Source organism: Cyprinus carpio, chromosome A16 (assembly GCF_018340385.1).
Source record: "Cyprinus carpio isolate SPL01 chromosome A16, ASM1834038v1, whole genome shotgun sequence".
Lineage (NCBI taxonomy): Eukaryota > Metazoa > Chordata > Actinopteri > Cypriniformes > Cyprinidae > Cyprinus > Cyprinus carpio.
In genome coordinates, this window is record NC_056587.1 from 14,154,397 (window position 1) to 14,207,005 (window position 52,609).

The 52,609-nt window shown below is 36.0% G+C and overlaps 3 protein-coding genes across 20 annotated transcripts; 2 read left to right on the plus strand and 1 right to left on the minus strand.

Moving 5' to 3' along the window:
* The first annotated feature begins 19,141 nt into the window (after window positions 1-19,141).
* Window positions 19,142-27,710, plus strand: LOC109106131 (transcription elongation factor A protein 3-like). 15 transcript variants are annotated; one of them, XM_042772831.1, is made up of 23 exons: window positions 19,142-19,387; window positions 20,090-20,152; window positions 20,470-20,575; window positions 20,664-20,772; window positions 20,976-21,140; window positions 21,227-21,323; window positions 22,149-22,237; window positions 22,830-22,913; window positions 23,031-23,138; window positions 23,242-23,334; window positions 23,605-23,694; window positions 23,840-23,950; window positions 24,059-24,112; window positions 24,377-24,436; window positions 24,586-24,651; window positions 24,733-24,804; window positions 24,944-25,003; window positions 25,292-25,452; window positions 25,562-25,618; window positions 25,730-25,884; window positions 26,445-26,591; window positions 26,967-27,038; window positions 27,149-27,710. In XM_042772831.1, the coding sequence occupies exons 1-23, from the start codon at window positions 19,319-19,321 to the stop codon at window positions 27,155-27,157; spliced, it is 2,097 nt and encodes a 698-aa protein (XP_042628765.1). In that variant the 5' UTR covers window positions 19,142-19,318; the 3' UTR covers window positions 27,158-27,710. The 15 variants fall into 15 exon arrangements, with proteins under 15 accessions (XP_042628765.1, XP_018975018.2, XP_042628766.1 ...); XM_019119473.2 differs by lacking the exons at window positions 20,976-21,140; window positions 21,227-21,323 and having other exon boundaries at window positions 19,143-19,387; window positions 20,664-20,773; XM_042772832.1 differs by lacking the exons at window positions 23,242-23,334; window positions 23,605-23,694 and having other exon boundaries at window positions 19,143-19,387.
* A 7,239-nt stretch (window positions 27,711-34,949) lies between these two features.
* LOC109106139 (delta-type opioid receptor-like) lies at window positions 34,950-42,538 on the plus strand. Of its 3 annotated transcripts, none has more exons than XM_042772848.1 (4): window positions 35,426-35,564; window positions 37,561-39,185; window positions 39,269-39,624; window positions 40,342-42,538. In XM_042772848.1, exons 3-4 carry the CDS (start codon window positions 39,279-39,281, stop codon window positions 40,869-40,871), a joined length of 876 nt encoding a protein of 291 aa, XP_042628782.1. In that variant the 5' UTR covers window positions 35,426-35,564; window positions 37,561-39,185; window positions 39,269-39,278; the 3' UTR covers window positions 40,872-42,538. The 3 variants fall into 3 exon arrangements, with proteins under 3 accessions (XP_042628780.1, XP_042628782.1, XP_042628783.1); XM_042772849.1 differs by having other exon boundaries at window positions 35,448-35,564; window positions 39,089-39,185; XM_042772846.1 differs by lacking the exon at window positions 37,561-39,185 and having other exon boundaries at window positions 34,950-35,564.
* A 3,679-nt stretch (window positions 42,539-46,217) lies between these two features.
* On the minus strand, window positions 46,218-51,848 carry LOC109106135 (regulator of chromosome condensation-like). Of its 2 annotated transcripts, none has more exons than XM_019119485.2 (10): window positions 51,692-51,848; window positions 50,772-50,878; window positions 49,836-50,023; window positions 49,535-49,714; window positions 49,359-49,455; window positions 49,158-49,280; window positions 48,413-48,559; window positions 48,204-48,323; window positions 47,940-48,092; window positions 46,218-46,849 (listed from the first exon to the last, which is right to left on the minus strand). In XM_019119485.2, exons 2-10 carry the CDS (start codon window positions 50,845-50,847, stop codon window positions 46,674-46,676), a joined length of 1,260 nt encoding a protein of 419 aa, XP_018975030.1. In that variant the 5' UTR covers window positions 50,848-50,878; window positions 51,692-51,848; the 3' UTR covers window positions 46,218-46,673. The 2 variants fall into 2 exon arrangements, with proteins under 2 accessions (XP_018975030.1, XP_018975034.1); XM_019119489.2 differs by having other exon boundaries at window positions 50,772-50,872; window positions 51,692-51,840.
* Between the last annotated feature and the right edge of the window lie 761 nt (window positions 51,849-52,609).

Here is a 52,609-nt window from a genome sequence, read left to right on the forward strand (position 1 = left end):
GCTACCTTGTTTGTTTTGTGAGCGCCTACACTTCAGAACAGTTCCGAAGCTACAAGTCATTGGAGTCTCATGTGCAGTTCACAAATGGATGGGTTAAGGAGCTGCAGATCATAAAGCCGGCAAACAGTATACAGTAATCCGGACAAAGGTAAACCGCACTCCGCCTAGTTGCTAGTTTAGTAACCGTTAGTGCTAACAACTATTCACATGTACTTTTAACTAACTTATGTGTTTCAAAAGTTTAGTTAGTAGCTGTCAACCCTCCCGTTTTTTTCCGGGGTTCTCATGTATTTGAGCTCTTTTCCCGCTGTCTTCCCATTGTAGTATTTTCCTGTAAAATATCCCGTTAGCCCTTCCATCGGACCTGTCAGTCTTTGTGCTGTTGTCCTGTTGCTACACATTTGCCCTTCCAGCAAAACAGATATTTTTCAAACCTTCGTTTTGCTTAACGTTACTTGAAAGCAACCTTAGCGTGATATTGGCTTTTTTAAGATAACAGCGTGGTTGTTGTGAGAGCACGATTTCACACCAATGTAAGCAAAGTCATGTTAGACATAGCTTCACAATCTCGCTTAGTTAATGCAGCAGTTTTGTAGTACGAATTTTTGCTGTCAGCAGAGGGATAGCAACAGAAAGATGAATGTAGAAATTTTCCCCGTATTTTGGATGAGTAACCCAGGAAATTTCCCTTATTTTCAGTGTTTACTTAAGCTATATAAATTAATATTCAGATATTATACCTCACTTGGTCTCCGTGGTCGCGCCTCCAAGCAGGAAAGCAGTGGAAAGTTAATCCATTTTTTTTCAAAGGGCGATTATGTGTTGCGCTATTACACCCCCCACAATACAGCAATGGTTTACCATGGTTGAAATTGATTTTTAATTAATCAAACTAAGACACACGGCCTGAGAAGGAGTATGTCTAAACACAGCGCAGTAGTCCGAGTAGCAGTAAAGAAGGCCATCAACATGGCGGCCACGCCAAGTAATGACGTCACGACGCCCAAGCCCTATTTGATGTTGTTCTGGCTGCAACAAACCTCAGTACTAAAGGAGGCGATAATTTCAAATGTCTATTGCGTTCAATCCGGATGTGTTATTATTCTGGTTAGTTACTATAATTATGTTGTCTAAACAGTTCATGTTTAACTATGTTCTTGAACTGTTGCTCTGCCATGAAAATAGGTGAAGAAAAAACAATGTAGACATTAACGCTACGTCAGCCCATTTGAAGCAATGTGTACCTGCATTTGCTTCATGAATTTGCCGTGTTTTGAATCGCGCTCCTGAAACGATGGCTGCTCCAAAAGGTAAACTGTTGAGTATGGCAGCATCGCATTTATCAGTAACTTAACGAAAAGGTAAAATACATTAACATATAGCAATAGCTTACATGAAATAACCATAAACAATACTTTTATAACATTTTAAATCTTAATATTATTTTCTATGTACATTTTAATATTTTAAGTTGTAAGCTATAATACCTTAACAATAGTTAAAGTATTGAACAATAACATAGGCCTATTTATAATTTATCAGAATGAACCTAAAGTTAATGATACCTAAAGCATTGGCTAATGTTAACAGGTTTAGCCTTATAAGTGTCAAGGCCTGTTCACACCAAGAACTATAACAATAACTATAAAGTTTTAAAAATCGTTCTGTAAGAATAGAAAGTCGACATCACATTGATAACTGCACAGAGGAGCAATATCATTGTAATCACTTTAAGAATTTTTTTTCCCCAGCTTATAAATGATAAAACCATTGACAATTAATCAGAATCCACTTTATAGAGCTCAAGCTTTTTCTTTTTTTATTTTTTAAACAGAACGTTAGTGTGGATGCTAATATTTCTTATTGTTATAATTTTCTTTATATTGTTCGCAGTGTGAATGCGCATTTACCATGATTTACCTTGTCCCTGACAAGCTCAGAGAAAAAAAATGTCAAAGATGGTTTACAAAGTCAGAGAAATTTATAATTTTGTATACATTAGAAATGTAATTAATTAAATACTGAAAATTAATTAAAAATTATTAATTTTTTAATTAAATATTTTTTGTGTGTGTCTATTTACACAAAATTTGTGTGTGCTAAAGATGTTTATGTTTATTAGAGTATTCTGCTGTTCATTTTGCAGATTAACTCAATTCTTATAGAGCATTTTATGCAGGCCCGGCTCCAGAATCAAATCACTGAGGGTGATTTTTAAATTAGTGAGGGTGCTCTCTCTCTCTCTCTGACGCTGACACTCTTCGCGATCTAACAAAGTTACGTTATAATCAATGAAGTTCACTACTCTGCACAATGAATCTTTTATTTACATAGCGTCTACACTTTGTTATAATAAAATGATTCGTGCTGAACACAACGCCTTAACCAAAACATGGGGTATCAATTTGTGTGGTGAGTGGATTCTAACTTAAACCACTCTGATTGGCTGTTGGGTTCAAGAAATCAACAGATATGGGTTGTGATTGGCTACATTGCTCAACGCTGCAAAATATGTTGAAATAGAGACTGATCTCCAGAACCATAAAGCACTGGATAGTTTGCTAAATCTGCAATGAAACGCCATTATTACAGCATTAACTAAGGTGTTTTATTGATTTCGTTTGAGGGTGCTCAGCACCCCCATAGAACTGGGCCTGATTTTATGTATGGCACACAGATTGTTTCTGCATATAGGATTATAGGATCTGCCTTATATAGCATTTCAAATGAGTTACTTATGAGGTTCATTGACCTATAGGATTCTGCCTTTGCAGGAAGCTGCTACTAGATACTATAGGCAACTCACTAGGTTTTGGAACAGAACTTTTAAATGTCTTAGATAAGTGTGTTATGAAAGTTAACGTATCACTCACATGCAAAGCTGAGAAGAGGGAGCTGGATCCTCCAATTATCTTCAAATATGAAATGGCCATGACCTTACAAGCACCTGGTGTGATGTGTCCTCCAACCTTTAAGTCTTGGCGGAGCAAGCATGGTTTTCTTGAACCATGTGAGCACACAGCTAGCCAGAAGAGCAGATGTAGTTAGACTGCAGTAGGTGTTTTTAATTAAACTGTTTTGGTAGTCACATGATTGTCATAAAGTGACATCATTGTATGGAAGTTAAAGGTTAACATATGCTACTGCTGGGCTAAATCACTGGACTGGCTTGGTGGGCCTACAAATGTGAGCTAGCACTATCTTTCTTTATGGGCTGTGTGGTCTCTAAACAAGTTAGGAAGAAAGTTCTCCTCATAACAGCCTCTCATTGCAGATCTGTGGGCTCATTTGTGGGGAAAAACATCAAAGGGAGTTTTAAAAATCTCAGCAGAGGCCTTTCACTGAGCTTGTTTAGTTCAGGAACATATTCATTAAGGACGTCGCCCCTTGATGACAGTCCCATACATCAAGCTGCAAAGCTGGTGGCACTGGGAGTGGAGCAGGTTTATACAAGGAGGAAATTGCGTGAGTATGTGACAGGAATGTGATGTCACAGGGAATGATGGAGTGTGCAAGGAAATGCCAGTGGGAGTGGGGTGGACTGTGGATATGGAATCCTCATGTGAAGGGGCTTGTGGGCCTCTAAGTTCACTGTTGCTAGGACTCAGAATAGCTCACCAGGGAGAGATCCAATCTGTTATTCCACTTCAGTCACAACCGTTATGACTAAGGCTGCTGCTGGATGTGGTAAATGGATCATTCCTAAGGAAAAATGGTGATTTGGAGAGAGAGTTATTTAGATAGAGAGAGGGAGAGAGAGAGAGAGAGAGAGAGAGAGAGAGAGAGAGAGAGAGAGAGAGAGAGAGAGAGAAAAGGACGGAATGTCCATCCTTCAGTGTTCCTTTCCCAGAGGGGAATTGGAGCTCTGCATTCCTCACATTGCAGTCCGCTGACAAACAATCCCAACTTTATCCCCAACACACGGGGCAGCTGAATGGCAGCAGTGTCTAGGCCTCAGGCCTCTGGATTTTTTTTTGCAGGGGAGGAGGGGGGAGGGCAATGCCGGCCAGACCAAATCCTACCGCCCCACCACACTTCCTTGCTCCCAAACCAAACACAGGCCTAGCTTAGGTGCTACTGTAGGCCTGACTGGACACTGCACAGTGCTGGCAGAGGATGGGCCGCTAGGAGCCAAGGGCAAAAGCTAACTCATTCTGCTTGCCTAGGCAGTCCATTTGAATTGAAACAACAAAATTGCAGGGTGTTACACTCCTAAATATAGCCAGGGATGGGAATCTTTCAGAATTGAATCATTTCTATTCTGATGATTCATTACGATTCTTTTTATGTTGAGGGTGATATATTAGTTTTACATTCATTTTAACTACAAATGTACAGCAACAAAAATGTGGTAACATATTTCATTAATTATTTGTATTATTATTTGTTTTATAAGATCCTACTGACTCTTTAATTACAAATTGTCAAATGAAGAACCAGTCAGTAGCCTAACACATATAACTGTATCAGCTCTTGTTTCACTGTTGTTCACATAACATTAATTAATGACTTGTGGTTCAGTAAGTGACTCAGATAACGGAAAAACGAATGATTCATAAGTGTTCGTGGAAAAGAACCATGCAGTTCATAAGTCTTTCATTCAGAAATCATATTTTAGTGGTTGTGCTCAATACATCTGATTCAGAAAAATGAACAGGCTCATGAGCCTTTAGCTTGGGAATCAGATTATGTTGTTCTGTATGTTACTTATTCTAGAGAACTGAAGAAGAACTAAAGAACTGGCCCATAAAAGCCATAGAACCAGTTCATAACAGTCATTAGCTTGGGAATTGGACATTACTGGTTGTGCTGTGTGTTTCCCGCTGAACATTTTCACAGTATTAAGTGTTCCATTTGCATTGGTGGAAGAATGCAACTGCGAATTCTTAACGGAACCACAAAAATTATTTGTGGTCCCCCCCCCCCCTTTTTTTATAGAACTGGTAAATAACCCTAAATATAGCATTATAAATATGGCTGTTTTCAATTCAGGAATACAGGAAGCTCCTAGCATTTTTTCGGTATTTACTGATTTGCATGAATACACATTTTGTGTGAATGAGCCCCTGTTGTATCTTTAATGCCTTCATGGTTTCCAAGCAGGCTACATGGCCAATCTTGGGGCACTTGGCAGAACCCTTCTTAAAAGTTAGAAACAACAAAGTTATTTGCTGTCCAACCTAACATCCTGAGCTTAACAGACAGAGCTTAAAATAAACAGAACACATCCATCCCAACCGTCTAGGATAGACTCGGTCTGAATAAGCTCATTGTTGTGACAGGTGCTGGCAAGTATAAAAGCTGATCTGGGAACAGTGTTGGTGATTCTAGCTGAGACTATACTTTATATGAGGATGGATAGCAAACGATGGCAAAGCAAAGCAGTGCACAATCCCTACAGACATAGTATACACTAATGCAGATGACGCTTTGAGGAAACAGTGAGCTGTCCGAGACTCTCCATATTTACAATATGAGAAAGTCACTCTTTCCACCCCCTTGCTTCTTAAGGCCACATGAAGCTGTGGGTTGTTCTGCCCAGGGCCAGATGTTCTCAGGTGGGGCGATTGGCTGGAGAGATGCTCCGCTGGTTGTCGTCTCCCCCCACACAAGGTTCTCATGTGAAGTCTGCAGAAGGAATTAGCCTTGGATGTTATCGCAAGCTGGAGATTGAGCCAAGTGCGGCAGCCTGTGGTGTGTTGGGGGGATGCAAGGCTGTCTGTGGAGCTATGATCTCAGACATCCTCTGTTCCCAGCACGGGGAGCGGAGACCATGGGCAAGGTCACAGTGCATCCCACTGTCTGTCCAACAGTGTTCCATTGTCTCAAGTTTCATTTGCTGTCTTCAAGTGAAAGACTTTATAAAACTTCTGGAGGGTAATGTTCTTACCCTCCCTGAGAAACAAAATAAACACGACCTCGGGAACGCACTCAGAAGCTCGCCTTCTATAAATAACAGCGCTGTAAGTCCACATTAAATTGTTTCAAAGCACACAGAATTCAACAACATCCGCCCTTTTCACAATAAAACCATTTTACGGGAATGCTGGAACTCTGAGGCTTACATGCAAAGCTTTGAGTCTAAATAAATGTCATGTAGAAGGAATCACAAATAGAGAATCATTCATTGTTTCAGTTGTGCATGGGCACATTTTTTTTTTTTGTATTGTGCTTGTTTGGTTTTAATTTTATGCTTTGTTTTGAGAATATGAGGCTTTCTGTGGCTCATTTTTGTCTGTAGCTCCTTGGCTGACTGTTTGCATGCTCATATTTGTTCCCTCTTTCCTTTTACTTACAGTACACCTACAGTAAACTTTCTTTTATTCGCATAATCATACATATTTACTTTATATTTCTACTTTATAAATAAATTATAATTGATACATTTTTAATAAAAAATACTTTAACTCATTTTCTAAATTATTTGTAGTCTAGCCATTTTCTGAACCTTTTACAGCAGAAATAATGTAGAATATATATATAAGTATATTATAATTTTCACTGTAGGTCTTATTTTGGCCAGAGTTGTTTGGTTACAGTAGTGCAGTGAACTGTCTGCACATCTATGGTATGTTCACAGCTTATGTTAGAGTAGATTCTTCAAGGCATTTGTACAGGCGTGATCTTGAGGACATTCACAGGAAATAATTATAGAGAGACATCACTCATCACAGGCAAAGCCCCAGTAAGTGGGGTGTGATTTGGATTTGGCTTCAGAGGAACTCAGTGGAGATCCCATTTCCTTGATTCTTAGAAGCTGCTGCAAAGGGCTGCTGGGAAGTATAGTGTTCTTAGTCCTTGATCAAAAAAAAAAAAAAAAAAAAGATTTTTTTCAAAATATCGTCTTTTATGTTTAACAGAAGATTGAAAGTTATAGCTTACAGATTCAGAGGCAAAAAAAACCTAACAAACTAAGAAGCAAGAACCAAAACTAGCAAAAGCTAGCAAACTGTAATTTTGAATTTGTGGGGTCTTTGATGAGCTTCATTTGAACATAAAGCTTTGACTAGTGTGGTATGTCCATATTGATGTCCATATTGTAAGTTAGGTTTTGGCTGAAATAAAATGATATCTCCCTGTGACTGTTTGTAAGGAGCCCAACATTTCCTATTCAGTCACTGCTGTGTCAACCTGACATCATGTCCACCCACAATTCTCTGGTTAGCCTGAACTTCCTGTGTCTATGCTCAGATCCTGTGTAAAACACACAAAAGCTCTATGTGTGGAGGAAACTAAATAAAACCGCGGAGAATTGGTGACTGACATGTAAGTGGGTGGGGTAGATATTTTAGGATAACTTTGAGGTAAATAGTTCCTTCCTTTGAAACCGCACCTTGCACACTGATGTTTCCTGTCACATAAAAGATTGATGTATAGTTGAAAGTTTAAATGATTTAAAATGCAAAAGCTTAACATGGCAGTTATGATTCTTTATCAGAGCCAGAATTATTTTCTCCAAAAAATAATTTCCTGTGTAACCAAAAGTGAAGTAGCCTCTTCTCTAGCAAAAGGTCAATCACAAGGGTTGTCAGCTCAGGACCTTCCCTGCCTGTGATGAGAAAAACAGGTTTTCTTTATTAAAAAAAGGTCTCAGCTTTCAATGTGGGGCTACTGCTGGAACAAAAGCTCTGTTGTTTACTCTCTGGTGGTCTACTCCTTCACAAAAATAGGTGCCAGTTAGCAAAATAAGCCAATTATAAATAATTAAATAAATTAAGTAAAACATGATCGGTTGTGTGATAACAGCATTCCACCTACAGTGTTTCAATACCTGTGAGACTTGTAAGTGCAATGTTGACACTTTAGAGATGGCTTGCATTTCTTTCATTTGAAGTCTAACTTTAGGTTATTGCCATGATTTATGTGCCAATACTAAATCTCTCACTAGGCCAGACAGCTGAGAAATGGCAGCACAGCCCTATGGAGACTGAACTGTCAGAATTTATTACAGGGAAGTCCATCTGCATCTGTGCATTTTATTTTATTGTATTGTGTTTTGTGTGTGCCAAATAAAATTAATTAATTAATTAATTAAAAACATGCAAAATTAGTGCGAAAAAGTATCTGTAATAAACCAATATCTCATAATTAATTATAGAAGTTCTATAATTTACCTTGTTTATCCTGTTTAAATGAGATATCAGTTGGAGGAGGTGTGCTAAACTCTTCAGACCTGATGAAAAGGTTTTCACATACCATCTTTTAAATTATGTCTTTGACCCGGTCATATCTTAATTACAGCATTAAACTGCATTGCTTTTCCTTCTGGCCTGCTGAATTAAATGTATGCTTTGTTGAAGAGTTTAGTTTGTCCATTGGAATATTTTCTCTGGCTGATGCTGGGATTTTCCGTGCCTCGGGCTGGATGTTGCAGAACGAATGGGAGAAGCAGAAACAGCTAATGTAGATTCGTTGTCAGCATGAGCCAAATCTAAACTGCTTAGACAGCTCCTCTCTTCTGCTATCTGAAAAATACTTTACACTACACATATGTGACACATATATTCATACACTAATCATTTCTTTCCAGCAGTAGTTAGTGGTCAGACGCCAAAAATAGCCTTGAGTGAAAGCACTGCGTAGAAACACATTACCTATGCAGGTACAAAATGAAAGTGGAGCATTTAAATGTGATCTGCTAGTCGCATGCACACTCACGTTTTGGACTGTGGCATTACAAACAGATGCATGAAGAGACAGGCATCCAGATAGGCAGACAATGGATTTGTTTTAAATAGTGTACTACTATGCAGTATGTATATTAAATATTGTATTCAAAATTTCTGTATGAATAGTAATACTGTCCATTCAATTCAAGTTTATTTGTATAGCGCTTTTTACGATACAAATCATTGCAAAGCAACTTTACAAAAAATTAAGTTTCTACAATATTTAGTAGTAGCTTATCAGTGGTGACTATCAGTTTATGTGCATACGGCAGAAATGTTCAGAAAAATCAATAAAAGATGTAAACAAACAGACGATTAACACTATTAACAGCAATTATGCAATCAAACTTATATTTAATTCAAGTCCATCTATTTAAAAAAAAAAAAAAAATCTGGTTAATTGTATGATATGTTGATCAATTAATCACATCTATCAATATATGTAAATTAACATAAATGTGCAGACCAAAATGTGCAGTATACAACAGAACACACTGTGCAGAACATTATATCACACAATGGAATGTGCTTGTACTTCCATTATTATTGTAACAAATGAACTGGAAATAATATCCACTTCAATTTTTAATTTCCATCGTAACTCATTATTTGATTAGACTGCAAAGAGTTTACACAAAATATGATATTTATTATATTGTATATACACTACCAATTAGTGTTTTTAATCTTTTTTGTATGATATATTTATTAAATTTTCACGACACCAAAAAAAGAAAAGAAGTTATTGTATGTAACAATACAAACATAAGTTGAAACAAAGTTAACATTAATTAGGCCAGTGAATTGAGGGGGTAAACTGAATAACAAATTAGGAGGAAGTGGGGGTGGGGGGGGGTTACTTGCAGCAAATATTTTGCCTATAAAGTGCCTACCTGGTAAGTACAGACTAATCATGTGGTGCATAGTGGGCAATCAATCAATCAATCAATCAATCAATCAATCAATCAATCAATCGAGACTCCATCTAGCCGCAGAGACATGACATGCTCCAAAAAGGGTGACCAAATTCTTGAGAATTTAACCATGGAACCTCGAAGGCTGTGTTTAATTCTTTCAAATTTAACAAAGAATAAGGCATCTTTTATCCACTGAGTATGGGGGGGGGGCATGTAGGGTGAGGACTTTTCCAAAGCATCAAAATACACGCCTCGCTAGTAGAAAGAGAAAAGCTACTAACTCAACAAAATAAAATGGCACAATTAGGAGAGATTACTCCGAACACGCCAATTAACGGAGGAGGATGAATGTTAATAGATGTGATAGCTGAGAGTGAATCAAAGACAGACTCCTAGAAAAGAGACAGAGCAGGACAGGTCCAGAACATGTGAGTTAAATTAGCTGGTTCTACATGACATTTGTCACAACTTGGGTCAATGCCAGGGAACATACAAGCTAGTTTACATTTTGACCAGTGAACACTGTAGACTAATTTGCACGGTAAAACCCCGTGACAAGCACAGACAGATGATGTATGGACACGTTTCAAAGCCAACTGGCAGGTCTCAATGTAAGACGCAGGCTGTCAGCGGCCAAGGGATGATACATGAGCAAGCTGTTATAAATCTTAGAGATGGCTATGATAAGCATTGATACTGGAAATTCACAGAGTTTTCCCGTTCCATATAAATTGAGAAATAGAACTATCCAGAGAATTAAAAAAAATGGTTTGGAATAAAAACTGGTATACACTGAAAAAGATAAAGGAATTTGGGCAGTATGATCATTTTAATTTATCCTACCTGCAAGAGAAAGAGGCAACACAGACCAATGATGAAAATCTTCAGTCAAACGATCCAGCAGAGGAGAAAAATTACAATTAAACAAGTCTTGGTAACACAGATGCCTAAATAATTAAAACTGTCCAATAATATCTTGAATGGCCATTTTGAAAGAGGATATTTATAGGAGTTTATAGGCAAGAGTTCACTCTTATGAAGATTCAGTTTGTACCCCGAGACCTGTCCTAATTCCTTCAATAAGTCTAACACAAGAGGTATGGATCTGTCTAGATAAGAAACAAAAAGTAAAAGGTCGTCAGCATACAAAGACAGTCTTATGATGCCCATCATCTGACTCGACCTGAGAGCCACCGCCAGTGGTTCAATAGCAAACAGTAACGGGGAAAGAGGGCAGCCCTGCTGTGTACCACGTCCAAGAGAAAAATAATCTGAATAATCATTGTTGGTGCGGACACGGGCCAAGGGAGAGGCATAAAGAAGTTTAATCCATGAGATAAATTTCCTGCCAAATCCAAATATTTTTAACGAGTAAACAAATAAGGCCACTCCACCCGGTCAAATGCCTTCTCTGGATCCATTGAAATAACCAACTCAGGAGAGGCTGAAGTTGAGGGGGAGAGTATAAAATATCAAATAAACGTCTGACATTGTGGTAAGAGTGTCTACCCTTCACAAACCCTGTTTGGTCTGTAGAGACGATTGACGGCAAAACAGTTTCCAAACGCCTTGCCTTCTACTGTAAAAGGCTCATACAGCCTGGAAGATGTATCACAGTCAGTGGAAGGAACGTTTAAGGGCCTAAAAAAGTTGTCCAACTGAGCTTCATCAGATGAACGCTCAGACCTGTATAATGAGGCATAGAACTTCCTAAATTGGTCATTGATAGTTTGAGGATCAATAGTCATGTCATCAACTGTACTAATTTGTGTGATGTGTTGCACTGAAGCCGATTGTCGAATCTGGAGGGCCAAAATTTTGCCTAGTTTATCTCCAAACTCATAATACTTACGGGGAGACTTTAATAATGCTTCAGTTGCCCCATCAGCAGTCAAAATATCAAATTCAGCCTTTTTCATAAGCAATTCTTTTGTAAGTTCAGGGTCATTTGCATCAACACATCTGGACTGTATATCTGCTAGTTCCTTAGAAACGGAGATGCTTCTTTCAACAGTGGACTTCCTAAGAAAAGCAGAATAATAAATGATCTCTTAGCAATTCTTTTGAAAGTTCAGGGTTATTTGCGTTAACACATCTGGACTGTACATCTGCCAGTTCCTTAGAAATAGAGACTTCCTACGAAAAGCAGAATAATATATGATCTCTCCACGCAAATTCTTTGTATTATTAACGTTAAGAGGCATGTGTGCTGCTTAATATGTTTGTGGAATCTGAATCACTACTATTAAGATATTTTTAAATAAAGTTAAATTAAATAAAGTTTTTATTCAGCAAGAGCACATTAAATTGATCAAATGTGAGAGTAAAGGCATTTATAATGTTACAAAAGATTTCTATTTCCGATAAATGCATCCTTGGTGAGCATTAAGAGACTTCTTTCAAAAACATCCAAAATAAATAGATCCATTGCTGAAATAATAATAACATTAAAAAGTAGGCAGTATAGAGTGTATGCAGTGCAGTTAGCTTGAATTCCATTCCAAACAAGCCAATTAGAGAGCAAGCAAGTTTCAGTCTTTGCAGCTGTATGATTGTTGCAGAGAACGGATAAGCCTTCAGAAGATAATGAGACCGCTTGCTGTTATCCAAGAGACTCAAAGTGATGATGCAACACTGCATCCTGGATTCCTCCGCTTGAGAGCTCAAAGGGGGATTTGATCGGATCAGATATGTCTTCCTCTCCCTCCCGCATTTCTGCCTGTTTCTTTCTAATCACCCTCTGTTATATCCTTATTTCTGCTTGTTTTCTTGTCGACTCCATTCTTTGCTTTACGTCAAGGATTTAGGTCAAGTGTTGCCTTTTTCTGTTCCTGACCGTTGAATAAAGAGCGTCATTTGCCTTCCTTGTTTTTCCTCTTACTTCTCTTTATGCAAACAATTTGTCACATATTAAAGGCCTCAAATGTTTTCAGTTTGAACCTTTGACAAGGAAACCCTGAAAATCACATATTAGTTATGAATTGACATGTCAATAATACATTTGCAGCTGTTGATTTAATTAATGACCATCTGAGAGACTTTAATTTATGTTTATACTGCAAGATGGCACCAGCACACCGTTTCAACCATTGTAATCAGATCACAAAACCGTGTTTAACTGCTCCCCTGGTCAAGCTTCCAGAGCCACTTCCGCCTTTAATAAAATCTGCTTTATACAGTAGAGCAATGATTCTAACTTTAGATCTGGAAGGTCCATTGAAAGGATGTTTGTCTTCCAACTGTGAACTAATTCACCAGAAACAGCTACTACAAGGGCCAACTTATGAGTCATTAATGGATTCGTGTGTAACATTGCATGAAAGAAGTTATCTAAACCTCAGCTGCAAACCATAAGCCCTTTGAATAATCCTTTATTTTTGTAAAAAAAAAAAAAAAAAGGTTAGTTGCTAGTGTAATTTGGACTAGGGATGTAAAAAGACCTCCTTGCACTTTCATCACAAAGCTTTCTTTCTGTCATAACGGGCTGAAAAAAGGAGTAAGCTATTAACAACGTATTATTTTGCTTCTTTTTCCTCTTAAGCACTGAGAAAATGTTCTGCTTCTGTGCTCAGTGCCCTCTTTCTCCACTTGGCCTGAATTGGAAAACACCCTCAGCAAATTGACCATGGAGGTAAATCACAGGACCTCCTCTTTTGCAAACACTGACCTCCTGGGTCGCTAAAGGAGGCAGCAAAATGTGCAAAAGTCCCTACGGACTGCATCTCATCTGGTCTGCGGATGTGTTTAGAAAGTTACCCTGCCAACAGAGTAACTCTCGCATGACATCAGCTACCTTGGGCCTCTCTCTAGTGACATCACCCCATACCCCCATTTAACGGGCTCTTTCCTTCTGACCTGGGATCGACCTTAAAGCCATTATGGAGATTTTCCATCAGAGATTTTGAAGAGGGGACCCCTTCCTCTAGACTAAAAGGATTATGTGGTATCCATAAATCCTGTGCAAATGTGAAAGAACAGTTTAACTATGTTTGGGGTTCCTGTCATCATTTATATTTTACAACAATGCATTTTCTTTTCATTTTGTTACTGCCAAATTGTAGATGCAGCCATAAGCTCAGCGACTGGCTTACAAGGGTTAGGCATCTTTTGTGATGAGAGGATCCAGGATCCAGTATCTTTGGGGATTTTGTTATTCCCTACTGTCTGTTTTCTGTAAGCCTCACCATGCAAACCTCTAAATCTCTCTTATCCAAGCATCCAGGTATGAAGTGATTTCATGAAGGAAGACAGAAAAATTACAAAAAGACTTGAATTGGATTTTTTTTTAGTTATAACTCTAAATGTGGCATTCAACAAAATGTAAAAAAAAATTTATTAGGTAAAATTTGTTGTAAATATTCTGATTATAAAATTGCTGCAAAATTAAAAGGTTTTAGAATAAATAAATGTAGAACTCAAAATTCAAGATTCTAATATTCAACACAAAGATTCTAATTGTACAAAAACTAGGCCAGGGGTCAAGCTTCCGTGTTCTGTAGGGGAAAGTAGTTATCAAAATAGTTGAACTGAGCACAATGAAGTGCACAAAGTGAAATGAACCTCCCCAAAGGGAGTTTCACAAAAAACAAACAGACAAACAAAAAAAACTTTTTAAAATGCACCGTTATAAAATATGATAAAAAAGATTTATATTTGTAGATGAGTCATGGCCTAATGGTTAGAGAGTTTAACTCCTAACCCTATGGTTGTGGGTTCTAGTCTCGGGCCGGCAATACCACGACTGAGGTGCCCTTGAGCAAGTCACCCCCAACTGCTCCCCGGGCGCCACAGCATAAATGGCTGCCCACTGCTAAGGGTGTGTGTTCACTGCTGTGTGTGTGCACTTTGGATGGGTTAAATGCAGAGCATGAATTCTGAATATGGGTCACCATACTTGGCTGTATGTCACGTCACTTCAAAGCCTTATTTATTTGCTGAAAATATAGTAAAAACAGTAAAAATTTAAAATCTTACAATTTCAAATATCGTTTTTCTATTTTAATATATTTTTAAATGTAATTTAAAATGTTTTCAACCAATGTTGAAAACAGTCATGCTTCTTTATATTTTTATTTAATATTAATAGAAACATAATATTGCACAAAACAACATATTTGCTAAATCTCATTACTTTTATGTTTGATCAATTTAATGCATCCTTGCTGTATAAAAATGTGAATTTCCTTTTTTACTGACCCGACTGTGTGTTTAACCAGAACATGTGGTCTTGGGGAGGATGTGTGTCATAGTGATAGATAAGTGTGTTCACAGGGTCATAAACATAGGAGAGGAGTTGAAGTGAGTTAATTAGATTATAACAATGAGCTAAGTGTGTCTGTGGATGATCACTGTGTTTTCACAGGGCACATCTAGTCTCGAGGTGTTGCTGCGATACAAGGGCTCTTTTTAAATGTTTGGCCTCAGTGGTCAAAACCAACACATATTTTAAAGACTAAGCTCTGGTTCTCCTAGTGGTCAGTGCAATACTTGTCCTATGCAAATAACTTCAACACATGCATTAGGGGTTTGCATGTATCCTCCAATCACAAAATATGCTGGCATCAGCCCAGAGAAGGATGAAAAGCTTTTCAATTTTCTCTCACATCAGCAGAGAGCTAATGCAACTAATGAAATGCAGTGCCTGTAGATTTGTGTGAATGACAGTGAGACATCTACAGACTTGAGTATTGGTTGTTTTTAAACAGAGTCTGATGAACTCTGCTGAATGAAACCTGATAAGAAGATCCAACATTAGATTTGTAGTTTGCCAAAACAAACAGGAACTGTTGCATTAAAGCTGACACGTCAATAATAATTATCTGTATTGCCTTACAATTGCAGTAACTACATATTTTGTCAAAATTACATCAATCAAAACACACTCTTTTGCTCACAAAGCTGCATTTTTTTACAGTAAAAATAGTAATACTGTGAAAATATTATTAACATTTAAAGTAACTGTTCTAGTTTAATATAGTTTAAAACGTAATTCATTCCTGTTACGGAAAAGCTTTTTTCTTTTTATTACTCCAGTCAGTGTCACATGATACTTCAGAAATCACTTGCTGATTTGGTGTTCAAGTAACATTTCTTATTATTATCATTGTTGAAAACAGGTGTGGTTCTTAATATGTTTGTGAAAATCCATGATACATGTTTTTTCAGAATTATTTTCAATTGAATGAAAGGTAAAAAGAGCAGCATTTATGAAGCAGAAATCTTTTGTAACAATGTAAAAGTCTTTACAGTCACTTTTGATCAGTTTAATGCATCCTTGCTGGAGAAAAAAAGATATATATTGACCCCAAGTCTTTGAACACTAGTTAAGATTTTATTAAAAAATACAAATAAATATTTCCGGAAACTGCCTTGTGCAACATTCAAAAGACAACAATGTGAGACTAGAAGTTGTTTTCAATGCCAGTTTAAAAGATTTCACCTCAGTGAAACTCTCAAGCTGATTAGTACCTTTTAAGCTGATTAAGAAATAAGTGAAACTGGGTTTGTAGGTGGAAAAAAATGCTTTGAATTTGGCAGCAGGAAAAGTGTATGCTATGCAAGGGGATGTGGATGTTCTCACTAAAGGATTAATGGCAGATAGGTAGGGAAATGAGAGTAAGAGGGGATTTACACACTAACACACTTCTGCCTTTAACTGTCTATAGAGTTTATTGTCTGAGTCACAAAGGCATGTCTTGTCAATTGCAAGTTCCCTTTTTGAAGCAATTGATGTGTATGACAGCATGCTGGAATCATGAGCGAGTGACATTTAGTGTCTGGTCATGTTGTTCAAAATGGTTTGTAGCATGTGAGCTACATCAGGCTAATTATGCTGAATGAAACATTGTTAAAGAAATAGTTCACCCAAAAATGAAAATGTACTCGCCCTCAGGCCATCCAAGATGTTGATGAGTTTGTTTCTTCATCCGAACAGATTTGGTGAAATTTAGCATTTCATTACTTCACGTCAGAATAAGAGTTAAAATAGCTGATAAAAATAATGCAATAATAAACAATAATCCACAAGTAATCCACACAACTCCAGTCCATCAGTTAACATCTTGTGAAGGAAAAATCTGTGTGTTTATAATAAACAAATTCATCTTTAACAAACCCTTGCTTCAGGCTAAAATGAGAGTCCTCTATCCCTAATATTGTCTTCATTCAGCAGAGAAATATGCAGATCAAGCATAAGTGAAAATAGTCTAAAAGAGTTCTAAACAATTCTTTTTTATGTGGCAGGACCCCAAGGGATGGACTTTTTCACTAGAGGAAGCATTATTATGAATTATTAACTCATATTTCAGTCAGAAGCAATGGTTTATATTTAAAATGCCTTAATACTGGATTTGTTTCAAACATGCAGCTTTTAACTTCACAAGATGTTAAGTGATGGACTGAAGACATTTGGATTACTTGTGGATTATTTTGATGTTTTTAATTAGCTCTCATTCTGACGACATCCATCCATTGATCAGCAAATAGCTTGAGGGTGAGTACATTTTCAGCAAATTTTTATTTTGGGGTGAACTATTCCTTTAATATACATCTGTTCTCAGTTGTAATGACAATCACACCTTTGTGGTTTCAACCAGACATACTGTATACAAAGCACTAGTTCTGACCCTGGCATGCGAGTGCCTTGAAATCCTCAGAAAATATTCCTTTAAAGATATTGGCACACAAACATGCTCAGAACTATCCAACGTAACCAAAAAAAAAAAAAAGTTCTTTTGCTGAGATTTTATAAATATGCTCTTAACCAGAGGCTGGTGTGCATGCCGTGGCAATCCAGCCTAGCATCTTTGCATTTTATTACAGGGGCTCTCTGCGCCTAAAAAAAACTGAAGCACGGTGAAATCATTCATTTTCTGGTCTGATGTCATCTCAGACTCTCCATAATTGCCGGAGTCCGGCGTCTTGTGTCTATAATTGGTAGAGACACCGCAAACTCTCTGAGAAGACACTGTAGGTGGGTACTGGTGGATTCATTATTTTGTCATAAAATTGAAGCGGGAGGTCATCAAAGGGAAAACCATTTTTTAAGTCTTTTCTTTTTTTCTCCTCCCTTTTTCTTTGTGGTTTGAAAACCAGGCCTTCCAGGCAAGTTCTACTTGTTGTCTGTCTGTTGCTGTTGAGAACCGGTTGCAGTTGCTGACTGATGTGGGGTGCTTGCAGAGGGTAATGATAGATCTGTTTCCCAGAAACCTGCTGTAATTCAGCACATTTTAAAAGTATGTTGATAATTTTATATAATTTATGCAACCATAGAAGCCATAGAGGTTATTTAGGGTGAAGGCATTGGAGGACGACCGGAAGTGTACACTTATAAAGGTAAGTTAAGAGTAAGTGGTGAATATTTGTGTATATACAGGTCCATGAAATGTTGTTGGTGTTATGGTGATGGTGCATTTTGTGCACATTTTGGTGGGAAAAATCCCACCATATATTTGCTGCCTTATTTTAGACAGATCTAATCTGAGGTCACCCAGATGGAATGAGCTTTAGTTTAGCTTCTCAAACATGCTTTGCACATTTGAGTGAATAACAATAAAACCTCCAGGCCCCACGTCACAATGTTCCTACAGAAAGAGTGTGATGAAAAGTGTAGGAGGGTTCATAAAAATCCAATATCACCCTCCCACAAAATGCAAAATAAAGCCAAATTGTGCATTTTAAAAGAATATTCTGGGTTAATGTCTATGAAAACTTTCTATATTACCACAGGAAATATAAAATGTCAATTCGTCAAAAACGGATGTTGACAGCCTCTTTAACTGTATAGAAAAAAGATGCAGTGAAAGTGAATGGGTACCAAGACTATCAGTACCCAGTATTTGGCCAAGCATCTCGTTTTGTGTTCCACAGAAGAAATAAAGTCATGAGACGACATGAGGGTGAGTAAAATATATATTAATATCTGGGTGAACTTTTTTTTGGTTTAAAATAATATTTTTTATGTATTTTGAGTCCACTGCAGTGCTTTCCCACAGCACGATATTGATATTATATAACACCGTGCTGCCATCTGCTGCTCAAATCATGTAACACCTGTTGAGTGTGTGTGTGTGTGTGTGTGTGTGTGTGTGTGTGTGTGTGTGTGTGTGTGTGTGTGTGTGTGTGTGTGTGTGTGTGTGTGTGTGTGTGTGTGTGTGGTAAACCAAATGCCCCAAAACTCTTTATTTTTTACACGCTGTCTAGCTGATGCTTCGACTTAATAACGGGAAAAATGATTATGCTTGCAAATGTCCAGACAAATTAGAGTTGTGAAAGATCGAGCTACTCCATAAAAAATAAATACCATTCAGTAAACATACAAATAACAGACTACAAGAATGCTAAAATAGCAACATGTAACGTCTTTTTCATAAAGCGTTACCACGCACAATGTGTCCCCATTAGGAAATGATGCTTATAAACGTGTCTAAGCTAACAGATCCAATTTACAAAGTTCATAGCATGTCTGCTGCAAATTTCTTTCTTAAAAAAACACACAACTTTTATCGCCCTGGCATCGTCTATATTTAGGAGTTGTCGTAAATCCAGATGGATTGATTGACAGCTCCGACTGTCCCGAAGGCCCCGCCCCCTCGGCTCAACTGACCGTGCAGGAGCAACTTATGCGTGGGAACAAAACTTAGTACATTTAACGTTAGCTGAATTAAGATTTATGTGACATAACGTATTATAAACACATCACCTTTTCACTTAAAGCACATTAATGCGCACATAATGACGCGAGAGGAGGACCTGTTGCGGATTGCTAAAAAACTAGACAAGATGGTGTCTAGAAATAACATGGTGAGATCCTAATTTTGACGCAACGCTTTACGCTGTTTGTTTGTGCGATCTCTGTGCATGCTGCTAATGAGTAACTCATTTAACCTTTTTTGCATGTGTTTTTAGGCTGTTTTAATAATATTTCATTCAGATACAAGCGTGCACAAGCGTTGTTTAATTTTGTTTGTAAAAGTGTGAGAGACCATAATGTGTGTGTAATAGGACTACAGAGACCCATTTGTAACAACAGGTGTTGGCTGAGGATTGCGCAGATTTACTTTAGATTTATTCAGGGCAGCGACAAGAACGAGGACGAAAGTGTGTTCAGTATAGACAGTTTTGTTGACAGCTTTTGTTAATTCTTAACCGCATGTATGTATTGTAGTAAATGGCACAAGGTCGTGAAGACGGCTTGTGTTTTGGCCGACACATACTTTCACGCGCACGGGGCCCGGGCACAGAATTTAAAGGGATAGTTCACACAAAACTGAAAATGAAAAGCAATAATTTACTCACCCTGATGTTGTTCCAGTATGTCTTCGTACTTGCTTTTTTGGAACACAAATGCAAAAATGCCTGAAATTTTGCAGCAGTGACATTGAGTTATTATAATATAAAAATAAATAAAAGAAACATTAAATTATATTAATACAAATACAATTATTATGTAATTAAATATTTGAAAAAATACTAACAGAATGATCTATCCCCCTGTCTGTGTAGGACGGAGCTCTAGATCTTCTGAGAGAATTGAAAGATTTCAACATGACACTGAAGCTGCTTCAGGTATGTCTGCTGGAGCAGTTGTATTGACAAACTTTATTGATTCCTTTAGGGAATTATAGCTGTATCACAAACAGCAATCATTATGGACTGTGCAAAAAAAAAAAAAATCCATATCAGAATAATATGGAGAGATTTATAATTTAAGTTAAATTTGAAATGTAATAGAGATTTTTTAAAAAGACTTGCAAAGAATATAAAAGATATGACACATCATATAGATTACATAAATGCAGCTGCTCTTGTTAGCATCACAGTAGGTGGTTATCTGATATCTCATGGTTTTGTTTGTCTAACGTTTAAGATTTACTTTGTTCCAGGATACAAGAATTGGCATGTCTGTCAACGGAATAAGAAAACATTGCTCAGATGAGGATGTTGTCAACTTGGCAAAGATCCTTATCAAAAACTGGAAGAAGCTTTTGGGTAGGGGTCATGTTGTAAAGAAATAACAAATAAGGTCTGGCTTAAAATGTAATGTTTTTATGCATTTATGCCTTTATGTCTTTGTCAGAATCAGCTCAAAACCAAACGTCTGAGAGGTCGAATGAGGTGAAGAATGGCAGTCATCCAAGCAAGACATCAGGGTCACCCAACAGGACCTCGCCTGAGAGAGAGTCCAGGTATGTTTGCTGATAACAGGGTAAAACATGGAAGTATTCCAGACACAGCTTATGTACAGTGTAACTGAATGCTTTGGGAAACTCTTCCTTTAAACATACCATCGGGTGACCTATTTTTTATGCTAACATTAATTTTTGCAAAAGAGGATGTGAGTAAAGAGTTGTTGTTTGCGTAATGAAGTATAACCTGTTTATCTCGTCAGTCCACAAAGGTCAGCAACGGAAATTAAACCAGACATAAACTTTAACAAGAAACTCAATGAAAAACACAGAAGACAGAAAACCGATGCAGAGCTCAGGAGTGAAAAACGAGAAAGTGAGCAGAAAAAAGAGAAACAAACTATTAACAATAAAAAGGAGCGAGAGAGGTGAGAAGGCCGGTGCTGTATAAAGCCCCTCTATCCCTGCAAAACTCTGCCTTTAGATTGAGGAGTGTTATGTGCATTCTGTCTAGGAGAGATGCACTGAACAGCGATCGTCTTCCTTCCCCTATGACGCATTCATCTCCACCCCCCAAGTGTTCACCGCCTGGGGAAGTGAAGAGGGAGAGGTTAGGGCTTGTGCATGTGACTGTGGTTAGGAGGAAGCACTTATACCACATAACAAAACATGCAGCCATTTCTGATTATGCACTTTTTCTGCAACTGTGTGGTTCTTCTGTTGGTGGAATTTAAGAATTGGCTTTTAATTCATGTCCAGCAGGATGTTCAGTTAAACTGAAATTAAACAGGTAGTGGAATTTACAAATTAAAAAATCAACATAGTCACCCAGCAGAGAAATTTCATTGGTTACACAGCAAAACAAAAGTGCATCATTCATTTTCACTAATTATGTTTTTTTTTATTTTTCACTAAAATACACATCTACGCTAACTGATTAGACATTCACTAGAGTTCAGAAATTTGGGCTGAGTAAGATTTTTTTTTTAATGTTTTGAATAAAATGTTCAAAAGAACAGTGTTTATTTGAAATATATTTTTGTAACATTATAAATGAATTAATATAAATTATAAATTAATAAATTTAATTAATTTAATGCATCCTTTCTGATTAAAACTATTTATTTCTTTAAAAAAAATTCTTACTGACCCCAAAGTTTGAAAGGTAGTGTATTTCTTTAAACCTATAGCTAAATACTTGAAACATTACACTACACATGTATTTCTATCTTCCTTAGATTCAAATTTGAATTGCAGTTCTGCATCATGTTTGCTACATCAATTTAAATTCAGGAATTAACTTTAAAAAAGTTGTTCTCAGATCTGAATGGTGCATGACCCTGGTGCCATGGTTTGTTTTGCTGCTCTAGTTGTCCAGCGTACAAGTGGAAACAGTAATGTAAGATGATTTTTTTTTTTTTTTTTTTTTTTTTTAAAAAGATGCTCCTGTTGATTTTTTCCCTCCTGCTTCAATCAATTCCCACCCTCCTCTAAGACGCTCATCGATAGATGCAAGGAAAGAGAGGTCAGAGCGTTTTGCATATATACTGTATACATGTGTCAGTTAAAAACATGTCATTGAAGTGCAAATAGTTTTGTTTTCTGATGTAGTCTATTGGTTTTATTGCATATTACCTACAGTGGTAGTTAATATAGCAACAGAAACAGTTCAGCAGTTTGGTTCAGTAAAAAAAAAAAAATTTTTTAGTTAATGCTTTTATTCAGTACATTAAATTGAGAAAAAATGGCAGTACAATTATTATATTTTATAATCCTGAATAAAAATGATCACAGATTAACATATTAAGCAGCAAATCTGTTTTCAACATTTATAGTAATGAAAAACATGAGCACCAAATCAGCATATTAGAATGATTTCTGAATGATCATGTGACACTGAAGACCTGAAGAGAGTAATGATGCTGACAATTCACGTTTGTCATCACAAGATTAAATGTCATTTTAAAATTATATTAAAATGATCAAATAAATGCAGCCTTGATGAGCGTAAGAGACTTCTTTCATAAACATTAACATATCTTTCCAACAGCAAACTTTTAACAGTAGTGTATATCAAGTTTAAATGCTGAATTCGGATGTTTGTATCTCTTGTACAGAAAACACACTCAGGGTTCTTTACAGTCTCCTCCTCTTCAGGCTCATCCTCATAAACGTCCCTTCATAGATGGAAAGAAAGAAAGGTTGGACATTGTGCTAGAAGTGCATGCACCGTGTGACGTGAAAACATTTGCATTTATATTAGGAATCTCCTTCATGTTGAATCAACATTTCAATGAGACTTGCTTATTTTCATTCAGGAGAGATGCACCTTATCCTCTTTTTCCTCTTCATCATCACCCTCATCCTCCACTTCCTCCTCCTCCTATTCCTATCCCTAAGCGTTCATCAGACATGAAGAAAGAAAGGTCAGGGATTGCACTCAAGAATGTGTTAAGAATCTGTGTTGTTTATAATAACTGAAGTCATTAGCTAACATAGGGAGTCACCACCAAATATCTATCTTCACAGGAAAGATCATCCTGAAACTTTACCACCTCCTCCTCCTATTCTTTCTTCTTCTCCTCCTCCCAAACGTCTGTCAATAGAAGAGCCCAAAGAAAGGTCTGAGCACCTTAGAGTTCAAGATCGTTGACCTCTTTTATGATAAAGAGTGTTTGTCAGTGAATAGAAAAGCACAGTATAATAATTTATTATTGCTGTAGTTTTGTTTTTGTTTGGCAAAATAGCAGTTATTGCTCTAAATTATTCAGCATTCAATTGATAGAAAATTATAAATGATCATTTTTAGTTCACTAGATGATCTAGTATCATAATATGTGCTTCAAGTTTCTCTTTGTAATGCCACATTTAAATTGTATATTTGTTGCCTAGGGCAAAAAAAGCACCTGATCCGAATGCCCCTCTTCCTCCTTTACCTTTTCATCTACATCCTCCTCAGAAACGCGAGATGAAGAAAGAGAGGTCAGGGCTTGGTGTGTTGTCTTTTTGAGTAAAGAAAGTACTGCCAATCTTTCAGTCCCTGCAGCATCATTTTTGCGTAACACTGTGTTCTAACCGTGCACAATGTTCCTCGTCACATAAATAATCAGTGACTTTCTTTGCTTAGAAAAGAAACTGAACCCGGTGCTCCTCTCCCTCCTGCTCCTCTCCATCTTCAGCCTCCTACACCTACAAAACATCCCTCATTAGACACAAAGAAAGACAAAGAGAAAGAAAGGTTAGGGTCAGGCAAACTGAAAAGCATGTTGATATTAAAAGCTGTGCATCTGTGTTTATACTTAATTACTTCATCATCTGAAAAATAACTAAAGCTGTTTCACTTTAGGAAAGACACATCAGACCCAAAGCGACAGACCTCTGAACACAATGAGAAAAATAGGTCAGAAGCATGATGAGTACTAACCCTTGGAAAAGGCCATTGTTGAGTGAAATTAAACTTGAAGTTGCAGGGTTACATCTAAACTAAACTGTTGATGTTATGGATTTAAAGAGATAGTCCACCCAAAATTGGGATATTGACATCATTTACTCACCTTCACATTATTCCAAACCTGTATGACTTACTTTCTTAATTTGAGTTAGTCTTTGTGGTGATAATAATTGGTCACCATTCCATAGCACTGAGACAATGCTTCTTTTTCAGAAAAGACACAAGAGACAGTAAACCACTCAAAAGGCCATCAATGAAGATCAAGATTGGGAGGTTCAAATAAATGTTTTGCAACAGAGTGAAGGCAGCAGAAGTGCATGCATCATTTCCATTGTGGCAATTTGCAAGAATCATGGTTTCTTTGTGTTCATTAAAACAATGCAAATAGTCACCTTTATTCCCAATTCTACTTTTATTTCTAGAAAAGACTCCACAGATTCCAAAAATCTCCATTCTAGAAAGCTCAGCCTGGATGGACGGAGAGACAGGTCTGCTCATGCATCACTCATTATTAAAAATGCTGAAAAGATGTGTGACATTTACAGGCATTTGTGTTTTACTCACTGCAGTAAGGACTCTACCGATTCGAAGTCAAGCCTTCACCTTTTGAAACGACAATCAAGTGAACTTAAATTGGAGAGGTAACCTGTGATTGTAATGCAGCTAATTTTGTAATGCAACAGTAAATTATTTTAACTTGCTGTTCTTTTTACAAAAATGCATCTCATTCATGTTCGCCGCAGGATGTTTACTATAAACTCTCATGTCTCATTTCTCCAGGAGAGATTCTACTAACTCGAGGTCTGGCAGCTCACCTCAGGCCAAGAAATCTAGTGAAAGGCAAGAACTAAAATTACAGTAGGCTCATTTAGATGTGACCAGCATCATGCCATGTGGCTTTATTATTTTTCAGGGAGTTCTCTGACAGTGGTGGCATTATGTTTTCACTCTTTTTTCTCACTTTTCACTCCACCAGACTGTAAATCTGGGCATAAATCTGCACAACAGTCATGTAGTCTAATCCAGCTTCAAGTTTAAATGAAATACAATTCTCATTTCCTGCTTTGGTTTAACTGAAAGCCAATTGTCACATGGACATTTAGACTTCTTCCTGTATTCCCCATACAGCAAGAGTAAACAAGAGACCCCAAGGACGCCCACAACACCCACAAGCCCCCTTTCCCCATCATTGAGCTCTGGTCTGGGTCCTTTATCTCCTCACCTGCAAACTGGAGATTCCGTCAGGGACAAATGCATCGAAATGCTGGCTGCTGCTCTACATACAGATGGTACACAAAACAATGACAAACACTTCACACCCACACAGACATGCTGACATATATTGTTTTGATGCTCATTGTTGCGCAGATGATACTCACAACATGCTTTTCCTCCTAGATGACTACAAAGACTATGGAGCAAACTGTGAGGGCATGGCAGCAGAAATTGAGGATCATATCCTTAGGAAACATATGTGTTGACTAAGTCAAACTAAGTGCAGAATCCTCTTGAAAATATTGTTTAATGATTGCAAGGTGATGTCCTTAACTGTCTTCCTCTGGCTACATATCTACCAGGAGATAAAAGCCACAGACATGAAATACAAGAACAGAGTTCGCAGCCGCATAAGTAATCTCAAAGATCCCAAAAATCCCAATCTGCGTAAAAATGTCTTAGCTGGAGCCATCGATTTGAGTCGCATCGCTGTCATGACTGCTGAGGTGAACTGCACATTTTGGACCTCTTAATTTAATTTAATTGAAAAAAAATGATGCATTAGTCAGAAAAAAAAAAGCGTTTGTCTTGTTTTCCAGTAAAAATATCCAGACTTCCTTAAAAAAATGGTGAAATATAATAATAATAATTATAAAATGTAAATATGTTTTTTAATTTTTTATATATATATATATATATATATATATATATATATATATATATATATATATATATATATATATATATATATATATATATATATATATTTTTTTTTTTTTTTTTTTATGAATTTAATGGATTCTTGAAAGTATTCATTTTACCTGCCCTCAAATTTTTATCTTAATTAGGCATTTGCCCTAAATGTTATGTTTATGCTTAAAACAATATAAACAGTGTTTTAGATTTTTTTATACAAATGTTTGTTTGTTAAATGTGCAATGTTGCAGAAGTTAGCCATTGAAATTAAGTGTTGTCAAAGAGATATTTTGCATTCAGAAAGATGATATATCTGAAGTCAATATATAATCTACTGTTTATAAATAACAGTGTGCTCTTGCTGTTTTAGGAGATGGCTAGTGATGAGCTGAAACAGTTGAGGAACGTGTTGACCCAGGAGGCCATCCGAGAACATCAAATGGCAAAGACTGGAGGAACCACCACTGACCTGCTGCAGTGTGGCAAGTGCAGGAAGAAAAACTGCACCTACAACCAGGTACATCAATGAAACTTATCTTAGGATTATTGGCTTTATATATTTATAGTGCATAAGAACGTAGTAGAATGAGTAATCATAGTCTGAGTAATGCACCCTTAAAAAAGGTTTTTCAGGTTGTCCCTTTTGAGAACCTTAGAAATCGAGAGTCTTCTTGAGCAGATTTTACAAAGAGCCCGCTTGAACCATTAAATGAGCCTGTGGTCATTTAAAGAAAATTCTTATTAAAAAGTTCCTCTGTAATAAGAACTCTGTCTTATTGAAGGAAAATGAAATGTGCTTATGAACTAACACCTGCTTCCATTTTTGCCTGTCATTGTTTCTTTCATTAATTGTGAAAATAAATATATATATACATTTTTTGTATGTTCACAGGTGCAAACCCGCAGTGCTGATGAACCAATGACCACCTTTGTGCTCTGCAATGAATGTGGTAATCGCTGGAAGGTCAGGAAATTATGTTTTAGCTTATGTATTTGCTATGTACGGTATTTATAAAAAAAAAAATCACTGTACAATAGAACAATGTAAGTAACACAAGTGTCTTTTTTTTCTAGTTCTGCTAACCTGAAACAAGAACTCCAAGAACAATGACCATGTAGGATTCCTCCTCTTTTTTTTATTTTATTTGGAAGATAAAGTAATATAATGTTCTATTCTACCAGGAAATGGCCCTAAATTTATAATATGTAAATTAAATCTTTAACTTTTACAGAGGAACACAGCATTGCAAAGAATGTGTTCTGTTTATTAATAATTGAAGTGAAAATTCATTACCTAGGAAATGTAAATCTGTTTAAATTGTACGCTTTTATACTGTTTTTAAAATGGCAGAATTAATTTTTTTACTTGATTAATCAGTTTATTATACAGAATCGCATTGGAATCAGATGTTAAAAAACAAAGAATGAAATTTACATTTAAAAAAAGAAAAATGTAATTTATGAAGAGAATCCTGATCTATCTCAGATGTAGCAGCTATATATTACAACACAAATATTTCTTTTAAATGGATGTATTTTTATTTTTTAATAACGATGATAAAATAAAATAAAATATTGTAGAGAGAAAAAAAGCAAAAACTTGGTTTACTTCAAATAATAAATGTAATATTGCTTTGAATAAATTGTTATATGGTTTTTTTTGTAGTAGTATTTTTGCATAAAGGCATAGGACCATTCAGGCACAACCATTGTTGTCCAAAGCTCATCAAATATGCTTGGCCTCTGTTCAGTGAAAGCAGAAAATCCCACACATGTAGACGGCACACATTCTCTCTCACACACACACACACCTGCACACAAATAAACACATTTTTAAGAGATGCAGAACTGCAGTACTGATTGATTCAACAGCCCCACATCATGCTGTGAAATTCTCAAAAATACAGAGCGAGTAACTATTCAATTAAATTATCCAACTTTATTATGCTGTAGACAGTTATACTGCCTACGTATGTAAATTAAATACAAGTAAACAACATACATTTATGATGGAATCCATTGTCACAATTGCTCACATTATTTCTAAAACATGCTATATTTTGAAACATAAATTAAAATCCCTTATTAATAATTTACAATAGAAATAAATTATTGTTGTACCCTGTGACTCACATAAATGAAGACTAATAGAGTTTGAGCGAGAGCCATTTTTCCTCGTCTATACTAGTGGGAAGTTTATTTCATTATTATGTCAAAGTCTGCCCCATGTGTTGTTATTCATGGGCATTTCCTACTGACGCATTTCTAGCTGAGCTAATGATGCCCCGTAACTATATTTTGGGTTTAATAAGTACCCTGGTCTCTGCTATCCTCAATGTTTGAAATTAGATGAGTAAGTCTGTGTGAAATTATCCCTTTTAGCACTGAATATTCACTCAAGTTTCATTACTCAGTTTACTAGGGTGCCCACTCATTACAAGCAAATGGAATTAAAGGTTGTTAATGGATGTTCCAATTTTGACAGCATTTCCTGTGGTAAAAAAGGAAATGCCACTGAGAGGACGGCATGAAGCAGTGGATAACTATGCCAGCGCTGTGCGGTGTTCAGCTTCTCAGAAAACACAAGTTATTTCTCTCAGGCTTGTGGAGATAATTGGATGCCTTGCAGGTAAGAAAGCACCTCAGTCATTTTGATGCTTAGATTGAGTAGAGTTATATTACGGCTTTGGCATATGAATACAAAAACAGATCAAGGTAAGACTAAAATATGCAAATTGACAAATTGACACCTCATGTGTGCACAGAAAAACTGGTGTAGGATTTACTTTGATACAATTTGCTCTTATTGAATTTCACAAAAACTTAAGTAACACACTGACTTAAAATTTTGAAGTAGAAAATATAGTTTTGAAGTATAGAAATAGTTTTATAAAACAATCTTTTTGCTTTCAAGAAAAATTTTTTACGGTGCAAGACGATTCCTTTTTTTCCCATACACGTTTTTTTCTGTCCAAAGTTCACAACAAAGACTCAGTGATGTAGTGATAATAACCTAATAATAATTAAAAATATAATACTGTAATATTGGTCTTCACCTTGTTACTAGGCAGATTGTTTTTGTACATTACAATGAACTGTAATGAGCTTTAATATAAGAGCTAAAAAGTTAAAAAAATAAATAAGATTAAAACCAATATGTGCACATATTTATATATTTTTTGAGAAGCTGCGTAATAAGCGGGACTGACAGTCATTACACAGTAAAGAAAAAAAATCCTGTTGTTTTTACAGAATAAAACTGGGAGATTTAGTTGCCAGATTAATTATGTAGAAATTAGTAAAATGTAAATAACTTAACAGAACAGCCCATAAAGTTTACATTTTAAACTTTTTAGAACTTGTAATTAAAGAAAGAAAAAAATTAAACCAGTAAATCCAACAGCTCTTTTCTGATGAATTAGCAAAATCATGCCACTCTTGATGGTTAAACATACTGACAACCACCATAAAAACACAGATAGTAAAGAGAAAAACACCTTGAATCAAAGTTCATCACAAGTGGAGTAGCTCCACTAGCTGAGGTAATTACTAATATATAGAAAGTACACAGCACCATATACACAAATACAAAACACCATCATGGTAACACACATGACATTAAACATTAAATCTATTAAATTTTTAATGTAATAGATTAAATTCTGAAATCTATGCAGTAGAATACTGCTGTCGTGGACTTGGAAATATTTGTTACAAAGTTTATCAGTTCTTGCACCTTTGTGGCAATGTGATAAAACACAAACACACACACACACACACACACAAAAGCCCAAAAATCCCCACAAGCACACACACACACACACAACCAATCCTAGCTAACCCCCTTGCTGAGGATAAAGTGAGTCAGCTGTTCCCATGACAACTACATTTCACTGAGAGAATCCATTAGGACCTCTTGGATAATTTTTACAGAGGTATCAAAGGACTGAGGCTCATACTATCAAACATCTAATGTGTTCCATTAGACTTTAACCATCATGACTTTAGAAGGTTGATGATTGCTCTTAGTGCCCACTCATCTTTATAAAATATTAAAACCTGATTTGCTGAATCCTCCCTATAAAGATGGTTCCCTAGATACATCTAAGATCGAAAATAAGTACATTTGTTCTATTCAAAATCAGTTAAGGAATTTAATTACTATAAATCATTGGTACAAACTGTGACTGTGAAGGCATAAACTATGACCAGACTGGAGTCGGACAGGAGAGAGATGACGAGATCTCAAGTGTGATGATGAAAGGCAGTTAAATACAAAACAGATGTTCTGAATTTAGTCCTATTTGAGGATGAAATAATTAAATTGTAAGTTGCACCTGGAAGACATGATGATGCTCATAGCCACCACATTTCTGATGAATGAGTTGCCAGGCAATCAAGAACATAACTGACCTACTCTCAGGCCTCTTTTCATCCTTAAAATTTCATGGCATGAAAAGCATTAAAGAAATATCAACATGCCTTTATGGAGGCACTTTAATGTCCTACAGAAGGGCGCCTGCGCTTTTATGACTATAAGACGATTGTGATTGTATGACTAAACTATGAGTCACGATTGTTTTGCAGACATGTGCAAAAGAGACAAACAAAGAGAAGCACCACACCCCCTTTCTCGCTGAATAGAGAAATACCTCACAGCTAAGAATATCTTTCTGAAATAAATATTGCTAGATCCATCTATATAAGTTATATAACAGCAAAAAAATATACAGTTGCTGTAACGCTCAAAGATAATGAAGCATTCAGAAGTTTTGATGCTGTTATCATCACAAAGCTATTTTCTGCTTCACCAAATGCTATATTCCTTTCTGACTGTTTAGGACCCGCTTGGAAAAATTGTAGTTTTTGGTGCTAAATTGAAATTGTTGAGTTTCACTCCTGTTTATCAGAACAATAAACTCTAGGCAATGAAAGATAGTAGCTCACCACAGATGTTATGATGAAATGCAAGCTTAGAGTGATGAATACAAAATGCCTTGGAACTATTAAAGGAAGGGGAGTCTGTTTTTTATTGAAAACAGATCCAAATCCACAAGTAATCCACATGACCATCAATTGTAAAGTGTTTTAACTTCAAACCCATCTTATGGCCAAAATAGGAGTCCATAATCCATAATAACATTGTCCTCTCACATCAAAATCCACCAACGTATTTGTTTTGAACCGTTTTCACTTGTAAACGGTGCTTGATCTGTGCATATTTCTCTAATGATTCAGATGAACCTGAATCAATGGTTTGAAGTTAAAAACATCTTGATGATACAAATACGCAGCTTCTCACAAGATGTTGACTGATGGATGGTTTTGTGGATTACTTGAGGATTATTGTGATTTTTATTCATTCTGACGGCACCCATTCACTGCAGAGGATCCACTGATCGGGAAATGATGTGATGCTAAATTGCTCTAAATCTGTTCCAATAAAAAACAAACTCGTCTACATGATGTATGTCCTGAGAAAAATTTCAGCAAAATGTCATTTTGGGTGAACTATTCTTTTAAGAAAATTCTATTCTCACGGCAGTGTGTTTTTTCAAGACAAAGATATTATATTCTGTAAGTTTTGTATAGGCCTATATTTTACCGCTCTTTGAAATCCTGTGAAAAAGCAGGGCGAGTGAGTGTATTTCTACAGCAGAAGCTCACCCCTGGTGTGAGAGACTGGATGGTCAGATCTCGATGAAAATGAGAGGTCATAGAGAGATTTATCAGTCTCAAAGTGTTGATGCCAGAAGATCTGTTCCAATATGTGGGCAGAAGGCTAGTTAGTCCCCACTGGCCAGTCACCCCGATCTAATCCACCACCCTTTCCAAAAAAAATAAAAAATAGAGAGAGAACCATCACACTAAATATATAGAAAACTGAAACTCAGCGTATATATGCTACGGTACGCACTGTTTTTTCTTCCCTTGTTTATCGGTAAACTAAATCAAATATATTTCAAGAATTTATTCCTTGTATGTATATATGTTTTTTTCACATCTAGGTGGAAAATTTTTAAATTTGTACTACTGTCTGTTCAAAATAAATGAAAAGAAACCGAGCATAGTAGATTTGTTTATGTTTTTTTCCTGTTGTACCGAAATCGTATCAAACCGTGACCCCCGAACCGTGAGATCTGTGTACCGTTCCACACCTATATATAATATATTTTCTATATATATATATATATATATATATATATATATATATATATATATATATATATATATATATATATATATATATATTCTATGGAAATTTAATTTAGAAATTGTATAATGGACAGAGTGGAGAGTCCATGATGCAAATAAAAACTGAAACAGCAAAACTGGGAGTACATATTACATACATATTTTTTGACGTGCATTGCAGCCTTGTAAACTATAATTGCAATAAGAATGCCTTTTAGCCACGGATGTTGTTATTGGGAAAAAACGATGTCATTCACTCACTAAAGGGAACAATTAGGTGGGGGCTTAATATTTGCTGGCTATGGTTAAAAAAAAAATTCCTTGTTTCCTTAATGTTTTTAAATGAACATTTCCAGTACATAGCAGAAATGTTTCACTCTAGGACGAGTTTCACTTTAGCCTGAGTTTATCAGAATTTATCCGTTTTGCTAATGATAAGATGCAGAAACACTGATTAGATGTTAATGGCATTCATGGCTTGTTTTGTCCTTCACATTAATAATAATTAAGCAAACCCACTGTCTTATCATGCCCTGATCCTTGGGCAAACTGGGGCGTCGTAACAATCTTCGTAACAATTCATAAATTATATTTGTAAAAAAGCTTATATTACTGCATTGTTGAATGAAATACATAGTGTTTACTTATTATTCAATATTTGATGTTCTGTCTGATTTAATGAGGCCTTTTAAGAAAGAATAATGAATCAGATAATTCACATCAAGTGCTAATCTACATAAGACCACTTAAACTTACCTGGCATTCATACCAGTGATAAATATAGCTATAAGATTTGCGTACATTTATTATAAAGCTGTGTAAAAAGCTGGGCTGTGGTTGTTTTGATAATCTTTTGGTTTTTGATCTAGTGTTAAACCATAAGAGACAGTGTTATATTGAAAATAAGACTTGCATTTTAATTGTTTCTTTGCACAATCATGGTGGCACACAATGGCAGGTTGTGTGATATTTTTTCCTGGCAAGGTTTTTATGGCATAGTGAACAGTCAGAAGATCAATAAATATTTCTTATTCTTTTGTCAACAATTTTAAATATAATTTTAAAACTAAAAAGGCTCAGGATTTTATTTCGCCAACATTCAGACTTTTTTTTTTTTTTTTTAATGGCATATGGTCAGTTTACTCACAACTAAAGGACGCGCTTTGGCTTATGGTTAGATGGTTTAATGGGTGCATCTGGCTCTTAGACTTGTCAGACTTAAGCAGACTTCAGTCTGTTAGTGGCCAAGCTCAGCATCTGGTCTCTGTCAAACCTGCCATAATCACACATACAGGTATAATTAGTTAGTTAAATCGAAAAAAGAAGGCTGTGTGCTTTATATTGTCTTGAAAAACTTGTACTGAGAACTTCCAGGAATATTTTGAGCAGAAATTGAATGGTCGATGTGAGTTAATGATCCAATCTCTCTCATCAAGGCATATTTATAAAGCCATCTGTAACAACAGATGCTCTCTCAGTTTAGATTTCTACTGGCCAGCTAAAATGGTGACCTATGGGGCATTAAGCAAAACAGCCTGAGTCCAGATCAGAGCTTGTGGTTGCTCTGAAATTCACTGTCTAACAACCATAATATGGCGTCTTTCATTTATAAATGTCACGCGAATGTAATTTCAGTCTCACTGAAAGTTGCCAGGACATGCTCATATGCCACTCAGAAACAGAATAATTCACTCCAATCTTACAACACATTTTGTCGTCTTAAATCAGGGTAGATTGCTGTGTTAAATCAATGCAGATTGTTTAAACATAAAAAATCTTTTAACAGGCTTCAAAAAATCATCTTGTTTCCTGAGTGATACAAAGCTTATACAAAAGGTAACTTTAATATTTATCCCATGAATTTTGGATAAAAAGTACGTTACAACAGCATAGAGCCATTAGAGTCATCAGAAAGGATAGTGTCAAGCACCTGAATTTGATTCTCCTCTATTATATAATTTAATTTCTTATGAGGAATGTGCCTTGGTACAGTGATGTAGACAGAAATTATTGAACATAGACGTACTGTAGATAAAGAATGCAAACCTACTACAAGTTGAATGAACTCAATAATATGTCTTAGCGGTACCAAAACAACATGCAGTAACAGCTTGCTACTGTGACTTAAATACAAAGCCTCCAGAAGGTGTCCTGTTTTCCAGAAAATTAAGCCAAGAGCAATGCCTGACAAAACAACAGTCTTGACAAATCTGTCAGTTCAAAGCAGCGAGGTCAAGAATTTAGAAACCCCAAATGCAAAAGCAGCAAAGATTAAGTATGGGTCATTTACATTAGTATTCATAATGTTGGCAATTTGCAACATCACTGATTTATGTGTGTTTTGGTAATTTTCTCTTTTAGGCTGGTGATAAAACCTACAGCAGTGTGGTTCTGGAGAAATTACCAGACAGACAGATAGATCAGACAGACAGATAAATCAGCAAGGTTGTTCCCTTACGAAAATTAACCATGGTTTTACTACAAATAAAACTAATAAATCAATAGCTAAACCATGGTAACCGCAAATCAACTCTGGTTTTGCTACACTAACCATGGTATTTGTGGTAAAACTGTGTTTATACAAATGGTAATCAATAAGCTGTAATAAAACCACATTTACATTTGGTTTTATTATTTATGGTTACATTTGGTTTTATTATTTATGGTTACATTTTCGTTAGTGTTTACCTGAACTAGGCTATGTAGACATGGAATGAAAAATATAACAAACGCACTATAGCATGGCTATACACGTTTACAGTAGTAGGCTATGTGTGACACTTCTGAGTGCGGACGCAGCAGCTGATATTCCGTTGTACTTCGGGAGAAAGTACGAGTGCATGCACAGCAACACGCGCAGTTGGAAGTCGACCGCACTCCCGAGAAGAGGAGAGGAGAGGAGAAAAGGAGGGCTGCGTAAAGTGAGCAGTGTTAATGTCCTTGCAGCTGCTGTTCTTTATCTTTCTCTATCTTACGTTTTAGATATAGCCTACGTTTATAATCTTTCCGTTTTACTTATTTAGAAGGCTTTTGGCATTATACAGGGGAAGCGCATAATGGAGCCTCCAACAATGACTGTTAGTGATTTTTCCGAGCGGTATCCTTTAATTTTACAAAACTTAAGCTTTATGGAGGAACCAGCTGGACTTCTGTCCAACTCCAGCGAAGGCAGCGAGCCGAAGGCGGTGAGAGGCAGCGCTGCGGTCGCTATCGCTGTGTGCATCACCGCGCTGTACTCCGTCATCTGCGTGGTGGGACTGTTTGGAAATATTCTGGTTATGTACGGTGTGGTCAGGTAAGAGAAATTGTTTATTCAGTGAATATGTACTTTACCACACTTTGACATTAATAAGCACAGATAAGCCACTTTGCCCTAACTTTGCTGGTTTACTGTAATAAGTGCACAAAGTCTAAAGAGAAAAATACAAGCATGCAAATATGCATATTAGGTATAATTAAACCCCCCTGAAATATAACCTGTATGTTTTTACAGAGAAATGTGGTGGACATGGAGAGTTTTGTTTGGAATCTGAGCAAGTGGTGGAAGATGAAAGACAGGGCTGAGGGCTGAAATTATGTCACTCACAGTCACAGATATGCCATTATATCACAGCTATATTTTTTTTAGGAAGAAAAAACAACACACAAAGCACAAACAATTCAAAGCTCAGTTGTGAAAACTGATCATCTGATTTCATGTCCTTTTCCTGCACCTTACAGTGCCTGGGTAGTAGCTGAAATCTGGATTGTCTAATCACATTAAAAAAATTAACAATTGTAGGCTAATTAGTTTATATTACTTTTTAAAATACTCATAATCAGATCACAGTTACTTTTTTATTGATTATATGATCAAATAATATTTAAAAATGGCAGAAAATTATTCAGAATTTATTGATCCTCCCTATTGTTCCGTTTATCTTTCTTTTTTATATAAGCCTATTGCTTATATATGTTATATATATGAAAGTCCTCAAGTTTTGTGAAATTGCACACAGACCAGCCACTAGTCAGGTGGCTGTAATTACACAATTGAAACCACTGAGAGTCCTTACAGCATAAACAAATAAAATACTTTTACGAATTAATTATTAGCTTTTCATCAGTTTACAAACTCCCTGCTGTTCCTCACAAATCAGAGCTTGGGCCAGCCTTGATGTCATTTATGTTGTTGATAACAAAGAATGGAATACATTTTCTTTCTCTTTCCATTTTATGTCAGTATGGAACAATATTATTCTATTCAAATTAATGTGATAAATGAGTTAAGTCAAAAGCAATTTATATTTAATTAGATTATATTAATTAAAACGTGTAATGAAATAGACTACATTACTTACTGCAATTTTCTCAATTCTCATGTCATTTTAATTCAGTAACTGACTCCAATTTGTAATCTTCCCAGCACTATGTATATAGAAAGAAAGAGTTCCTTATATTGAGGTTCTATACTTAACTCCACAAAGCCAAAAGGTTTCTTATAAAAAGAAAACGCATTTGCCACAAAAGGCTTCATTAGGGTAAAAATCATGTTAATATCAAATATGTAATGTGATAAAACAAAAACCAAATTTCTAATGAATGTTTTGATGTCATGGTTAGAACTCTGTAAAGGTTCTAACACTGTAAAAAATGAAAAGATACTTAAAGCATCATTTGGGGCTGCCCAGAAAACCATTGTAGAACCTCTAAAAACCCTTTCTAAATGTTCTGTAAGGATTAAAAAAAAAAACAGAACCCATAAGTTCCTGCAAGAACCCTGTTAAAAGTTCCTCCACAAACTCAACCAAAGCTTATAAATCATCCTGTACAAAACCCTTCAGGTGTTCCAAATATGAAATGAGCATTAAAACGCTGTAAAAAATGAAAAGAACTTCAAGCACAAGTAATACACAGTTCAAGTATAATCAGTCCCAGGAAAATGATGTTATCAGGCTCATAGATAATTATTCATAATAAAATAAAGTGCTTTGTTTATGTTAGGTTGCATACATTTAAAATAAAGTATGAAAGTGTACATATGCAGTTCACAGCTTTAGAAAAATGTGAGTATTTTGCCTATTTAGGCAAAAGGAAATAGAAGGGAACAGAAATTCAAAACCAAAAAGACCTGCAGTCTTTGGTATGTCCTTCAGAGGGTTCTGATCACAGAACTATTACAATTCAGCTAGAGCACATCTTTCTAATCTATTCACAACACATGTCTTCAGGAGTGCAAAGCCACTGCCTAAGAGACACAGTCTGAATGGGCTAATCATATTCACAATGTCTGGATTGCTTGTCTTTCACAGAAGCCTTTCCCCATTTAGAGACCTAAAAAAAAACTAGCAGAAGAGAATATTAAAGTGTATCAGCCACTACAGCCTGGAAGGCAGAAACTGTACAACAGAAAGTCTGATGTGAAAAGAACTCATTAATAACTAAAATATATAATAATAAGAAATATTAAAAGTTTTAATTGTAGAAAGAGAACTTGATATAAATGCCTTTTAGACTGCAACAACATCAGAGTTTTCTCCTTATTTTAATCCTTTAGTTGTCATGCTGTAAAAAAGACTTCCTTGTTTTCCAGTAGAAATACCTGAATTAGTGTGAAACATGATTCATGGCAGATCTAAATAAGAGTACAACTGGATAAAACATAGCAAACCAGTATTTCCCTATGAATGAGGGACTAGTGTAAAATTAGAGATGCAAACGTGAGTCATTGATATACAACAAAACATGTTATGCACTCTGTACAAAAGACTTTATGGAACTTATAATAATGGATTTATTCATCTAACCACATGTATAGCCATGTACAAAGAGAGGAATAATCTGTAGTCACTAATGGATGCGCTGTTTTCTCTCTTCTTCTCTGTGAGACTTCAAATGTCAAGTCCTCAAAAGAGCTCGCAGTGTGTGGGCGCCAGACAAATCTCAAAGAGAGGATAATCAGTGGATTACAATTTATGCCATTGGTGTTGGGCTTTTCTTAAGTAGCTGTGGTTGCATCCTTTCAAAGGATACCCCATCATTCATCAGCCCACTACTAATTTGAAAATAAAAAGAGAAAATTATGAGCTGATTATTGTATGAAATAGCGAGACTCTTGAGACACCTTCATTTAATGAAAACATGTTGTTAGCACCTGCTGTTAGATGTTTTAACTTCACTTTATCACCATTTCTGCATTGACAGCCATTATTACCAAATCATCTATTATATTTTTTTACTTAATAATAATAATAATATTTCTGTGCAAGAAAAATAATTATTGTTAAAAAAGTGGCTCAAAAATCTTTACTAGTAGCTTAAAAATAAACACAGTAAGAGTTATCTGAAAAAAATACTATATTGTGAAAATAGTATATTTTGTAAAAAATTTGTTTTTAATGGAAAACAGTACAAATAGGATAACAAACCAAGTTCTGCAAAAAAAAAAAAAAAAATTTTTTTTTTTATAATGTTTTTATCACATCACCAGAATATAAAAAATAATGAATGTGCCAATGCATTACATAATTTTCATATGTTAACATTTTAATTCTTGAAAAAAAAGTTGTTTACAGTGTGGAAAGGGTGTTAAAATGAGAATCAGAATCAGAAAGAGATTTATTTCCAGGTATGATAACAACATACGAGGAATTTGTTTTGGTGCCAAAAGCTTCCACAGCACAAACAGAATGACAGTGACAAGACGAAGATAATAAAATGAATAAAAATAGGAAATAACAATATACAAAAAATAATTTAAAAGAGCACATATGGTTCTTTTTTCCCCCATTTTATGAGTTGATCATCATGTTAATCATATCTGATATTTATAATGAAAAGGGAAAAGCAGAGAAGAACCTCAAATCATGCACAATCAGTGCATCCCATTCATCTGCATCTGAATTCATCAATGTTCACATCGTCACTGCAAACCCAGGTGAAGCGGATCAACATTAGAAAATTATGAATTGCTTATCTCGCTGAATCTCTTATACTGACTTTTACTCTTTTTTTCTTCAGGTATACAAAGATGAAGACAGCTACCAACATTTACATCTTTAACCTGGCTTTGGCCGATGCGTTAGCCACCAGTACTTTACCCTTCCAGAGTGCCAAATACCTCATGAGCACCTGGCCATTCGGGGAGCTCTTGTGTAAATTAGTCATTGCTATTGACTACTACAACATGTTTACCAGTATTTTCACTCTAACAATGATGAGTGTAGACCGTTACATTGCCGTGTGCCATCCAGTGAGATCCCTAGACTTCCGCACACCCGTCAAAGCAAAGATCATCAACATCTGCATATGGATTCTCTCCTCAGCTGTCGGCTTCCCAGTCATGGTTATGGCCATTACTAGAGTGACAGACACAGGTGAGGACAAAATGAGTGGAAAAAAGCACAAGTATTTCAGCTTATATTGTTTTACGTATCTGATTCAATTCGACTGCACGAATTAATGTAATATAACTTTTTTTTTAGCTCAATTAACTAGATGTTAATATTGAGTTATATTTTAGATAATAGTTAAAAACAAAACCAGAGAAACACACAATGTTTATTTCCTGGATGAATCGTTATTTTTGAACAAATCGGTTAAATGAATAATTCAGTGACTCGCTCAGTAGGACAGTCCCTTGTCTTGAGTCCTGAATGAATTGGTTTTTTTTTAAAGAAGGTTGATTGACATAACAACATTTGGTTTGAAACTTCCTTGACGACATTATGTTCTATATAGTAGTATGGATCAAATTTGGACATACTACATTTATCATGTTGTCATTATCATATGATCTATCAGCATCAGTTGTCTCGCTTCTCTGCTATTCACAAATCCTCTCCAGAGTCCTCATAGTAAAATGCCCATCAAATGCACACTTCAGATTTTCACATACTGGTCTATGAATTTGGACATACTACTTGTCTTACAATTTTGCCGTAGGCATGCAGGAAGTCACTTGTCGTCACCTTGGGTAAAGATATATATTGTTCAGACTAATATATTTGAGGACTGAAAATAATTGTTTAAAAAAAGTCATTTAATTAGAACTGATCACCTTCTTATCTTCTTTTTACATATATTCTCCACAGGCAAAACCGTCTGCATGTTGAAATTCCCAGACCCAGACTGGTACTGGGATACTGTGACCAAAATCTGTGTTTTCATTTTCGCCTTTGTGGTTCCTGTATTGGTCATCACTATCTGTTACGGCCTGATGATCCTTCGCCTCAAGAGTGTGCGCTTGCTGTCCGGCTCCAAAGAGAAAGACAGGAACCTCCGGCGCATCACCCGCATGGTATTGGTGGTGGTGGCAGCCTTCATCATCTGCTGGACCCCCATCCATATCTTCATCATCATCAAAACCATGGTGAAGATTGACCAGAAGAATCTGCTTGTGGTCGCTTGCTGGCATCTGTGTATTGCTCTGGGCTACATGAACAGCAGCCTCAACCCAGTCCTGTATGCATTTCTGGATGAAAACTTCAAGAGGTGCTTCAGAGAATTCTGCTTGCCCTTTCGTTCCCGCATGGAGCAGATCAGCTTTTTCAGAGCCTGTAGCGCCACGAGAGAGCCCATCTTGGTGTGTGCCAAGTCTGAATCGATGAAACAGCCCATCTGACTAGACCTGGAACAGAAGCCTTCTGATACACAACCAAGGACACAGAAAGATCTGCAGTCTGATGTCACCCTGCTCTCCACCACTGAGTTTTAAGCTGTCCATATTGTAAATACAACTTGACAACAAGCCCATATACTGAAGGCAAAATGCCATGTTGTGGGTTCATTAGTCAGTTTTTTCTACCTTCCTTAATTTCACTGCGTGGGAAAGCGAAGGATGGCTCTAAAATTATCTGCAAAATGTTTTCCTAAGTAAGGAAACAATTTCATTTGGACCATCAAGATTGTAATCATGCTTTGGGAAAGACATCAACGATGTGGCCTTGAATGGTCAACAGGAAATTTACATTCATTAGTGGTATGTGAGCCATCAAAGTGGATTCCCATAATCAGACTTTTAAATGAAAGTGAACGCATTTTCCTGGGAATTTGTAACTGAAATACAAGTGTCCAAACAATGTACTAAATACACAAATTCAGTTTCTCAAACAACAAAATAAGCTGTAAGATTCCCTCAATCTTGTTTCACTGAACAATGAAAATGTACAGAGGTCTTTTTTTCACTCTATAAAACAGGATTTTATTAAACCTGAGGATAAAGCTATATGGAGGAAGACAGAGGTGTTGGATACAGAGAATGGACCAAAATTTTATCTCAAGGTCTGCAGTATAGATTTGCACGGATGACAAGTTTACTTCCCTCAGGAAGGCTTTTAAAACACACTTACATAAACTCTTGACATATTATTCATTTCATGGTGCTTGTTAAAGGTGTCATTTTGTAAATTTGTGCTACTAATGAAGGTGTTTGATGACCCTTTGACTATGAAGTATACAGTGTTCATACTAAGGGCATACAATATGTATAGAGGTGCTCTGAGACTATCACAGACGTGCTTTTAGATATTTTGATCTTAGTTCTTTGTAATGAAGTATTTAGTGCAAGCATTCTTGCATTTCATTGCCATTAGCGCAGAATGGCAGTTTTTTGACCTTCAAATTCCGAAGCTAAAGTAACGTTTAATGAATCATTTTGTAATATTAGCGTTTGATTCTAAATGTCAGCTGTGTTGTAAGAGAGAGTTTAGTTTCTTGAGCCGTTGTATTATGTATTAGCAGTGAGTATTGCTTTGCTGTAGAACCTGTATGTACTTTTGTGCAACTGTTGCATATTTCCTCATGATTCTATTTTTAATGGATGCATGGCAATAAGACAAAGTACACAACGTGTTTATATTGTGGAAGAAAAAAATATTAAAATTGTTCTGTAGATTGCATGGATGTTGGCAAAAAAATAACCTTTATCTAAAAAGTGTTCACTACCCACATGATAAATGAGACTTCTAAGTTAAACATTCATCATCTCTTGAAGATATACATTCTTCATCTTATATATTGAAATAAGTAAGTCTGTCAGCTGTTTTAAAGATATTTATTTTAATTTTTTGGGTAAAAATATAACACAAAAGCCTTAAAAATATAGAAATAAAAAACTACTATGCTAATTTTCTGTAGGTACTTGTAAAGGTTGGAGACTCAAGCACTGTTACATAATCTCTTCAGCAGACAACCTATTATGAAATATACTGGATAAGTGCTTTTGAATCAGGATTAAAATAAAGAGGCTGTTGTATATTGACTGTTGTATAAAGAAAAAACCTCCTGATATATAGTCTTTTGTATTTTTGCTGACTTTTGTTGTCTTTCTAGTCATATGAAACAAAATGTCATTTTACCCATTCCAGTGTGCCTATCAGAGTAATGTTTTGTTTCCAGTATCTAAAAATTACAAACATTAGAGACATTCGGTTAAAAATGTATTATCAGTGAATAATTAAGTCACCATCTACTACTGTTTTATGGAAAAACAATATGGTAAAAATCTATTCATCATACCCAGACTCAAACTTAAAGCAACTGGATGTAGTTTTTTTTTTTTCTTTTAATTAGTTTCAAAATCACTTTGATGGGACACTAACTTTTAAAAAGATGAATGGCTTCAGTTTTTTCCCCACTGGTTATGAAATTCCACAAAAATGAAAGTGCCATATTTACGACATTGAATTGCACCCCCTTAACTGTATGGGGCTTCAAAATTCACAAAACTTTTTCGATTTAACTTTTTTTCATTGTATTTTTATTATTTGATTTGGTCAAATTAAATAATTAGCCTATACTTTTAATTGCATTTTTCAAAAACTGGGCATAAAATAGGTCCTAAAAAATCTTGTATGCTGATTGTCAACCACAGGAAGTCAGACTAAGAGTGGAACGATGCTGATAATAAGTCCAAGCAAGTTTGTTTTCGCAGCAAAATAGAAAAGAGGGATCCTGTGGCTTTCCACATGCTGGAGGAGCAGAAGCAGTCCACCTGTTATATTTGAAAACAGCACCCTGACATTTAAAGCAATGGTGTATACAGTATACCTTGTGCCATAATAGATAATGGACTCTGGAAATGGCTATGGAAGGATACAGAGTCTCAATCAGCCAGCAGAGACAAATACAGAATTAGATAAGCAAATGGCATTAATAATGAGTATCATCATTATGGGCAGCAAATGTTGTTTATGTGCTTCCTTGTGATTGTGGTTTGGAGTGTCAGTTACATAATGGCATAAACAGCGGATCAGAGAGCAGCGCTGTTTAGCGGGTGGAGGGAAGCATCACGAGGCACAATAATGACAAGAGACACAGCATGTCGGCTAGATTGATCAGGAGGATCACACAAAATTGCACTCAACCCCATTCGGAGTCCTTATGAGACGCGTATACAAGCTGCGGCCTAAATCAGAAAGTCAGTGTGGATTTTACACTGAACTCACATTCTTATACGCAATACATTTCGCAGGTTATGTTAAACATGTTCACAGGGTAAAATGCTAAAATCAAAAACGGGGTAATGCTTAAGAACCTCTTCAGTTTGATTTTTTTTTTATTTATTACTATATTTATTTTTATTTGACTGTTAATGGTCACACACAAACAATATACATATGTATAAATATTAAACACATTATATATTTGTTATATCATGCTCTAAGCTTAGCAGTTCCCATATAATTTATCTCAGGGGAATATGATGAAATCATACCCATTTCCAGTAAGACCAATCTAAGCAATCTAGGGTCTGCTCTGTTCAGTTTCCATGGTGACGTGTGGTTGTTAACCCATCAAGATGAGATGCTATACAATACCAACTGGTCTAATGGTTAAAGGCATGCTGATATTATAAACATACAATGCAAATTTCAGGCCTGAAAGAACAGAAAACATACCTAACTCCAATCACTACAGGCGTGCCAGTTTTCGGTTATGAAAACTGAAGCGCTTTCTTATGTCAAGTTTTATTAGTTATGGTGCACTCTATATTTTTAAATAAAAAAGAAAAGAAAAAATTATGATGAACCGTCATCTTGGTACCAACGTGACATTCAGTTGCCCAGTGTTTCAAACAAAAAATGATTGCACCACCAAAATATGCAAATTCTACCACAACTAATGAAGCACCACACACACACACCAAAAAATTTGGAGGTAAAAAAAAAAAAAGGTCTATGTATTGTCAGTGTGGCACAGCTCTAAACCAGAAGGCACTTAAAGAGTTCACCCAAAAATGATAATTCTGCCATTACTTACCCTCAAGCTGTTCCCAACCTGTAAGAGTTTCATTCTTCTGTTGAACACAAAATTGTATCAAGAATGCTGTTAACCAAACAGTTGCTGGTAGCCATTGACTTCCGTAATATGGAAAAAATTTGGAAATCAAAGTCTAGCAGCAACTTTGTTCAGTGTGTCAAATCCATGTGACCAACTTGAACCTGGTGCAAAATCTGAGGAAATATTAAGCACTCACACAAAATTCCCGATTTCTATTTAAATGACATTTCACCAGTGAAAATTATCTGATAATTTGAATTCTTTTTGTGAGTACAAAATGCTCTAGCTGGTAATGTGATGTGTACATAATTTTAATGTGATTTTAAAGTGTTAATCTTTTGGAGAAAAAATAAAAAAAAAAACGAGTGCACCTTTAATGAGCTCTAGAAAATTATTTTGCTTTTAAACAATTCATGTACTGCCTGCTGTGACACTTTTCATTTTCATGATGTTTTTGGAACAGCATGTTGAAAACAATGAGTCATTTATGCTGCAAATAAGGACATCCCTCTCAAACACATTTAATGTAGCTTATTGCCATTAAAAACAAAATCATTTAAAGCCAGTGCCCTGTCCACCTCTCAGTGCAGCTACCTCATGTTGCCTCACACCAGGCATAAAAAAACATTGATGACGGCACTAAATGACGGTGGTCAATTAAATGCTTGCCGGAGAGGCTGTTAGCATTTCAAAGCTTTCAGAGAAAGTGGGCCTTTCTGCTGAAATACCCCACAAAGTCTCAGGATGATTCACTATGGGCCGGAGCACAATACCATTACCCCTTCATGGATGCTGAAGTGGTGCTTTGATCTGCAAATTTTATCAAAAGCGGCCAAACCATTTCCAGCCTTAAGTGTTTAACAATTTAGGACATACTTATCCATCAGCTCTGAGATTTCATATATCGGAGTATACTTTTTTTTTTTTCTCCTTTGTTTGCACAGGACCACCTCCAAGAAATTCTGGTAAGAGTAACCAAACAAAAATGTTTTTTTTCAACAAAGTATGCATTCCCCAAAGACTGAGACAATGGCTGTCAGGCTAATGAAAAAAAATATATATATACCTCCATGCTCCTAAAGCCAAACAATTTGTAAGAAATATACTAAAATGTAAGCAATTAAACTGAAGATCTTCACATTAATCTTGGGAGCACATCGTCACCATCCAGTGGACAAACTACACAAATACAAAGAAACATTCAGAACTTCTATAAGTGAAGTGTTATATTAAAAATATTAATTATTACTTTAAAGTGAAACAAGAAATTCTTGTAGAAACAGACGAAAACAAAACACAGACTTATGTCTGAAATGAATTAAGATGAAAATTAAGGTTCTAGATTTTTCATAAAATCAACTTTCATCCTCAAATCAAATTTACTATATAATTTACTTATAAATGAGCATCCAATAAACCCACACAAAAGACGCTGTAAAAGGTAAACAAAGTTTGAAACTAGACAATACAAATTGACACTTGATTGAAATCTCCCCTTAATGATTTTTTTATTATTATTTAAATGAGTAACCATGCATCAGTTTATGTAAAGACTCATTTTTATTAATTGTCCACAAGGCCAGCAATGCATGGATACAAATTTAAATTACGAAATTAGGAAAACAGTTTAACACTGCAAAGTACAGCAATACCAAATCTGTTTTTTGTGAGTAATACAGATTAGACCTGCTATTGTAACCTTTTATTGCTCAGACCAAAATGTGGAATATAAAAAACGTTTTCCAGGACTTTAAAAGACTTATTAAATCACTTTTCAGCTCATACATGCATACAATCACTCACTCATGACAGATGGTCTCCAGGAAGCATACTAAAGATCTTTGTTAAAAAGAATTAAGAAGTTAAAGCAAAGAAAAATAAAGTCTATATAAAAAAAAAAAAAGGTCTCTTTGATCATCTACCGGACCATATCCAGTCAATGTTTGGGCTCCCCATAAAGCAGGATAAAAGGTTTAATTAGATGATACTCATCCTACCCTCTCCCTCGTTTCCCGATGAGACATTTAACGCCGACAGGAAGCATTCCCAACCCCAGACTCCCCCGATCATGATCAAGCTATAGGTTACAGATACCACTGATACAGTAGTTTGGCTCAGCTGTCTTTAGTCAAGGAGTTAAAGATCAGCTCTCCTGCTTGTCTTTGACCAGCAGGACAGTGTGCTGCCCTCCACTGGACACCGATAGAACTACACGGTTCTCCAGCTGCTTGCCTGCCATCTCCACTGGGCTCCATTCATCCTCCTCCTCTCCTGTACCCAGCTGCAGGTTGGTGCCCATGCCCCAGGAAAACACAGAGCCTGGCCAACAGACAGCAATGTTAGAAAACTAAAACCCAGCTTTGAAGATCAAAACAAGCCAACAGTAAATTCGGTGTTATTTGGTAATGTCCTAAAAATAAACTGCTCTGATTTGTGCAATTAATGTAATTAGAGGTTGAAGTTACATTTGTGAAAACAATGGACACATTGTGTCATTTGTAGCATTTGCCATTTAAAACTACAGGGACAAGCAATGCTAGAACCCAAACCATGATATCAGAAACTATAAATGCATTGATCAATTTTGATCAGCTTAAGGCCAGTATAATCTATATTAGAAAAAATTGATAAAACACTAAAACCAAATAGTTTGCATTTAGTTACATTTCTAATTAAACTTGGGCATCACATTAACGCACATTAAGAAAAATGTAAAATTTAAATATTCTAAAAAAAAAAAAAAAAATGTAACCTTTTGAAATCCACGAAAAACAAAATACTCATTTCAAAAGTTCAGGTAAGGTTAAAAAAACAACAACAACAAAAAAAAAAGACTTTAGTAAGGATGCATTAAATTTATCAAATGACAGTAAACATTTACAATGTTACAGAAGTCTTCTATATCAAATAAATGTTTTTTTTCCAAACTGTCTATTTATCAAAAAATCCTGAAAAGTAAAATATTAAGCAGCACAACTCTTTTCAACATTTACATGTTTCTAGAGCACCAAATAAGTATATTAGAATGATTTCTAATTGACCATGTCATTTTAAATTGTAATATTTTACAATAATTCTGTTTTACTGTATTTTCGAACAAATAAATGCAGCCTTGGTGAGCACAATAGATTTACTTCAAAAATCTAAAAATAATCTTGACAACCCCAAAACATTTCTATTTCATGGAGGAAGGACCTCTCAGATACTGGTTGATGACTAGTTGCATTTATACAGAATTTGTGCGCGGTCTGAATCTGTTTACATTGCATTTCAAGTTTAGCACAATAACTTGTAGTGGCTAAAATCTTGAGGATTAGTCGAAATGAACCCAAAGCCAGAAAGGATCTTTTTAGGTTAATTTAAAGTGGTCAGAGATCATTGTGAGAACCAGGACAGGGTGCAGACTCACCTTGTTTGGTGACAGCGTAGCTCACAGAGGCACCACAGGCAACCATCTGAACGTCACTGATCCCAGTAACAGGTGTGGGCTCACTCTTCTCCCCTGCATCCTTCCCCAGGCCCAGACGACCATACTCTGCCCGACCAAGACTGCATACTTGTCCTGTGGATGAAGACATCAGCTGAACATCTTTTGAGCCATTGGTGGAACACATGATTAAAAACACTCATTTTAATGTTCGAGTAACACTAATGAGGTTCGTGGATGAATTACCTTCTGAATTCAGGCACAGTGTGTGATGCTGCCCCCCAGAGAAACCCACCCAGGATGTGGTGGAGTTCTTGAAAGAACTGAGTTTCACAGGAGCAAAGCAGATATTTGTGCTTTGAGTACCTGTAAAAAGGAGCAAGAAGAAAAATTTGACAAATTCTGCAACAGACAGACGATTTCATCTTCAGGACTGAATGAGCTAGGAGTTGTACCAAGCTGGTGGTAATTGGAAAGACCAAATCCATAGACGTGCCCCTCTTTAGACACAGCAAAGGTGAAGTACGCGCCACAGAAGACATCTGTGAAAACGACCTTCCCCCGTGGCTTAATGATAACCATCTGCGGCTGCAGCAGCCTCACTGAGGAAAAAAAATTATTAAATAAAAAAAATTCAATTCAATTATATAAACACTGCAAGATATTAATATACATTACCCTTCAAAAGTTTGGGGTCAGTGAGACTTTTTTTTTGTTGGAAAGAAATTAATACTTCTATTCAGCAGATGCATTAAACTGATCAAAGGTTAAATAATAGGCATTTATTATGTTATAAAAGATTTAAAATATAAAACATCAAAGTTTTAATAAACATATTATTAAACAAATTCACATTAAACAAATAAATCTAGCCTAAAAAAACAAAGCAACACAATGATATTCAGCTCGAGAAATTTATCATCAAAGCACATTAGAATGATTTCTGAAGGATCATGTGACACAATAGTGTAGTAATGGCTGAAAATTCAGCTTTGTAATCACAGGTATGATTTTTATTATGAAACATTAAAATAGAAAATAATTGTAATATTTCACAATATTCCTGTTTTACTATAATTATGATCAAATAAATGCAGTCTACATTAGCAATCAATACTTAAAAGTAGTATTGGAACATTTTATAACTAAGGGCCATTTAAATTCCAGTAGTGACAGTTTAATCAAAATGGAAATACATACTCAATCCCTTTCTTCCTCCGCGGTTTGCAAAGTGCTCAGCCACACGGCCCAGCTGTCCTTGTTCTCCACATCCTGAGGTGTACAGCTCGCCATTCACAGTCAGCATCACCAAGTGGTCGTTACCTTTATAATGAATTCAAAATATTATTATGCAGATTAATAACATGATGTAAAGCTACAGCTTGAACTGCTATAACCCACCTGAGACTATTTTAACCACAGGCTTGTCTAAAGGAACTTTGACAGGCAATGCACATTTTTTCATGGGCTCCAGGAGTCCAATGACACCGTTATTGTCCTGCAACAGAAAGGATAGGTCAATCAAAAGTGGTACAGCGTTTCCGCTCTGCTGCAGCATACAAAACGGCTATACTCACTCTAAAAGAGCCCCAGACATAGACTGCCCCCTCCTCCGTGAGGGCAGCTGTGTGACTGTCCCCAGCAGAAACCTGCACCACTTTTTCACCGAGGTCCACCTTAGCTGGCACCATCTCTGAGCCCTCCTCTGATGTGTCACGGCCCAGCGCACCCTCATCGTTACAGCCAAATGTATAAATCTACACAGGGAAGAGAGAAAACAGGCAGGATGTCAGAAAGCCATGATAAAACAACATAGAATGATCTTGTTAGTGGGGTTTTGAGGTCAGCACAAAACATACATTTAAAACTTAAACTTACGTTTCCGGTGTCGCTGAGGCAGACTGTGTGCATGCCTCCAGCCACGGCCTGCACAATACCCTCAGGAAGTGTCACCAGAGCTGGTTTCTTCCTCTCCAGCACATCCTCTCCCAGGCCAAGCTGCCCAACATCTCCCTGCCCCAGAACAAGCACTAGGCCCTTCTCCTGCCCATGACTACTGTGCGAGACTACAAATCGACACAAAAACAGAATGCGCGAGTTTTCAGTGTCAAAACAAAGTCAAGTCACCTTTATTTATATAGCGCTTTAAACAAACAGATTGTGTCAATAATGCAAAATGACAGTTAAAGGCAGTTCATCATTGAATTCAGTGATCTCATGCAGCTCAGTTTAATAGTAAAACAACATCTGCATTTTTGTTATTATTTGACGCCAATAAGACTGGCTGTGAATTTAGAACCACATTCAAGCACGGATATAAAACTCAATATTATAGCATATCACAATATGTTCAGATGCTGTGGAAATGCATTCAGTTACTAGCAGCTTAACTAGATATGCATGGAAAGAATTTTCTTTACAACCATTGGTAAAAACATTACAGATCGCGTCACTAGATAAGATCCTTATTCCTCAGCTGGGATTGTGTAGAGCCCTTTGAAGCTGCATTAAAACTGTAATTTGGACCTTTTAAAGTGTTTTGTAACCATTAGAGTCCATTATATGGAGAAATCCTGGAATGTTTTCCTTAAAAACCTTAATTTCTTTGTGACTGAACAAAGACAGACTAGAACATCTTGGATGACATGGGAGCGAGTAAATTATCAAGTATTTTCTATTCTGGATGTGAACTAATACTTTAAGAGAACCTCTCCCCTAAATGGCAAATAAAAATGTTTGTTTTTTGGACAAAAACAGCTACAGTGTGGATCAGTTTAATCAAAGGTCTAGCTATATGAAAAAAAAAAGACTTGCCTTTTTGTTTTTTCACAGCTGTTGAGTCCTCAGGTGCTGCAATTGTTTGTCTCTTTACAGCTTTTTTTGCAGGCATGGTGACTCCAAATTCTTGACAAAACCTAAAACTAGAAATAATGTGAACAATAAAGCAACTTCCTATATACATATTATTATTATTATTAATAATAATAAAAAAAAACTCTAGGCCAAACTAAACAGCATTTGAGGCCTACACGTGAAACAGGCCTAGACTGCTGTAAAGTAATGTATAGTTAAAAAGAGAAAAATGTAAATTTTGCTTTAAATTCCTCAAACTCTTATGAAGCAAACAAAACTTTCCAGGACCTGCACTGCTGTACAGGGCTCTTTATATTGGCTATAAATTGTCTCTGCCTCGGCTTGGTCAGGGATTAACAGCTAAAATGTTGGCTAGTTAGGCAGCTGACTAGGTTTTGAGACACATGCACTGTTTTCTGGCGCTGACTTCACTCTCTATGACTGACTGCGGTGAATGCTTGATAGCGGTTTATCGGACAATCATGGCATGGTATAAAACAGGCTCTTACTTTTTAGGTTTTATACATAATTTAAATGCAGGAAATGGTTTAAACATGGCGGAATAAAATATGAGCTCGAGTTCAAGTTCAACGTCGTAAAGGAACAACCCGCTAGAAGTTTAACCAGACCAAGCCTTACGCAGTGACACTCTGGAGTCAGAGGTTACATGATTCAACCTCGTACCATTTAGTTTGAGATTAGTTATTTCAGAGATGTCGTCGCACAAGATCGGCTACAGTTTAAATAAGATTACGATCAATGAATGAATTAAACTGGCTCAAACATGCTTGTTGTGCACACAGCTCAGCTCAGCTGCAGTCCAAATCTCTGTTTCTATTACATTTCCTGTGCTTCTGAAAGACTTATATTTATTATCTTACCGTCGGTAGACAGCTGAGATGAAAACCTACACCTATGATTGAAAACTGCCCAGGTTCAAAGCTTTTGCTTCTTCGAGGAGGTTTGTGAACATGAGTAACTCCTTGAAAGAATATAACGCACGCGTGTCTCACCCCGGCACTACTTCGTGTATTTCACTGGATTCGCGTTTATAAACAAATGTGCAGGCGCCACCTATTGGAAAGGCGGATTGGAAAATGTTATGGATGAAGCATGTGTTTGATTTATAATCGTCATTTAATTGAAACGTTACCAAACGTTATGTTTTACCAAGGAATATTTTAAAAGTATGCATATAGTAGCATTTAAAACGATGTTAAATAACTAAATGACTTATGACACACGACTAATCATAATTGAGAATTCTCATAATAAATCAGATCCATCACAATAATAATAATAATAATAAACAAATAAAATAAAATATTAAAAAATCTAATCCAAAGAACATTTCTAATTATTTGGAAAGATTTTAAAAAAAATCTTTATACAAAATGTGTGCAAAATATTATAATTAGAATTTAAATCTTGTCTTTTTATTATTATTATTATTTACATTGTTGTTTAATAGGCTTCAGCTACTTATGGTCAGTCCAGTATTATTTTTGTATTATCATTAATATTTTGAAGTTTTTATATTTTCAATTAATTTTATTCTAGTTTAGGTTTTTGTAACTGTTTTGTGCTCTGCCATTTTTATTATTTTTATTTAAAAAAATAGTCTATTTAGCTTTAATTTATTTTTATTTCAGTTTTAGTAATTTTGCGATTTCAAATGAACTTTATTTCAGTTAAAATTACTTTGTAGTATTTTTAATATTTTCTAGCTGGAAATAAAAAAAACACTGGAGTATGTTTTACAAGAAAATACTATTTCAGTCTTTCTACTTCAAGGTTTC

What these genes read in the sequence shown, in the direction of transcription:
- LOC109106131 (XM_042772831.1), top strand. Translation starts at nt 19,319, where the DNA reads ATGACGCGAGAGGAGGACCTGTTGCGGATTGCTAAAAAACTAGACAAG. An exon ending in AAACTGGAAGAAGCTTTTGG is followed by an intron (nt 20,576 to 20,663) that starts GTAGGGGTCATG and finishes TGTCTTTGTCAG; the next exon opens with AATCAGCTCAAAACCAAACG. An exon ending in GGGAAGTGAAGAGGGAGAGG is followed by an intron (nt 21,324 to 22,148) that starts TTAGGGCTTGTG and finishes TTTTTTTTTTAA; the next exon opens with AAAGATGCTCCTGTTGATTT.
- LOC109106139 (XM_042772846.1), top strand. Translation starts at nt 35,326, where the DNA reads ATGGAGCCTCCAACAATGACTGTTAGTGATTTTTCCGAGCGGTATCCT. An exon ending in GTTATGTACGGTGTGGTCAG is followed by an intron (nt 35,565 to 39,268) that starts GTAAGAGAAATT and finishes TTTTTTCTTCAG; the next exon opens with GTATACAAAGATGAAGACAG. An exon ending in TACTAGAGTGACAGACACAG is followed by an intron (nt 39,625 to 40,341) that starts GTGAGGACAAAA and finishes TATTCTCCACAG; the next exon opens with GCAAAACCGTCTGCATGTTG.
- LOC109106135 (XM_019119485.2), bottom strand. Translation starts at nt 50,847, where the DNA reads ATGCCTGCAAAAAAAGCTGTAAAGAGACAAACAATTGCAGCACCTGAG. An exon ending in ATGTCTGGGGCTCTTTTAGA is followed by an intron (nt 49,456 to 49,534) that starts GTGAGTATAGCC and finishes TTTCTGTTGCAG; the next exon opens with GACAATAACGGTGTCATTGG. An exon ending in TTCCAATTACCACCAGCTTG is followed by an intron (nt 48,324 to 48,412) that starts GTACAACTCCTA and finishes TCCTTTTTACAG; the next exon opens with GTACTCAAAGCACAAATATC.